General features: G+C 34.9%; 1 protein-coding gene and 2 long non-coding RNA genes across 5 annotated transcripts; all 3 read left to right on the top strand.

Moving 5' to 3' along the window:
- Nucleotides 1–3,312: 3,312 nt before the first annotated feature.
- LOC120166910 lies at nt 3,313–17,281 on the top strand. Its single transcript, XR_005519987.1, has 4 exons — nt 3,313–3,324; nt 6,605–6,607; nt 16,967–17,015; nt 17,109–17,281. It is a non-coding gene; the product is annotated as an uncharacterized LOC120166910 (long non-coding RNA).
- Nucleotides 17,282–18,987: 1,706 nt separating this feature from the next.
- LOC120166911 lies at nt 18,988–20,228 on the top strand. Its single transcript, XR_005519988.1, has 3 exons — nt 18,988–19,494; nt 19,571–19,650; nt 19,958–20,228. It is a non-coding gene; the product is annotated as an uncharacterized LOC120166911 (long non-coding RNA).
- Nucleotides 20,229–31,209: 10,981 nt separating this feature from the next.
- Nucleotides 31,210–33,835, top strand: LOC120166908 (40S ribosomal protein S10-2-like). Of its 3 annotated transcripts, XM_039176076.1 has the most exons (5): nt 31,210–31,547; nt 31,647–31,703; nt 32,021–32,666; nt 32,753–32,885; nt 33,630–33,835. In XM_039176076.1, the coding sequence occupies exons 3-5, from the start codon at nt 32,554–32,556 to the stop codon at nt 33,723–33,725; spliced, it is 342 nt and encodes a 113-aa protein (XP_039032007.1). In that variant the 5' UTR covers nt 31,210–31,547; nt 31,647–31,703; nt 32,021–32,553; the 3' UTR covers nt 33,726–33,835. The 3 variants fall into 3 exon arrangements, with proteins under 3 accessions (XP_039032007.1, XP_039032006.1, XP_039032008.1); XM_039176075.1 differs by having other exon boundaries at nt 31,210–31,703; XM_039176077.1 differs by having other exon boundaries at nt 31,210–31,703; nt 32,021–32,251.
- The last annotated feature ends 38,254 nt before the right edge of the window (nt 33,836–72,089 follow it).

A 72,089-nucleotide genomic window follows, 5' to 3' on the forward strand; every position in this document is an offset into this window, starting at 1 on the left:
GCTTTATCTGAGTACTGGAATCTCGTGTATCATTTCTTCACCTTTTGAAAAGTAGGCATGACCTCTACCCTCAAAGAGTATATTACTTTGTTGAACATACCAAACGTCAAAAGTCATTCACTTTACCCAAAGGAAATCTGACCTAAAGGATTAGTAATCAAGATGGTCACTTTAACTGAGAAGTCATTCACTATAGAGTGCATCGATGCATAGGGCCAGAATTGTTAAGTTGGGACGAAAATTGTAGAAAGATTAATAATAAATATTTTGATTAATGTTTAAATTATAATGGTTAGTAAATACACTAACAGTTGGTAATATACATGTACTCAATGAATGGGAGATAGATCGAAATAAAGCTTTCGAGTCGAGTAAGGCGAAAGGTAAGGGCCAAGTCTCAGAGTAATTATCTTGCTAATAAGGATTTATAAGCAAGGCAAACCAGGTGAGTGCATCTAATTATTCACGTACATTTGGTAATAGTTAAAATAGCATGATTTATTAATGTATGTATAGTGATTACCAAATGGCACTATATGTGCTAAAATGGTAAGGGAATCATACTGAGTGTATGAATTTCCATATGGAGCATGTAGTGTGCTAAAATGATAAGGAAATCATATTGAATATATGGATTTCCAGATAGGGCATTATATGTGCTAAAATGGTAAGGGAATCATACTGAGTGTATGGATTTCCAGAAAAAGCACTAAGGGTGCTACAAGGATAAGGAAATCATACTAATAGTATGGATTTTCATACTGAGTGTATAAATTTCCATATGGAGCATTGAGTGTGCTAAAATGATAAGGAAATCATATTGAATATATGGATTTCCAGATAGGGCATTATATGTGCTAAAATGGTAAGGGAATCATACTGAGTGTATGGATTTCCAGAAAAAGCACTAAGGGTGCTACAAGGATAAGGAAATCATACTAATAGTATAGATTTTCATATAGGGCACTTCATGTGCTAAAAATGGTAAACGAATCATACTAATGGTATGGATTCTCGTATAGGGCACTTCGTGTGCTAAAATGAGGAGGAAATCATATTAAGTATATGATATTCCAGATAGAGCACTGAGAGTGCTAATATTATAAGAAAATTATACGAATATACAAATTTCTTATGAAATTATAGTAAGTAGATCGATAAAATAAGCTTACGAGCTTATGGAATAAAGGTAAGTATATTGGTAAAATAAGCTTACGAACTTATGGAATAATGGTAAGTATATTGGTAAAATAAGCTTACGAGCTTATGGAATAATGGTAAGTATATTGGTAAAATAAGCTTACGAGCTTATGGATTAAATGGTATGTATATTGATAAGAAATCTTATAGCATTTTGATCATGGTAAAAATTGGATATATTGATAACATGATTTTATGGCATTTTGATTTTAACATTGAAAAGCATGATTTGTATTGCATTGTTTATTGTTTTAATTGCCTCACTAAGTATATACTTAGCGTGTGATGATTTTCACGCGTAGGTAAAAAGTCAGTAATGGAATAAAGAGTTTAAAGCGTCATCAAAGATTGAGAAGTATATTTCAATATCAGTAAGAGATCCTAAGTTTTAATGTTAGTTTTATTAGTGGCATGTAATTATAAATGTTTTAATTTATTTTGTTGAACAAATTTGGAAACATAATGGTAATTTTATGAGTTTTGTATAATGCTGAAATTACTGTAGCAGTTACTGTAGCGTATCGATGCATAATATTAATTCAATGTTTTGATGCATCGATGCACTGTTCACGTTACTGTAGCGCATCGATACACTGTTCACTGTTCACGGGTATTGTTCATAACTGTTCACGGGTATTGTTCATTAAAAAATCTTTTGAATTAAATTTGCTATAACAAAATATAAATTACATGATATGATATTATTATAATATCAATTACCATTTTAAGAAAATAAATTTTAAATCGCTGTTATTAATTGGATAATGGTTTTTGAAATACGGTTGACATCCGTAATCTGTATAGGTATAAATATACGGATTTAGAGTGTTACATTTATTGGTATCAGAGCTACGGTTTAGCCGATTCTAGGTCTAAACCGAGTTTGTTTTGAGTTAAAAAGTGTATACATGCCACTAGGATGTCGAAAGTTATTGATAGTTGTATATATATACTATGATGATGCTTTTTGAGAGTAAATTTGCTCTTTAATAATGTATGAGGATTCTGACTATGTTCAGATGTTGGAAATTAAAGACAAAAGTAAGAAATTTGAAAATGTTAAAAAGAAGGTCGAGATTGAAATCGACCCAAAAGGGACGCGATATGAATTATGTAAAACACCTCAGAAGGGTGGAAGTTGTAAGGGATTTTCATCCATTATGTGGAAGAAATGCCCTAGCTTTTAATGAAGTTTCTGAATGGAAAGAATCGATTAAAAAGTTTGAACGACTTACAGGAAAAGTTGAATTGGATGAGGATCCAGAGGAGAATGTTGAATCTAGTGATGATTCTGAGGTTTCTCCAGGTAAGCTTAAATAAGTGAGAAATATTTAAGCTAATAATTAAATTGTTTAAAGCATTTTGATTTGAGTAAGAGGAAATAAATAAGCGGTAATAAGTTGTCCGCTAAAAGTTTACAGAAAGTTGAGTTATTAGTGAATCAAATGATTATGAGTTGGATTGATAATAAATATCAAGTCCATAAAAATTGGATAGAGTTACCTTGTGAAGGTAAATATGAGAAAATGGATTGTCTAACCATTTCATGCTGAAATGAAAAAAGTGTTTAGATTAAGATGGATTCTCAAGAACTTGAAAAGTGTCAAGTCCGTGATGATAAGAAGAAAAAAGAGTAAATTTGTTTACTAGTGTTATTCTAGCATTTACTGTTATGAAGTTATTGCTACAAATTTATCAAGTTTTCTTATTGAATGGTGTGAACATTGAGACTTTCATTTGTGATTGAAAATATTTCAACTGTTCGAAAATATTATTTTTGGATTTAGAAAAAAAATTATATAGATTTCCTTAGATGAAATAAGGAATTCTAAAGTAGAGATATTCAATTCAATTTGATAAAAAGTATTATTATGGGAAGACCCATAGGTCACAGTCATGATACAAGTGTTAATTAGATAAATAGTAAATGTCCGATAAACATTCATGAGCTTATGGTAATGGCGAATCTTATGGGATCATCATTAATGAGTTTTAGATCATTTTGATCATGAGTTGGTTGTTTCTGCATTAAGGTTGGGTTATTAGTCGCGAGAAGCGATTAATTTAGAAAAATGCAGAGAAAAAAAATTTAGTGATTGATAAAAAAGCAAAATCATCACTAACGTGATATCAACAATGGTTGCGATTAAGAAGATGTAAAAAGGATGCATAGCTTTTGTAGCTAAAGTGATAGATACTTAAGTATCTGAAGTAAGATCATATGATATTTCCATAACTTGGAAATTTCCATATGTCTTTCTAGATTTATTATGTGGGTTACCTCCAGATTTAGAGGTGGAAATTCAATATTAATGGTTATCAAGGCATTAATCATGTATATATGTGTTTATATCGAATAATTGCGATTGAGTTAAGAGAATAATGAACCAATTGCAAGAATTGCTAGATTGAGGATGCATTAGACCGAGTATTTTACCTTGGGGTGAATCAGTGTTGTTTATGAAAAAATGATATACGCAATTATGCATAGATATTATTATAATACCAATTACCATTTTAAGAAAATATATTTTAAATCATTGTTATTAATTGGATAATGGTTTTACGGTTGACATCCGTAATCTGTATAGGTATAAATATACAGATTTTAGGTGTTACACTTATAGTATATAGTTTAGTAGTTTTACCGAGAAAGGAATATCATTTCGATATTTCCATAATATATTTTCTCAAAATCATTGATAGGTAAACAAATCCCGAACAAGTCATCCTAGAAGAAACATTCATGTCTTTAAACAAGTGTAGGCAATCAGGTGGTGACCAATTTAAAGGTTGTGTATCTCTCTTGATAGTATGGTGGTAGAGCCATTTCTAGATAGTCTAAAAGTGTTGGTATTGATCCCCCTTAGCAGATTTCCTTGACAAGTACAAGATTCCAGAACCTCGCAGAAGAAAAGACTGGATTGAGGCTCTAAGAAATATGAAAGATACCGAAGTAGTCTGGAAAGTGTATTGGTTGTCCAAGGAATACATATTGTACATATGTGGAAATGATAACTTTGTTATGTTACATGGACTATAGGGAGCAATTGGCTACACTCTTTTGATGGAACTTCGACAGTTTAGTGCCCGATATTTCATACTAACTACTCGTGGGCTGAAAGAGTTTTCATTTTCTACCCTGAATTTTAGAGACCAAATCTCGATGATATACAATGCTTGGAAAAATCCCAATTTCCTGAATTTCAAGATGATAGAATCAGCGTTCACGTTGGCCTATGAGGCTTGTAGGACGGGAAGAATCAATGATAATACCCTGAAACCAAATTTAAAAGATGGGTTGACCATGGAGGAACGATTAAGAAGGCTCTCAGCTGAAGCTGAGCTATTGAGAGAAGAAATCAGGCTGATGAATATGGATAGTGAAAAAGAGAAAATAAGTTTCTCAGATGAGAAAACGATGTGGAAACTGAGCTAGTAAAGCGAGATGGGGTGGTAAAACAATTAACCAAAGAAAATGAAAGAATCCGAGAGACTTTCGATGCCCTGGATCAAGATTTTAGAGACTTGGAAAAGAATATGAAGGCTAAGGGCCTACATCATACAATTAATGCTTTGAAAGTGAAGTTAGATGGAGTAGAAAGAAGTGTAAGAAGAAGAAATGAAGGAAAGAAGAGAGCTATACAACATGCCCAGAGATTAAGAGAACAAAGAGATGGGCCAATCAAGAGTTAGAAAAAAGGCGAGCCAAATTGAGCAACTCGAACCATAACTTATTAGTTCAGAGAAGGCTTTTCAAAATCCCTACAATAGTAATGGCATTTCTTCTAAGAGAGAATGAGGCCTTGAAGAAAAGAATAGCTAATTTGGAATGAATTGAACTGATTTACTCATAAGCCCATGAAATGACTTGGCAAGAAAATTAATCTTCGAAGAATAAGATTGATGAGTTGGAGGCTGCAATGCAAAGATGCAATGGACGAATCCAACAACTCAAAAGAAATAAACCTTTATCTAATTAATAGCTTTTGATTGCACTGTGCCAAGCTAATGACACCATTTAGATGTAGCATGAAGCGATGGAGAAAGTAATGGAGCAAGCTAGAAAGGTTGCTCAACAAGTCTTTGAGTTGTCTGAAAGAGAGCTGCCTTGAAAGTCTTTGTGGTACCAAAATCTAAAGAAGGGCGATGCATTATTAAGATGATGGTGGATCTAGAGAAGTTAGGAGATATGGCTAGATATTATATATAGTTCTCTGTTGGCGTCTTTATTTTCCCTAAGTGCTTAGGCATTAAGTGTTATTGAGAACTTTTGAATGAAATGGTTATTCTGAAATTCATTCTGAAATCAATATCTTTTGCACTAGCATTTTCATGTTTTTCCAATCTTTATGTCTTAATGCATTGTATTCTAACATTCATTCATCCATTCAATAAAACACCAAAGTAACTCGGTAAGATTTCTAATTGCAGTTACCCTAGCCCTCAATAGTGGTAAAGACACCACACACCCCTACTGTACTCATAAGTCGACCAAGAAAATAGAAGGGAGACTAGCCTGAATCGACCAAGATCAATGAGACACGCAATAAGAAATGAGAGAGAGGCTGAGTAAACTTGAAATATATATGGAAAGTTCATAGCTCAATTTACTGAAAAAGATAAATGACATATTTGAGAAGAACTCGACCGCTTGTATAGCTCCTGCTAATCAACTTTTGTCGTCCACCCAAGACTCCTTACACCCTCCAGGGTTCGGTCAAGAGCCATCTCATCCCCCAGGATTCACGCCAGACCCTCAACACCCTCCAGGCTTTACACCCATTTATATCACTGCTCGCTCATCGGCTCCATAAGAGGCTCGACAATGAGTTTACTTTTCCAACCCATAACCTCATGAAGAACCCTCAAATTACCAACTTATATAAAGAGAAAGACCAAATGAGTTCAGCATGGAGGATTTAACACCATATTTGAATAAAACGGCTAAGAGGGAGAAAACAAACACTAAAATCGTTTAACAATTCAGGAACTTGAAAGAGATAATAAAATATATTGAACTTATAGAACCAATTTATGGGATAGACGTCAGGGAACTAAGTCTAGTCCCTGATCTTCCTCTGCCCCCAAAATTTGAAATTTCAGATTTCGAGAAATATGATGGAACCACGTGCCCCTCATAACACCTTACAATGTTCTGTCGAATGATGTATGGTTATTTAGAAAATAAGAAGTTGTTAATCTTTTGCTTTCAGGATAGTTTAACTAGGTCTGTAGTAAAATGGTATAATCAGCTGACCAGATTTCATATCAAGTCATGGAAAGATCTAGCAAAGGCTTTTACGAAACAATATCACCATGTGATCGACCTGGTGCCGGATAGTTGGACTCTCCAAAATATGGAGAAGAAATATAACGAGACCTTTAGGCAGTACACCCAAAGATGGTGAGATGTAGCAACATAAGTCCAACCACCACTGCTAGAAAAGAAAGCCACTGTCATTTTTGTGAACACACCTAAGGCCCGTACCTCGAGCATTTATTGGGTATTCAAACAATTATGTTAGGCCGACATGATCAAAGGTAGCATGGAACCAAAGCTAGATGATTATGAGTTATACTATGGTTATCACTAAGAGAAAAGGTATGAGATCCAACACTGTCTCAAATTTAAAGGGTTGCTCCAGAGGATGATGGACAATCGAGAAATAGAACTCTTTGACTAATCTGATGAAAATAAAGAAATTGATGTGTGTACGTCTGAATAATTATAAATGACATATGATGCAAGAAAACCCGTAATCATCACAGTTCGACCCCGAGCTGATAGTTCGTCAATGACAAATCCAAGGGTTGTGATAATCGCTCCAACACCGTTTTCGTTCAAAGACACCCATTGAGTACCATTGAACTATGCCGCTCAGGTATCAATTCTTAAAGAATCAAGGTCCATAGAAAAGATTCAAGCATTTGAGAAGGTAGAAAAAGTAAAACAATAGAAACACATCATAGAGGAAGTGGGTGAAGTAGGTCACTTCAACAGAAGTAGGAGATGCTACTCTCCCAAAGCATCAAAGGAAGCTGAAAAAGCAAAATGAAAGCTAAAACACTTGAGGTACCTAGTATATTCAAAGAAGAACCTCTGTTGCTGATTAACAAGCCGGTGACTGAAGCTCAAGTCTAGGAATTCTTGATATTCCTAAAGGATAGTGAATCTAGTATAGTGGAGCAGTACATAAGCAGCAAGTAAACATCTTGATACTAGATCTATTGATAAGTTTAGAAATACACCGTAATGCCTTGTTGAATGTATAAACCATATTTTCATCCAGAAAATATATCTCTGAACAATCTTGATCACATCATGGGACATATAGCTGTCGAAAACTACATAATATTCACTAACGATGAGATCCCAGGGGGAGTAATGGGATTTATCAAGGCCTTGAACATCACCACTCATTGTCATGGTCATGTTTTGTCAGGATTCCTGATTGATAACGAGTATGCACTAAACGTGATGTCATTAGCTACCCTACAAAGGAAACCCATCGATATCTCTCATATGAAAGACTACCAGCATGTCGTCAAGCATTCGATGGAACAAGAAAAAATATAATGGATAAAAAAGAGATACCCCTTCTAATCGAACCCGTATAGTACAATGTTGATTTTGTGGTGATGAACATACATTCTACCTACAATTGCCTGCTCGGAAGGTTATGGATCTATTCTGCTAGGGCAGTCTCTTCTTCTCTACATCAGAAAGTAAAGTTTGTCATCAATGAATAACTGGTCAGCCTCGAAACCGAAGAATAAATTATTCCTTTTGTAGCAACCAATGCCCATAGATAGATATTAATGTGGAAGCTTTGAAGTGCTCTTTTAGGACTCTAGAATTTTCAATACAAGCTATGTTGCCAAGGGGAGTGGGATGTCACAACCCAAATTATCTAACTGCACCCAAATTATCCCAATGCCCATAGGGATCTATTATGCTAGGGCGGTCTCTTCTTCTCTACATCAGAAAGTAAAGTTTGTCATCAATGAATAACTGGTCAGCCTCGGAACCGAAGAACAAATTATTCCTTTTGTAACAACCAATGCCCATAGATAGATATTAATGTGGAAGCGTTGAAGTGCTCTTTTAGGGCTCTAAAATTTGTCAATACAAGCTATGTTGCCAAGGGGAGTGGGATGTCATAACCCAAATTATCTAACTGCACCAAAAGTCTATTAGACAAACTCTAGGAAGAGAAGCTGAGGTTGAAAAGGGTTTGGGAAGGAACTTGTAGGGAATAGTACTTATCATAATCATTAAAATAAAGAATGATCACTTTGGGCTCGGATATAAACCCACGTATCAACAACAAGGAAAATACATAAGAAAGAAGACCGAGGCAAGAAAGGCCAAACTCATAGGGAAGGATGCCCCTTGGGAACGTATGTCATTCCCTCCTTGAAATCACTTTTTAGGTTCGGAGGGGTGTATGACTTGAAGCAGCAGGAGACCAAAACCCTCAAAGAGGAGGTGAAGATAAGAGAGACAAAAATGTTTATTGAGGCCGTGAAGGGTTTATCCATTAACATGATCTCTGAAGATGAACCTGAAAAATATCTGGATGGAATTCACCCTTGCTTCCCGGGTGAAAAGTTGAGCAACTGGACTTCAGAGGATCTCTCTATGGTCTTTAAGATTGATTCAAAGTAATAATTGAAACCACCGCTAAGCTTACGCCCGAGAGTAGAGGGGATCTTTTGTAAGGGCATGATATGTCAAAACTACTTTTATATTAAAGAATATGCTTTTTGTTTCCAAAATGGCAATCACTTTTATATTTTGTACATTTTACATCATTCCTTCATTCATTAGTCCTTACATTTATACCCATCGATCGTTATCCAAATGTGTATCAAATTTTCCTTTGTAGATGGCACGCAATGTCAATAACATGAATGTTTTTTAGTCCAATCATGAGATGAATTTAGAGCGGCCCATATGTTTGGAGATAAGGCATATTGTAATGTTCCTAACGAGCTGCTAAGACTAGTATAAAAAGAAGATAAACAAATAGTACCTGATAAATAAGAAATCGAGATTGTGTATTTGGGGACAGAATAGGAAAATAGAGAAGTAAAGATTGACACTACTCTATCTGCAGAAATCAGACAAAACTAGTAAACTTTCTCTAAGAATTCAGAGACATCTTCGCATGGTCATATTAGGATATGTCGGGATTAAGTATAGACATAGTGGTGCATAAACTTCTAATAAAACCAAAATGCAAGTCCATTAAACAAAAACTCAGATGGATGAGGCCATAGATGCTTCTAAAAATTAAAGAGGAAGTAACAAAACAGATTGACATGGGTTTCCTCCAAGTAGCCAAATACCCAGAATGAGTGGTCAACTTAGTACTGATACCAATGAAAGATGGGAAATTTCATATGTGCGTGGATTATCGAGATCTCAACAAGGCTAGCCCTAAAGATAATTTTTCATTACCTCATATAAACACCCAGGTGGATAACACAGTATGTCATGCATGGTTCTCCTTTATGGATGGTTTCTCTGGCTACAATCAGATCAAGATGAGTATCGAGGACATAGAGAAGACTACATTCGTGACTATGTAAGAAACCTTCTGCTATAAGGTAATGACATTCGTATTGAAAAATATTGGGGCAACTTATCAAAGAACAATTATGACCCTCTTCCATGACATGATGCACAAAGAAATTGAAATTTATGTGGACGACATGATTTCCAAATCCAGAACAGAAGAGGAGGACATTCAGAATTTAAAGAAACTATTTAAGAGATTAAGAAAGTATCAGCTAAAGCTCACCCAGTTAAGTGCACCTTTGGAGAAACATTAGGGAAGCTCTTGGGATTCGTAGTGAGTCAAAGAGGAATTAAAATTGACCCAAATAAAGTGAAATCAATTCAAGATCTTCCTCCACCTATGAATTAGAAATAAGTTCGAGGTTTTCTTAGGAGGCTAAACTACATATCTCAGTTCATTTCCCAATTAACTGACAAATGTGATCTGGTATTCAAGTTACTCAGGAATAATAACCCTAAATTCTAGATAAAGAGTGCCAAGATATTTTGGAAGTTGTCAAGAAATATCTATCCAATGTTCCTATCCTGGTAGCATATATTCCTGGGAGATGTGTGACTACTAATGAAGCAAGAAACATCATGGGAGAGATGCATGGAGGAATGTGTGGGACCCACACAAACGGATGAGATATAGGTACTATTGGGCAACGAAGCACATTGATTATGCGAGAAGGTGCTAAAAGTGTCAAATATATGCATATAAGATTCGTGCACCGCCATCACCCCTATACGTAATGACTGCATCATGGCCTTTTTCTATATGGTGTATGGACGTTATTGGAGCAATCACGCCAAAAGCATCAAATGGTCACCGTTTTGTTCTAGTAGCAATTGATTACTTTATTAAATGGGTAGAGGTTGCTTCCTAATCTAGTATCACAAGAGCTACGGCCTGTAGATTTATAAAGAGAGAGATAATTTGTATACATGGATTACCAAAAATGATCATCACTGATAATGCAACTAATCTGAACAACAAGATGATAAACGAGCTATGTACGTGGTTCAAGATAAAGCATGCCAACTCTACAACTTATCACCCAAAAATGAACATGGCAGTAGAATCTGCAAACAAAATCCCCAAGAAAATCATTACCAAGATCATGAAGACTTATAGAGAATGGCATGAGAAGTTGTCATTTGCCTTATACGCTTACCGAACAACAATACAGACATCGATAGGGGCAACCCTTTTCTCTTTGGTATATGGAACAGAGATAATCGTGCCTATTGAGGTTGAAATTCTATCATTGAGGGTCTTGAGAGAGGTTAAACTAGATGAAGTAGAGTGGGTCTAAGCTCGGTTTGATCAACTGAACCTCATTGAAGAAAAGAGATTGAAAGTTATCTACCATGGGCAGATGTACCAGAAGCGAATAATGTAAACATGACAAAAGGGTTCACCCAAGAGAATTTTGAGAGGGTGATCTAGTGCTTAAAAGTATATTTCCCATTCACAAAGATTTTCGTGGGAAATAGATACCTAATTGGGATTAGCCATACGTTGTCAAAAAGGCCTTCTCCGGAGGAGCGTAGATTTTGAATGAAATGGATGGAGAAGTATTGAAAAACCCGATAAATTCAGATTATGTCCAGAAATATTATTCTTGATAAAAAAGGGTTCAAGGCGTAAGCCCGCAAAAGTGTCTTGAAACCAAATGAAGGATTTAAGTTGAAAACTTGAAATGATGGCTCAAGTGCATTAACGTTAGACATCCGATAATTAAACCCTCTCATAAGTCTAATATCTCGGAAGAAGCTTGACATCTGCAGACTTCTTCACAACGTTGAAATCCTTCAGAAAAAAGCTCACCTCAGTGCTCAGGATTACACAAAGTTGATTAACTCAAAAACGCTCTTGCTAGGGATCCTTGGGGTGTCAATCCTTACTCTTAGTGTTTTACTTTTTGTCTTTTGTGATTTCCATAATTTTTTAAACTCCCAAATTTTCAATGAATTTCAAATGCTCTTGCTAGGGTTCCTTGGGGCATCAATCCTTACTCTTAAGGTTTTACTTTTCGTCTTATGTGATTGAATAATTTTGTAAACTCCCAAATTTTCAATGAATTTTGGATTTATCAATTCAATTTTTAAATGCATTCATGTTTTCTACATTTCATAAGTAGATTAACATAGCCCAATTTAAACAAAAGATTTATTGGTATTACTTTGGTTAACCTTTCAAATGCAGAGAATCTAAAGTAGTTCACAATTCAACAAGAAATAAAGAGTGACCGCATGATAACATTTCAGAAACAACAATACCCCAAGAAAACCTGGAGAAGGGGTAAGGAGATGACAAAATCATTTGGTGCAAAGATGAAGCTTCAACACAAAGAACGAGGCAAACATGTCAAGACAATAGGATTTACAATACTAAAATGACATCATACATACTAATAGGCATTTGCAAAATAGGAACATACACATTCACCTATTTGATGATTGGCATGATCTCAACAGCTCAATAAATATTTTGATTCTACAAAAGATATGATTAAACAAAGATTAAACACATCCAATGCACAAGAGGATAGATCAACATTTCTATTAGAGAGTTCATAATGAGAAGAGTTCATCTGATAAGGGAAAAGAAGTTCATAATAAGAAGAACTTGTTAAGAACTCGACACATCCATCACACAAGTAGGTGGATCAACATTTCCAAGTGGAAGGATTCGTAATGAGAAGAACTCGTCCAACAATGGAGAAGAAGTTCATAATGGGAAGAGCTTGTTCAACCTAGAATCATCCATTTCACAAGGATGTGGATAAATAAAGAGCTCTTAATAAGAAGAAATCATCCAATAAAGGGTTTGTAATGAGAAGAACTCATTCAACTAGAGAGAATAAGTTTGTAATGAGAAGAACTTGTTCAACTTTGGTTCGATTCCATCATAGAAGAAGACGTATCAACATATATATTAGAGAGTTCATAATGAGAAGAACTAGTCCGATGAGGGAGAAAAGTTCATTACAAGAAGAGCTTGTTTAACCCTTGCTCGTCCATCACAGAAGGAGGTGGATCAACATTTCTAAAGAAGAAGTTCATAATGAGAAGAACGTGTTCAAACCTTGACTCATCCATCACATAAGGAGTTGAATCAATGTCACCTTTTCTCGATTCCATCATAGAAGGAGATGGATCAACGTTCCCAAAAAATAGTTCATAATGAGAAGAGCTCGTCCAAGGATAGTGAAGAGTTCATAATAAGAAGAACTTTAGCTCAATAATTTTAGTAGTTTAGTATGGATAAAAATGTTGTTTTAGATCTTTGCTCCATTTTCGTTTCACAATAATGAGCAAATAGGGAAGCTATAATCACAATTTTTTACCCGACCCAAATTATTATTATTATTATTATTATAAATAAAAATAATATTATTAAATATTATTTGCGTTTACAAATCAAACCCATTTTCATTGTGCCCAAAGGTAAAAACCTAAAAAAACCCTAAACCTATTAAACCATAACCTTATCCCTCTATGGCTAATTATAACCCTAATTTCAGGGTTAGCCACCATCTATATTTGATAGCAGCAATAACCACCGCCAAATATATTTCCCACCACCACCGATCAAGTTCATCCCACATCCAGCAGTGCTGGTCATCGTCGCCGTCAAGCCTAGCAGAACCAATTCTCATTAGAGATCTCAACAAAACCCAAAAATTACGGGCATTAAAAATACAATCCACCACATGCAGAGGGAAACAGTGGATGTCAAAAAAAGTAGGATTAGGTGTTTTTATTATAAAAATCACGAAAATATCTATGTGAAATTGGGTATTAAACCCGAGAAAAAAATGTTATAAAGGGATCTTTTTCCTTCATTTAAAAAAATAGAAAGCAAAAAGTTTGAAGGTAAAAGATCCTTTTTTCTTATTTTCATAGCATATTTCGAATACAAAAAAAGGAAAAGTAAAAACCTTTACCTGTTTTTATGGGTCTCGTCAGAGTCGGGGCTTCACCGGAGTAAGGAGTGTGAGTATAGAGGGTTTGTTTTTTAGATCTAGGTTTAAATGGGGTTTAAGGCTTGTTTAAGTGTCATTAGGCTCCTATTTTAGACTAGGAAAAGTAAATTAAGGAGTTTGGGTTTGATTTTGGGGTGTCTTGAGGTTATCGGACGCCGTAGTTGGTGGTCGACGGCGATGAAAGCATACATGGGGTGTCGGTCGATAGAATAAGAAAGAGGGTTGAGAGAGTTTGGAAACTTTTTTAGGTTCAAGGTTAGAAATAATTTCAAACAAAAAAAGGTGTGTTTTATAATAGGATGTTAGGGTTAATTTTGCTTAGGTCCCTAGAAAGTTGTCGCGTATTTACATTTTGATCACCTGCAGGGATTGTTTTGATTTTAGTTTTAATCTTGTTGGCCTGATCTTTTAATTTTTGCATTTTGTTTATTAGTTCATATTTTCCTTATTAAAAATGGAAAATCACGTTTTAGTCCTCGTTGTTTTAGCGCATTTTTGCACTTAGGTTCTTGTCATGTTATTTTTATTTTATTTCGAATTTGGATGTACTAATTGAGTGCTTTTTCCTTTTTATTTGTTATTTAATATGTTTGAATGTTAGGAATAATCATATTTTGGTCCTTATTGGTTTTTCGATTTTTATATTTAATCACTTGATTTTTTATTTGTTAATTTGCCATGTTGTTTGTATTTATTTCAATGTGACGCCTTGTATCCTTTTGCATATGTTGGAATTGGTGTTTGTACTTTTTTTATATCTTTAGTCTTTAATTGATATTTAGAATTAACTTTGTATAGTTTAGTTTTTTTTAAAATATTAGTTTTTAATGCATGTTTATTTTATGTTTTTAGGATTAATCTTTTAGTTCCTTAGTTAGTTAGTAATTAGTTCCTTAGATTTTAGATTTAAACCTTAAGTTTATATTTCTCACACTTAGACTCTAATTTAGGGAATAATTCAATTTAAATCTCGTATTTAGATGTCTGATGGTTCATTTCGATTATTCAATTCAATAAAAAAAGGTAATTAATTAGGGTTAATAATTAGAGCCTTAACCTTAGCCTTTTCATACTTTAGTCCTTGAACTTTCTAGTTAGATATTTTCATTTGACATAATTAATTAGGTTAATTAGAGCCTTCTCTTGAGGTTTAATTTCACCTTAGTCTTTTAATTTAGGGAATAATTTGATTTGGCTTTAGCATTAAGATGCTCGATGTTCAAATCAATTATTCGAATCAATAATTGATTAGAATAAATTAGGATTAATATTAGAGATTCACTTTCATGTTTAGTCCTTTAAGTTCTTTAATTTTCATAATTTGATACTTTAGAATAGAGGAAATCATAATTAATTGTGTAGTTTAATTAGGTCCAATAAATAGATTTTTTATTGCATTCCGATTTCACAACTAAGGCAATGTTGATTTACCAAGGAATTAATGGTATAATTCTCGCAATCATGCTCTGGGGGCGACTACTGTTAATTCCAGAAGTAGATGGACATCCTTTTTAAAATCCTTCATTTTTTTTTAAATTTCGAGGTAATGTCCGGTTATTAGCCACAATAATTGATCTCTCATGTTCATGCTAGGGGGTGAATATTATTAGCTTTAATAAATGAGCACCCTCTCCAACTTTGCATCCATAGCGATTTTAAATTAAATAAAACTTCGAACTCAAAATTTCCAATTTTAAATATAAGGTAATCAACTAGATACTGATTTTAAGGCGTTGTGAGGATGCTAATCCATCCCACGCATAATTGACTCCCGAACCCATTTTTTTATTTTTGTAGACCCTAAACTTGGTATTTTGATAAAAAAAATATTTTATTAATATTACCCAATTTTTATAGTGTCTCAATCGCACCTTAAAATGATTGGTGTCGACTCCCAACATTTCAAAATACCTTTTCAAAGAAAAATCCTAAATTGTACTAATTTTTCCCCACCCGAACGAAAAACGGTGCTGACATAAACCTTACTTAAACAATATCAAACTGAGTCAACATATGATTTTCATAAATAGACATGTTTCTTTCTTTGTATGCCGTTGCATACGTAATACTACAACGTACTACTGTCGATTGCATTGTCTAATTTTCACTAATGTTGTATTTCATATTTCATTGTTTATTCGATTGTCAAGAGTTGGCATTATTACACTTCTTTTTATATAAAAAAAAAGCACAATAAAAATTACTCTAAACATTTGTATAAAAGTTTCTTTGTAACCTATTTCTTTTCGTAGTATTTTACATTTTAAATGTTTTAATTTTTGGTCAAAATAAATCATGTTGGATATAAATCATTAGTTCACTAATACTCAACTAATATTATTAACGTGACATTTTCACATGTGCCTAATTGTTGACATGTCACATGCAATGTTATCATATCTCAGTCAACATGTTAATGTTCAACTTAGAAGGTCTCTAATTTTTTTATTAAAAGGAAGAGTTTGGAATATATAGATAGTCGAATGACATTTTGTTACTTTTAATAATCAGATGACTCAACAAAACAACATCCTATGATTAAATGATCATTTTATAACTTTCAATAATTGTGGACTCGACAAAACGTTACCTATAATAGGGGATCATTTGTGTTTAGGAATTGGCATAGGTCGGATAAGGTCAGATTTCCGGTTAACTCAACTTTTTGAGATAAAATTTGAACCTGACCCGAAATAATATATTTATTAAAAAAATATTACTTTTATTCAATAAAAATAAGAATTTAATTAAAAAAATAATATATAGAATGATATTATTGCAACTATCTCTATATATTAGGTAAATTTATATATTTTTTGGGTCGGGTTAAATAGGATATTTTCACCTAAGTCCGATCCGAACACAACCTCTAAGAAAACTCAACCCAACCTAACCCAAACTTAAATTTTTTTTAGAAAAAAAATATGATCGGTCGGATTGGATTGAAAGCCAGCTTATTTGAGTCTCATGCCATCCCTATTTGTGTTCTTTAGACTACAATATAATAACTCAAAAATAGGGTTTTCTTTTATCTATTATACTAGAGTTGAAGAAAGGCTCTTCCTTAGCAGATAGCCGCCTCTTCTCAGCGTCTAATCTCTTCCGCAAACATGGTAATCTTTCTCTGTTTCTATCATTATCTTTGGTCTCAAAGAAACTGGTTTCCCTAAAATGGCTTTAATATGTTTGTTTTCATGTTTTCTAGATCATACCAGAAAAGAACCGCCGTGAGATATCCAAGTACCTCTTTCAAGGTAAACGAATAAAACCCCATTTTCATTTCAATCGACCCATGGATTCGTTTATTCATCTGGATTCAAAATCTGGGTTTTATGTACGTTTTTCAGAGGGTATTTGCTACGCCAAGAAAGATTACAACTTGGCGAAACACCCAGAAACCGATGTTCCGAATCTTCAAGTGATAAAGCTGATGCAATCGTTCAAATCCAAGGAATCCCTTAAACTTTTGCTTGGATGCATTATTACTGGTAACTTACAAATGATGGCATCGAGTTTTGAGTACTTACCTTAATTTTAATTTACTGTCGAAACGATTTTTTTATTTTAAAAATTATATATTTTTAATTATCTTTTGATTAATTTTTAATTAAAATAATATAATTTTAAAAAAATATATCGCTTCGAAAAATTTAGAATTCCCTTTTAAAAAAAAAAATATGGTTCGAGTCGCCACCAATCTTTGATTAGATTGTGATTGTACACTCAAAAACATAGTTGTCAATTTAATAAAAATATTAATTTTAATTAAAACAATAAGTTTACGGTCTGCGTATCAGAAAATTGAGTTCGAGAGTCGATTACGCGTGAAAAGTTTAGCATCCTACATCGTCCTAAATTGATATCTAGTCGATTAATTAGTTGTTTTTAAAATGAAATTTACAAGTTTGAATTTAATTTAGTTTAAGATCCCTTAAAACAATACTTTATGAATTTTAGAACGAAACCTGATAATATTTAATTATTTTCTATCGAAAGAAATGATCCCTCATACATTGAGACAATCAATTCTTGCTCCAAACAAAATAGAGAAATATTATGGTTCCATTAAAATATTCAGATGAACAAAATCAAACAAATTAAATTAAAAAAATATCAATCTTTGTTGGAAAGAAAAACGATATTTGATTATTTAAAAACGTCAAGATCGGACCTTAATAAGTTTAACGATCTTTCCTAGAAGAATTTAAATATATGAATATTTTTTCCTTCGTTCCCAAATTTTAGGTGCGTTCATTTTTTAGGTTTTACTTGTGGGATACACTTTCATTTTAAAATCATCAGAAGTGACTTTTTTATAAGTTAAGACAGTCTCCTCACAGAGATTTCAAAATGAAAATATTACCCTTAATCCAATTATTTGAAACAAGTTGAGTTTTTTTTTGTGAGGGTATCATGCAAATTAACTAAAAATGTTGTCATGCAATTCTTAAATTAATCATTCTCATACTTATACATATAAAACATATCAACATGCAAAATAAATATATATAACTAATTAACGAAGGCAATTATCTAACAAGGGGTTAAATTAAAATAAATCTAGATTTAAGGACTTAAATTTAAAAGATAAAGTAATCTGAATTAGGACTAAAATATTTGAAATCTAAATCTAAGGATTCAATTTAAAAGATAAAATAATCTAAATATGCTAAATCAAAAATACAAATTTAATTAAAATTTTAACAAACTAATTAGTAAAAAGGCTAATCAATAATATAATTAATCTGACTAAAATATAACAAAAACAGTAAATCAGGGATCAAATTTGAAATAGAAACATTTAAATAAGGGACTAAATTAAAACTAATAAATAATTTAGGGACCTAATTTTAATACAATGAAACAATTCAGCATAGTGACCAAATCGAAAGTGAAAGGGAATTAAGCAAGCAATCTAAGAATTAATACAGTGACCTAATTGTAAAAATACTCACAAGTTCTAGGGTCCTATAAGCAATTTCTCTATTTGGTTTAAATAAAATAAGATAGAAATAACATAAACAGTGCTTGCACATTTGAAGTAAATCGGAAAATTAAAGCAATCGATGGACCATTTTACAAAAATACACGTAAAGTAAGGGGACCTAAAGCTAATTTCCCCTAAACTTTTAGGCCCCTTACTTTTTAGGGTAAATTAGCTTTAGGTCCCCTTATTTTTATTTGAAACCCTGGCAGCCACAAAAAGGCTCTCTCTCTCTCATTTCTTCTCTCAATCCAAGATTTCCAAAGCTCTCTACGTCGGCCACCATACGTCGTTGGCCAAATCCATCTCTGATCGTCCCCCAATCATGGCTAAAGAAGACAAAGCACTCTCCTCCTTCATCTCTTCTCTATTCTTCTCACAATCGACTAACTCTTTTCTCCCCCTTTCATTTCTCTCGACCAAAACCAACGAGGGCCCTTAACGCCTTTCATCGGCGCAGCTCACTCCTCCGACCGCAACCAAACAGCCCCGAACAGAACGACACGCTCCCTCTTAAAAGATGACACGATCGAAGCTCAACAAAACTAACCCTACACTAACATGCAAACGCCTAAACAGATAAGGCCTCTCAATCCCTCAACTCCTAGAGGCGGTGACTAAAGAGACTCCGACGGGATCCTAACCCTGACGATTCCTACTCATATGAGGGTCCCCTAGAATCTATTGATAAAACCCAAACGGCTATGGGAAAAAGTTGAAGAGATTCCCCCAACCTTAACATGACTCGGGTAACAAGCCTCACTTCCCTCTCATCTTCCTTTTTCGTTTGTTTCAGACTTATTTGGTTTACTAACACTAACCCAGGCCCCTTATCTCCAGCGATATAACCCCGAATGACTATGAGACGGAGCTGACGATACTCTATCGACGTTCGCACAACTCAGGTATTCGATCGTCTCTCTTTATTTTCTGTTTATTTCGAAACAAGAACACACACCACATATTGGAAATCAAAAATGAATAAAAAAGAATATATACCTCAAGAAATTGCTATTACCTTTTCTGTTGTTTTCTTTCGTATATGGGAATCCAACCTCCCGTTATTACAAAGCTATTGGGGTTTATATATTACCCGTCACATAATTTTTAAAAGAAAAATGAAAATAATCCCTATTCTGATTTTTATACATTTTCTTCTGTTGCCTTATTTTGTTGAGGGCCTCATTGGCTCTGCCATAACCATTTTTTCAGGGGATACTGTGAGAGCCAATTGGCATTTTTCTCATGAGGCTCGATGGGGACCAATGGTGATGCTACCGTGGCTGTTAGAGGTATATAGGGGACCAGTGCTGAGCGTCTATCGTGGCCAAGGGACCACTGTTGCTGCTGCTGTGGTGGCTGTTCGTGTGAAGGCATGGGGTTTACTGGCGTGGCTTGCTAGAATTGTTTTTGGGTTTGTTGGATAAGCGGGCCTCAACTAGGTTCAGGTTTTATGTTAAAGGTTTGGGTACATTTGAAATGGGTAAATGGGTAGATATAATGAAGCAAATTGTATTTAGACCATTAGAATGGACACTTCTTGGTTTTATGGATTTATTTATTTTTTGGTTAATTGATGTTAATAAGGAAGGCTAGAAATATTTGAGCCCTAAATTCCAACATAATCATGCACGGTTACCCGAACTAAATAAACCCAACTAAGCAAAGGGTGCCCTCACTGCCACTTCGGTTGATTCAACATCGTTACACGAGCAACTTTAAATTAGTCCTTGAATGTCTTCGATTTGACTTGGGATGCTCGAACAAAATCAGGGTATTACTGCTACTTTCTCTGCTTGTTGTTGTGAAGCAATAACAAAGAAAAGACAAAAGATAGCCTAATTTTGTCGGGTTCGGTTGTAAGGAATCGAAAGGTTAGTCTGCTCCATTACAATTTCAGGGTAGGTCTGACTTGATCTGTTCCACTCTTTCGAGAGACCAAACTCGAAAAAATTTGATTCACTTCGCTACTCTTCAAGGAAGGCTGAATCGATCTTGATTTGCTTCGTTGCTCTTCAGGAATACCAAATCTGAAAGAAGAAGACTATGCTCCACTACTCTTTAGGGGATATCAAACTCGAGAAAATTTTGACCCACTTTGATGCTCTCCAGGGAAGATTGAATCGAACGTGATTTGCTTCGCTGCTCTTCAGGAAGACCAAATCTTAAAGAAATAAGAATCTGCTCCACTATTCTTTAGGGAGATCATACTCGAGAAATTTGATTCACTCTACTGCTCTTCAGGAAATGTTGAATCAAAGTCAATTTGCTTCTCTTATCTTCAAGAATATCGAATCTGAAAATTAACTCAATCATTAGTACACGTTTGAGAATTTGAAAACATCATACCCGAAGGTTCAGAATTTGAGAGAATCTTTGAAAATCCGTTTCTCTTGTGGGAACTTGTCTCGCAGCCACCAAATATGGAATCTGCCTTGACTCGAGTGTCATTTGAACATCTCCCTTTTTGGGACTTTGAATTAGTTACTTTTATCTTGAGCTTTCAGCATCTTCAACACTTAGTTTTCTTTTGGAAGACCTCTAAGTACTTAATTACATTAATTATCATGCTTTTATGAATGTCATGATCATGCTTATGCCTAAAATGTGTGTAATATTACGATTTTAGTGTATTTTCCTTTTCAAATGAGAGCCCTATTTCGTTGGCCATCTTGTGACTCGTCCAATCTATAGGTGTTATTTCTTTCAATTGATTGATCAACTCATCTGTATTCGAAATCTTCTCTATTGACTTGCCCTAATTTTCCACGTGTTGGCGAACCTGCAAAAGACACAATTACCATTAATTAGCGCATCTGAATGTTTATTTTTTATTCTTCCTCTTTATCTTTTATTATTTTTTCTTTCTTTTTGTGTTCTTTTTTTCCTTTTTCTTTTTTTAAAATATTTTAAATGAGAAACTTTAAAAATTGCTTTCTCATTTTCTTACAAATATCATATGAAAGCATCTTGTCCAAAGGTCTTATAGTTGGCCCGAATGACTTATCATCTTACTCGAAAGACTAACATATGACCCGAATGATTTAATCATCATGCCCGAAAGGCTTACTGATGGTCTGAAGGACTTACCAATTTTGGAAATAGTTTACTAGGTAAGAAACTTTGGAAACCGCTTTCTTACTTTTCAAAAAAAAATTGAAAACATTAAATAAGAAACTTTAAAAATTGCTTTTCTCATTTGAAAATCATGTGAAAACATCCTGCCCGAAGGTCTTATAGATGCCCCGAAGTACTTATCATCTTGCTTGAAAGGCTGACAGATGACCTGAAAGATTTAATCATCTTGCTCAAAAGACTTACTGATGGCCCGAATGACTTACAAATTTTGGAAATAGTCTACTAGGTAAGAAACTTTGAAAATCACTTTCTTACTTTTCAAAGATTTCATTTTCTGAAAACATTAAATGAGAAACTTTGAAAATCGCTTTCTCATTTTTTTAAATCATGTGAAAACATCCTGCCCGAATGTCTTATAGATGGCCCGAAGGACTTATCATCTTGCTCGAAAGGTTGACAGATGACCCGAAGGATTTAATCATTAAGTTCGAAAGATTTACTACTGGCCCGAAGGACTTACCAATTTTAGAAATAGTTTACTGGGTAAGAAACTTTGGAAATCGCTTTTTACATTTCAAAATTTTCATTTTCTGAAAATATTAAATGAGAAACTTTGAAAATTGCTTTCTCGTTTTTTTTTAAAATCATGTGAAAACATCATGCTCGAAGGTCTTATAGATGGCCCGACGGACTTATCATCTTGCTCAAAAGACTGACAGATAACTCGAAGGATTTAATCATCATGCTCGAAAGACTTACTGATGGCCTGAATGACTTACCAATCTTTGAAATAGTTTATTGAGTAAGAAACTTTGGAAATCGCTTTCTTAATTTACAAAAATTTCATTTTCCAAAAAAATTAAATGAGAAACTTTGAAAACCGCTTTCTCGTTTTTGAAAATCGTGTGAAAACATCATTCCCGAAGGTCTTATAGATGGCTCGAAGGACTTATCATTTTGCTCAAAAGACTGACAGATGGCTCAAAGGATTTAATCATCATGCTCGAAAGACTTACTTATGGCCCGAATGACTTACCAATTTTGGAAATAGTTTACTGGGTAAGAAACTTTAGAAATCATTTTCTTACTTTTCAAAATTTTCATTTTCCAAAAACATTAAATGAGAAACATTGAAAATCGCTTTCTCATTTTTGAAAATCATGTGAAAATATCCTGCCCGAAGGTTTTATAGATGGCCCGAAGGACTTATCATCTTACTCTAAAAACTGACAGATGACCCGAAAGATTTAATCATCATGCTCGAAAGACTTACTGATGATCCGAAGGACTTACCAATTTTGGAAATAGTTTACTAGGTAAGAAACTTTAGAAATGTTTTCTTGCTTTTCAAAAATTTCATTTTCTGAGAATACTAAATGAGAAACTTTGAAAATCGCTTTCTCATTTTTTTTAAAATCATGTGAAAACATCCTGCCCGAATGTCTTATAGATGGCCCGAAGGACTTATCATCTTGCTCGAAAGTCTGATAGATAACCCGAAAGATTTAATCATCATGCTCGAAACACTTATTTAAGTCCAGAAGGACTTACCAATTTTGGAAATAGTTTATTGGGTAATAAACTTAGGAAATCGCTTTCTTATTTTTCAAAAAAAAAATATTTTCCGAAAACATTAAATGAGAAACTTTGAAAATCACTTTCTCATTTTTCAAAACAACTTAATGGTCGAGTAACATGCCCCGCTTCAAAGTAATGTTTCTTCTATAGATTGGGCCCTTCTGTTATTCAGGTTTCTCCTCTCTAAACATGATTCCCTATGTTTGATGTTTGAATTATACATTTCATTTGCTAGGATTTTGACATCATGAATCTTCTCTTTTCATTGGAAGATTATAAAAACCATGTGTTTATATGTGAAACGCAGAATGCAATTAAATGTATCAATGTAATGAATTTTCTTTCATGCAAATAATGTTTGCATGAATGTATAAATGTTGATTCAATCTTCATTTGACTCCAAAGTAGAGAACTTGATCTTCTTCCACTTGATCACCCTTCTCTAGGGTTTACTCAAATATCAGCATAACAACTTATAGTTTCAAGCTTGCACTTTTTAAGAGTCATCTGATCATCTTATGTATGTGTCGTTCTGCCTCTTATATGTATTAAATATCAAAAAAATGTTTCATCCTTGAATTTTTACTGTGGTCAGTAATATGACCTTGAGGCCTCTCTTTTTTCATTGACTCAATTATGCTATCAAAGTTATTTTTCTGAAATTCTACAATTAATTGATACTCGACTGGTTTGTTTTACAAGGTAAGCTCTGCTTAAATTCATGGTCTGCCTCTGACACTCCAAGTTGTGAGACTCATTCTCAATGTATTCTCGTCTAAATTTTGTTATCTCAACGTGATTTGGATTTTTGGTCATGCCCCAAAGTGGGTATTCTCATAGCTCATCCTTATTTAGCTGCCAAAATTTCATCCTTAACTGGTTCCACTCTTACATTTTTGCTACGAGTTGGGGATGTGTGCCCCTTTCAAATAAGGTGATCATCTACTTCTTGACGGGTTACTGACATCATCACAAGGAAGTTCTACAAGTTTTATCCTCCAGCCCTTCTGATCTATCGGGCTATTTGCTTTCAAGATTGTAGAATGCTTCATTATTCTAGCATAGCTTATTCTTTTTCTCTAACAGAGGCAAAATGAGCCTCACCCGCTTCAATGACCTTTTACATTTGAGATCGTTCTGTTTGAAAATGTTTTTCTATTGTCTTTTATTTTAAAAAATCAAAGAACAAAATAATTTTGTAAAGTGCTACCCCTTAATTCATGCTCGCAATTGAAGCAAATCATAAACATGAGTTCATATAATATCAAAAGAAACAATAGTTCTTTTAATATCTTCAAAGTCATAGCTCTTTGACAAGTGTTAAAATTGATGGGTTGGCTTCCTATTTTCTAAGGTTTCAATCATCAAATATTTCATTTCTTTCTCAGTCCTTTTGAACATTATAACATTCCCCTCTTCTTGGGCTTGGTATTTTAATCGGATGCAGACAAAATGATGCAACTAGCATAATGAATTACTACACTTTCTAGAATACTTCTATTTCGGTTCTCTGAAATCTTCCATTTGTTCAAGCTTCATAAACTTCCTTAGCAAAGGTAGTGTAGGGATATCAATCTAAGTATAAAATTATTGAGTGCTTGTGTGAGGTCGACTATAACAGGTGTTCCTCAACTCCCTTAGTTTATTTTATTGAAACTCGTTATTAGACACATTTGATTTAATTTGCCATTGTTTAGCTAGCTGAATTCAACTTTATTGTATATCTATATTATAATCGCCTTTATTGGGCTAAATGAAGTGTTCATCTCGTCACAAAATCTTTGACTTAACAATCGCAGTGGAGCAAACACCAAAACTGCCAAGTACCCAAGAAATGTCATGGTTTGAATGCAATATATTCATAAAGCCAGGGCTTTTGAGTTTCCTCCATGACCAATTGCTTTAGTGGAATAGCTCGGCTTTATTGTATAATCTATAATAATAGTAATTTATTAACCTTTGGAGTATTCAGATTTAACATTTCTTACACTTATTGAAAAGAACATGTTATAGTATATATGTCCTTGATGACTAGAAAATCTCATATTTAGAGTTCATTTCCCAAAAAAATGACCTATACTAAATTCATCCACTCCACCATTTTATTTGTGAAAATTAGGATCATCACTGGACGTCCTCAATAGAAGTGTGGTCTAGTTAGTTTTGTAATGTCATACATAAGAGATGCCCCATGTTATCCGCTCCTATGCATACCTGAATATCAAACCTCTTGATCATTTCTTCATGAGAGCAGAAGGCTATATTGGTCCCTACAAGAGAAGGGTATGGTGTTCGAGTGTATCTTCTGGGGTAAGGTCAAGGGTCATTGTTTTATTCGGGTTCAATCTTGTCACTTTGCTAAAGACTTATAACTTTAATCATTTAAAGAGTTTTTAATTCAGTTGATATTCAAAGAACTGCAAGATTGAAAATTTGATTCAATGTTCACCATCTTTAAAGTAACACAAGTTCATTTAAATATCCTTACAAAAAAATATAAGAAATGACAAAAAAAACAAATTCAAACAAGATGTTGCAAAATGGAATAAAGCCTCATAATCGATGAAATGATTTCTTCCTAATTAGGATGCCCCATTACTCATCAGATATGTGGGTGCTTAACTAGATCTTCAGGGTTGTTACAATCTAATACCCCAATTTCTCATAAAAAATCATGCCCCTAAATGATCAAATTCTATAACTTACTCTTCGTCGCCCTATAATTCTTAGTGGCATGCCCCAAATAGGTATGAACCGGATGGCTTCAATTTACCTTCAACATTTTTGTCACAAGATTCTCTGCGATTTACTACCAGGATCCGTGATTAATGCACGTTAAGATACAATGTATATTATGTAATGTATGACGTATAGATGTGAATGTAAAGATGCAAAAATACATATACGAATAAGAAAATACAGAAATGGGAATGCAAGATGTGAGATGCAAATGCATGTATGCAAAAGGTGTCATTCCAGAGTGACCATCTTAAAACAACTTTCATCGAACACAAATGTTTCGATACATCAAACAACTTTACATGTAAGGAATAGCTTTAACTCCTAACTTCCATATCTATCTCAAAAGCCAAGTTAACTTCCACTCATGCTCAGGTGTTAAATTGTCAATCTGCTTCAATTCTCTTACAAAGAAAACTAGATTAACCAATTTGTGGGCCACATTGCTTGCTTGGGTAATAGCTTCTTTCGTGACGTTGTCTTCTTCCTCAATCTGATGTGTCAATTCTTGGAGCTGTAGACACTGCTATTAAGTTTTCCTTGTAAGAAAATCTTTGTGGTTATGAAGCTCTCATACAATATCTCTACAATCATCTATAATCTTTGTCAATGCCTTGTTTTTGACCATAATGGCTTATAGCTCAACATCATTTTCATGCTTGTGGCGCTGATATGAAGTTTCTATATTGGCAATGGACATTTTCAACATCTGATTTTCGGCTTGATATCTTCCCAAATCATTAACAGTTGTATTGTCCCTTTTTTGCAATCTGTAAATTATAAGAGAACTTCTTGGCTCGACATTCGTACACCTTGCAATTCTTTCTCCATTGTTCAGCATCGTTTTTTAGTTTAGTGACCTCTGTTGCCTACTCCTCTGAGGTATTTCCTATACCAACAATTTTAAAAGCTTGATTGATCCTTTGAAAACCATCACGCATGGCTTCCATATCTCTACTCAGTTTATCATTTTCACTCCTCAAATAATGAACCTGAGCTTCGTACTTTAGCAAATAATCTTCCTCCTAGATACCCATATTGATACCCTTACCTTTGAACACTTTTGGATTCATCTTAATAGGATACTCAACTACCAAACTAGGTTAACCTTTCATCTCGAACTCCAATATTCCATGATCCAAAAGATGCTAGACTCGATGCTTGAAGGCGATGCAATTCTCAATGGAATGGCCTTGAGCTCTGGCATGATATTCACAATGAACATTGACGTCATACCAATTTGGATATAGAGGTTGCCAAGGTTTCACATAGTATAGGACCACCTCTCGGGCTTCTAACAGCTTATCATATAACTCCTTATATGATATAGGGACATAATCAAAATGAGAGTCACATCTCGACTTGGATTGAACTGGAGTTTTCAGGTTTACTTCCCCTGATGTTGAAAGTATACTCTCAAATATCCACGAGTTTTGACTGCATGGCTTCTTTTCATCTTTCTGGACTTTTACAGTTGTCACCATTTCATTGGGGTCTCCAGACAAATTGTTGATACGAATGGTGATTGTGTGTTATTTTTCAGATTGGCTAGGATCAGCTTATTCTAAAGTAGTCCTTTGTGTATTTGTCATCGTGGGATTGTTTTCCTCGAGCTCTTTCTTTTCTTTTGTAGAAGTCTCTTTTCCTTTGGCCAAAACAACTATTTTATCCATTATATTGGAAATTTGATCTATCATCTCCTTTTATTCTTCGTCAGACATACGATTTTTGGGTGCATAGCTCTCCATTATTCTCGGAGCTTCCTCAAGATGTCATTCCCTAGTTGTGTTATAGTCTACTTAATCATGAAACTCTTTGTCCATCATGAAAACCTTTTTACTCTGATGACCACTCACAAATCAACACCTTTTGATTATGTTATGATCATACGATGCAAGCAAAAAGAAAAGCAACGTAAAAACAAGTCAGTACAAATAAGATAACAATATGACAAGAATGATTATAAAAGCAATAATAGCAAAATAAATAAATTAATAAGCTACTGCAAAACAAGAATGCAAATGCGAATGCAAATGCACAAGGTGTTAATTCCAAAAACGACCACCATAAAACAACCTTCATTTAGACAACAAGGTTTTATTACATCAGGTAGTCAAAATAAACTTGTGATTCTTCATTTCTTCATTTTCTTGAGTCGTACTCTTCATGGAATCTAACATTGCACCCAAAGTTGTCGGTGTATTTTATCACATTTGATGACACTTGATGTCCTTAAATTATTTATGGTTGAATCTTAAGATCTTCATATCTTCGTGACGGGTCTTCTCGTCCTTGGTATGACTGTATCTATCTCTTGAGACAATATCTTGGCCTTTTCCTTTAAAGGAAGTCTTCAACAGCTTCAAACTTCTTCATTCATCAGATGTCTTTCTTCATGGATCATTAGAACATTTTTGGATCTACTGATTTTGACTACATGGCTAAGAATTTCTTGTCTCATTATGAACAGACTTCTTATTTAGTCAATCACTTGCAAATTAACACCTTTGGATGACATGAAGACGCAAATGCAATAAAATCAAAAATAAAATAGACACAGAACAAAAATGGGTTAGTACACATAAGATAAACAACAAGATAGTAAGTACCATAAGCATCAGATAAAACCAACCCTCACAGGTTGACTACCCATACATGGTATGATAAATCCTACCCAAACATGCTTTCTACCCACATACTTTGTTATTAAAAAAAATCATAACCGCATGATTTCTAGTTATCATACATTTATTTGGAAAATAAAATTAAACTAGAAAAATTAAAAGACTCAAAAGAGTTTTTCCTTGTGTACTCTCCTCAAGGGACTCTTAAGGTTTGGGTTAGGCTATACCTAGGTTCGGGTTCTAGGTTCACTATATGTTGGGTTCGGCTATAAAGTAAAAGGTTCTCGAATTATCATTGTCGAAGCCCCCTTGGGCTACAAGACCCTTAATCCTGGCCCATCACAGGCTTTCGGATTGATTTTAATTCAAGGGAACACACCTCTTTATGTCCATACGGAGGTGAAAATCATCACGAGGACCATAAGGCATGAGCTCTAGGAGCGGTCGGCTATGCCATACGGAGGTAAAAACCACACGAAGAGTAGTTTCTCACTCCTACTTAAATCGGAAAAAGTGGGCTTTTAGCTCATGTTATGATAGTGCAAGTGCACAGCATGTGAGTAAAAACAAAAAACAAACACTCACACAACATACAAAACTCATTCCTCAAATATGAAAACACACAATTAATCTTAAAACATTAGCAAACAAGTCAGTACAACTATTTACTGGTTAATCAAATGGAAAACAATAATTTATTTAAAACCAAACAAGGGATCAAAAACCAAATTAGAACGAACTTGTAAATTTCATTTACAAAGACAATTAATTAATCGACTAGCGGCTTGACTCTCTAAAAAAAGTCCCCAGCGGAGTCGTTAAGCTGTTAAAATGATTTTTTATTTAAAAACACATTTTTAAATATATTTTGATTAATTCTTAATTCAAAGTAATGTGATTTTAAAAAAAATCTCTCGCTTCAAAAAATTTTGGATTCCCTTTTAAAAATAAAATAAAATATGTTTCGAGGAATCGCCACCAATCTTTGATTAAGGTGTGATTGTGCACCAAAAAACATATTTTTCATTTTAATAAAAATATTAATTTTAATTAAAATAACAAATTTACAGTATGTGTACCAAAAAATTGAGTTCGGGAGTCGGTTACGCTTGGGGAAAGATTAACACCCCCACAACGACCTAAATCGGTACCTAGTTAATTAATTAATTATATTTAAAATGAAATTTACAAGTTTGAATTTAATATAGTTTAAGATCCCTTAAAACAATACTCTATGAATTTTAGAACGAAACCTGATAATATTTAATTATCGAGAAACAATGACCCCTCATACCTTGAGGCAATCAATTCTTACTCCAAACGAAATAGAGAAATATTATGGTTCCATTGCAATATTCAGATGCACAAAATCAAACAAATTAAATTAAAAAATTACCAATCCTTTTTAGATAGAAAAATGATATTTGATTATTTAAAGACGTCGAGATCGGACCTTAGATAAGCTCTAACGATCTTTTCTCGAAAAATTTAAATAGACGAATATTTATTTTTCTCTCGTTCCCAAATTTTAGGTGCGATCATTTTTTAGGTTTCACTTGTGGGATACGCTTTCATTTTAAAATCATCGGAAGTGACTTTCTTATAAGTCGAGTATTACCCTTAATCCAATTATTTAAAACAAGTAGAGTAATGTTTTACGAGGGCATCGTGCAAATTAACTAAAAATGATGTCATGTGATTCTTAAATTAATCATTCGCATACTCATGTAAACATATCAACATGCAAAAATATATATACAACTAATTAAAGAAGGCAATTACCTAAAAAGGGGCTAAATTAAAAGAAATCTAGATTTAAGTACTTAAATCTAAAAGATAAAGTAATTTGAATTAGTACTAAAATATTTGAAATCTAAATATAAGGATTCAATTTAAAAGATAAAATAATCTACATATGATAAAATCAAAATACAAATTTAATTAATTTTTTAACAAACTAATTAATAAAAAGGCTAATCAATAATATAATTAATATAAGGAGTAAAATATAACAAAAAGTAAATCAAGGATCAAAATTGAAATAGAAACATTTAAATAAGGGACTAAATTAAAACGACCAGAATAATTCAGGGACCTAATTTTAATACAATGAAACAATTCAGCATATTGACCAAATCGAAAGTGAAAGGGAATTAAGCATGCAATTTTAGAATTAGTACAGTGACCTAATTGTAAAAACGCGAACAAGTTCTAGGGTCCTATAGGCAACTTCTCTTATTTGGTTTAAGCTAAAATGTGATGGAAAATAACATAGTGCTTGCACATTTGAAGTAATTCAGAAAATTAAAGCAATCTAGGGACCATTTGGAAAAACTGCGCATAAAGTTAGGGGGCCTAAGATAATATCTCCCTTAATTTTTGATATTTTAGCCTCTTTTCTTTTTTTCTTTTTTTATTTATTTGAAACCCTAGCAGCCACAAAAAAGGCTCTCTCACTCTCTCCTTTCTTCTCTCAAACCGAGAGTTCCAAAGCTCTCTACGCCTGCCACCGTACGTCGGTGGCCAAATCCATCTCCGATCGTCCCCCAATCATTGCTAAAGATGCCGAAGCACTCTCCTCCTTCATCTCTTCTATATTCTTCTCACAGTCGACTCACTCATTTCTCCCCCTTTCTTTTCTCTCGACCAAAACCAACGAGGATCCTAACCTCGACGATTCCCTACTCAGATGAGGGTACCAAGGCTTCTAGAATCTACTGATAAAATCCCAAACGGCTACGGGAAGAAGCCGAAGAGATTCCCATAGCCTTAACACGACTCAGGTAACGAGCCTCACTTCCCTCTCCTCTTCCTTTTTCGTTTGTTTCGGACTTATTTGGTTTACTAAGACTAACCCCGGCCCCTTATCTCCGGCAATGGAGCCCCGAACGACTATGAGACGGAGCCGACGATACTCTATTGACGTTCGCACAACTCAGGTAACTCGACCGTCTCTCTCTATTTTCTGTTTATTTCGAAACTAGAACACACACCCTCATACTGGAAATCGAAAATGAATTAAAAAAGAATATATACCTCAAGAAATTGATATTGCCTTTTCTATTTCTTTCTTTCGTATATGGGAATCCAACCTCCCTTTGTTACAAAGCGATTGGGGTTTATATATTACCCGTCACATTATTTTTAAAAGTAAAATGAAAACTAATCCCCATTCTGATTTTTATGCATTGTCTTCTTCTGTTGCATTTTTTTTTTCTGAGTGCCTCATTGGCTCTGCCATAACCATTTTTTCCAGGGGATACTGTGAGAGCCAATTTGGCATTTTGCTCGTGAGGCTCGATGGGGACCAGTGGTGATGCAACCGTGGCTGTTAGAGGTGTATGGGAGACCAGTGCTGAGCTTCTCACGTGGCCATAGGACCACTGTTGCTGCTGGTGTGGTGGCTGTTCGTGTGAAGGCATGGGGTTTACTGGCGTGGCTTGCTGGAATTGTTTATGGGTTTGTTGGATAAACGGGCCTCAACTAGGTTCGAGTTTTGTGTTAAAGGCTTGGTACATTTGAAATGGGTAGATATAATGAAGCAAATTGTATTTGTACCATTAGAATGGACACTTGGTTTTATGGATTTATTTATTTTTTGCTTAATTGATGTTAATAAGGTAGGTTAGAAATATTTGAGCTCTAAATTCCAACACAATCATGCACGGTCACCTGAACTAAATAAACCCGACTAAGCAAAGGCGTGACCCCACTGCCACTTCGGTTGATTCAACATCGTTACACGAGCAACTTTAAATTAGTCCTTGAATGTCTTCTATTTGACTTGGGATGCTCAGACAAAATCAGGGTATTACACTTCCCTCTGAGATTGTTCCTGCTACTTTGAAGAAACAAACTAGGCCCGATGGTCTCCCCATGGACCCTTCCGTTAGCCACCCACGGTGATAGTTTGGGTTTCGTTTATTTGATTCAATGCAGATGAATTTTTGTTGTTGATTTGATGATTTTTTGTTCTGTTATGAACCAGAGGTCCACTGCGCTTTGGTGATGGTGAGAGGAGATTGGGTGACAGAGATGGGTGCCGTGGAGGTCCACGAGGAGGAGGGCGTGATTTTGGCGACAAGGGAGGTGCTCCTGCCGATTATCAGCCTTCATTCAGGGTAATTTTTCTTTGAATAATGGTGGAACTTTTACATTTTCATATGAACAAAAGTAATGTTTGCTTGAGATTGTTGGCTGTTTCTTTATCATCATTTGGTTCAAATGAATTGTTGGTGATATTCTGATTTTGTGTAAGGTTTATGTTTTTAACAATAATTATTTGAGTTTGTACCATTTGTTTGATTAGGCATCCATTATTGACGTTCATGCATAGGCATCAGTCAATGAGGGCAAAATTGCTCGTGGGGGCGTTGGAGAAAATAATTGGCTCTTATAGGGTCTCGGCAAAATTATTTTTTGAGATAATGTAATCGCTACAGAATAGGGAACCCAATGTGTCTTTCCTATTTTTTACACAGTTGGAATGTCAAAACTGCCAAGACTACCAAAGGAAAAAAGCAAGGGTTGCATTGTGTTCTTGCCGTCTTTCGACGAATATTGTAGCAATCACACTAAATCAAAAAATAATTTCGGCGATACCCTATACTAACCAATAATATTTTTCCACTACCCACACGAGCAAATTTGCATATGGATGAGGTCAGGGATGACCTGGCGGAGCGGTAGTCCTTAAAGTTTCAAATTTCCATGTAATTTAGATGTCTTCGTTGTGTTGTGTTTTCTATTGATGATTCATTTTCGTTCTAAAATTTTAGAAGTTTATCTCCCATAATATAAAATCTTTTGTCCCTAACCGAGGTTGTTTTCCTTGGAAACTGATTTAATTTATTGTGAGCACACAGGGCTCTATTCAAGGCCTGGCTTTGGTCGTGGCGGCTCTGCTGGTGCAGCTGGTCGTGGCGATAGGGTTGTCAGTTAATGTGTATTTGCACTTTTAGTTCATTTAGTTGTACTGGATGGCTGAAATTATCTCTTTTTTGGGAATTTTGTTGAATTAATTTCTTTGATTCGGTTGGATATTTATAAATAATTTTGATCATTCAAGATATTATTGCAGATAAATTACTTGAATACTGCAATTGTGCAGCCCAATTTTGGAAGAAACATGGTGATATTCTTATTATGATTTTTTTAATAGAAACCTAATATTATTTAAAACATGAAATATCTTGAATTACAATAAAGATTTACAATCATAATTATAAATTAAACACATAATTACGACAGTTTCCTATAATTATTGAAACAAAAATTTGAAATTTTAGATCACATAAGGATCATACAATGAAAGAGTAAAAATCTAATTAAGAAACTTAAACAAAGATAGATACAAATAGATCTAATGGTATCTGCAAACAAAAATCTATTGAAAGATCGCTAACAAATCACAAATCAAACTCGAGCGACATGAAAAGTTACCCATAAACGCAAATCAGGTATTCAAATTTAATTCGATGGTCTAAAGCAAGGAAGATCAATAAGATATCAGATAAGTACTATCTTGATCAGTTGTAGCGATGCCAAATAAATCCTTAGAAAAAGATAATTGAAAAACGGTCAAGCGACCGAAAAACATGTTAAAAGGCAGAAGAAGACATGTCGTAAAAGCAGATAAAAACGTACTATATATAGACTTATTAAAATCTGTCGACACTAGTTTTTGTCCGTTTCCATTATTTATTATTATTATTATTACTACTACTATTGCTATTATTATATATATACTATTATTATTATTATTATTATTATTATTATTATTATTATTATTATTACATAACACGAAGCCCAAGTTACAATAAACCTGAAGCCCATTTTCCCAAATCAAAACCCAAGTATAAACCAAACCTGGAGGCCCATTTACAGCAAATTGGGTCAACCCACCAGTAGGCCCAAACAACCTATTTAACCCGATCCAGAACCCAGTAGCTAGGGTTTCCCATACTTTGCCTCCAGCCGCCGCTCTCCACAACCGTTCGATTAAAAGAAAGATCAACAGCCCAGATGTAGCCAGCAGAAGCCCTAGGGTATCATTACCACCCTAGGGCTATTTGGGTCGCCGCCTTCAACTGCTCCAGTTAGCCGATGACACACCACCACCGCCTCAAATAAAAGACTCCAAAAGATAAATGGCAGCCGCACACCTCACCGAAGCCTCATCATTGCAGCCGAGATTTGAGCCCTATAAAAGGACTCGACCAATCACCTGCAAGCAAGGAACATACACGGCAACAACCAACAGAGAGAGCAAAGCCAAATAGAAACACACAACAACAAAACGAGGGAGAGAGATAGACAGAAACAAAAGGGAGAACGAGAGTTATATACAAGCAACGATCCATAGCAGCCAATAATGAATCGAAAGTAGAAACAAAAGTCGAAACACCGAGAGTAAAAGTACAGATCTAGGCCGAATGGAGTCTTTTAGGGCTAAAGGGGTTCGAAATCGGGTAAAGGACATCGAAAGCTTTGATTCGAGGTAACATTCCGATTTTTTGCCACCATGGATGGTGGCCGGCGGTGGTCGAAATAGCCAGCATACTGTGGCCGTCGGTAGTTGGCATCCCTCCGGTGGGAGGTTTTTAGAGAGAAGCTAGAGATAATTCTCTATTTTAGAGAGAGAGAGAGGAAAAGAGAGAAATGAGAAGAAATGGCCTAAATGGTCGATTAAGGGTATATTTATACCCTCCCTAAAACGACATCGTTTAAGGGATGGACTTCTGTGTAATTTGCATATGGGCAAATTCCTCCCGCAGTCCATGTATTCTGTAAGTCTTCCATTTTAGTCCTTAAGTGAAGTTCGCATCTCTATGTTTTGGGTCTTTAATTATTGTTTCTTTTAATTTAATCATTTTGTATTTTATGTTATTATTTTGTTAATATTTTAATTGCCTTGTATACGAAATGTCATATTCTAAATACCTGTCGACACCATTTTTCGCCCGGGCGGGGAAATGACCGATACCGACTCGACGATTTTCTCTTTGAAAATATTTAAAAATGCGAGGAGTCACAACCAATCATTTAAGGTGAGATTGGAACACCATAAAAACCGGGTGATTTTAATAAAACGTTTTATTTTAATAAAATATCGAGTTTTGGGGTCTGCAAAAAATCCAAAAATCAGGTTCGGGAGTCGGTTACGCTTGGGGAAGTATTATCACCCCCACAAACGCCCAAAAATTGGTACCTAGTTGATTACCCTATATTTAAAATCGGAAATTTTGAGTTCGATATTTATTTAATTTAAAAATCATTAAGAATGCAGAGTTTGAAAAGGGTATTCGTTTATTGAGACCGATAGCATTCAACCCCGAGCGTAAATGCGGAAGATCAACTATTGTGTCTAATAACTGAACATTGCCTCGTTTTTAGAAAACATGATGCGATTTTGAAAAGGATGTTAACCTATTTAGGGAATCACCAGTAGTCACCCCCCCTGAGCGTGATCGCTGGAGATATACTATTAATTCCTTAAATAAGTAAATAGTGCCTTAGAATTAAAATAAAATGCAATCAAACAAAATTTTATTTAATCCTAATTAAACTAAAAGTAAATTAAGGTTATTTTCTAACTTAAAGTGTCAAATTATGAAAATTAAAGAACCTAGGAGAGTGAACCTAAATGTAGGCTCTAATATTAATCCTATTTGATTTTAATCAATTATTGAATCGAATAATCGAGATGGTCCCTCGAGCGTTTATGCGAGGGCCGACTCGAATTAGCCCCTAAATTAAAAGACTAGTTTAAAATCTAAGCTAAAATAGAGGCTCTATTTTACCTATTTAATTATGTCAATATTAAAAGTCTAATCGAAGTTCGGAGACTAAACATGTCAAAGAATTAAAATATCGGACCTAAAAGATTTAAAAGTCTAAGGTTATTTTTAAACAAAATAAAATATGATACATAGAGATATTTAAAATAAATAAATAAATACATATATGGATTTTAAAAAAATTAAGGTTAATTTTAACTTTGTTTTACTTTATAAATATATATATTTTCTAAATATGATATTAAACGTATGACATAATATTTATTCTATAATGAAAATGTAAAATATAGTATTTATCATGCTCTACATACAATCTTATGTATATAATAAAGTAATATACAATAATATAAGTAAAATAAATATCTAAAACATAAAACATACTTTAATGGTACAATTAAACAATATATATATATATATATATTCATTAATATCTTAGTGACAAAAATGAGTGAAAAATAATTTTAAGATTATAAACATTAATAAAAACAAATATCATGGCATGAAACAAGAAAATTACATAACAGGAGCACTAGAATTATAATAAAACCATAAATATAGGACTAAAATAGAATAGCATAAACATCAGTACCCTATTTCGAACAAAATAATACATACAATAGAGGACTAAATTAAAATAATACAAAATAAAGTAGCCAATTCGCAAATCATGCAAAATAAAAGAAAATGGTGACCAAAACACAAAAAAGCTAAACTTGAAGGGACCTAAGATACGAATAACCCTAAAAATGACTAAAAACGCAGATCACATTAAACTTAAAGGACCACTAAGGTGATTTAACCTAAAACTAGTGATCTAAATGCAAATCACGTTAAAGGTCTAAGGACCTTAGAATGATTTTCCCCAAAATCTAAAATATAAACACCTTCCCCTTTTCATATTACATTCTGCCCGAGCCCCTTTTTTCACTCTCAACCATGGCTGTCGCTCACCCTAAATACCCAATATCCTCACTGCCCGCTTCACTCACGGTGGCCAACCCACCCTTTGGCCACAACCAACCACCCCTTGCGGTGGTCCAACGACCCTAACTCAACCATGACCAAACTCTCATCCCTTCGACGACGGCGCTACCCCGATGAACGCACAACGACAAGTAACTCTTAACCCCTATCTATTTTATTTATTTTACTTTGTTTTTAAATAACATAGAATTAAAATCAAAATAGATTAGAATCCATTCAAAAAAATTGCTGAAAATGTATTTTGTTTATGTATTTTTATTTCCCGTTTATTCCTCTCTTTTACACTACTATTTGGGTGGGTTAAATACCCATTACAAAGGAAATAAAGACAAACGTAGTGGAGCATAGGTGAGGCGCATATTTCTGCAGGAATCAAGGGGTGATGGGGTTGGTGTTGAAAAAATGGAATGGTGGGTGTAAGTGTTGAAAAATGCGGTGGTGGGTGTTGGTGTTTAAAATAGTGTTTACAGCTACCCCTCTTTGCTCATTGCTATGGAACGGGAATGGAGAAAAGACAATAAAGCACCAGTTTTTTATCTTGGTCTCTTCTTGTCGCTGTGCAAACTCTTCACTGAGAATGTCAATTCTTCTCCTCCTGCGAAATTCATCGGGTCTTTGCTACAAATGAAGTCATATTTGCTTCGTTCTCTTGGTTGAGTCTTCATCTTCAGTTATTCTGGTTATGGGTTATTATCATCCTGGTCTTTCCACTGGAAATGATGATCCTTCTAGCGAGGTATTGATGATTCAACTCTATACGTGATAGATTAACATGTTGATCCAACTCTTTCTGTGATGGAATCGAACAAAACGACGGTGCTGATATATCTCTTTATGTGATAGAATCGAGCAAAAAGTTGATGTCGATCCAACTCCTTCTGTGATGGATTAAAATGTTGATCCATCTCTTTATGTGATGGATTTGAAATGTCGATCCACCTCTTTCTGTGATGGATTTGAATGTCGATCACCTTTTTCTGTGATGGATTTGAACGTCGATTCACCTCTTTCTGTGATGGATTTAAACGTCGATCCACCTCTTTCTGTGATAGATTTGAATGTCGTTCCACCTTTTCTATGATGGATTTGAATGTCGATCCACCTCTTTCTGTGATGGATTTGAATGTCGATCCACCTCATTCTGTGATGGATTTGAAATGTCGATCCACCTCTTTCTGTGATGGATTTGAACGTCGATCCACCTATTTCTGTGATGGATTTGAATGTTGATCCACCTCTTTCTGTGATGGATTTGAATGTCGATCCACTTCCTTCTGTGATGGATTTGAAATGTCGATCCATCTTTTTGTGATGGATTTGAAATGTCGATCCACCTCTTTTTGTGATGGATTTGAATGTCGATCCACCTCTTTCTGTGATAGATTCAAATATCATCCACCTCTTTCTGTGATGGATTTGAAATGTCGATCCACCTCTTTCTGTGATGGATTTGTAATGTCGATCCACCTCTTTCTGTGATGGATTTGAAATTTCAATCCACCTCTTTCTGTGATGGATTTGAAATGTCGATCCACCTCCTTCTATAATGGATTTGAATGTCGATCCACCTCTTTCTATGATGGATTTGAACGTCGATCCACCTCTTCTGTGATGGATTTCAATGTCGATCCACCTCTTTCTGTGATAGATTTGAATGTCGATCCACCTCCTTCTGTGATGTATTTCAAATGTCGATCCACCTCTTTCTGTGATGGATTTGAAATATCGATCCACCTCTTTCTGTGATGGATTTGAATGTCGATCCACCTCTTTTGTGATGGATTTGAATGTCGATCCACCTTGTGATGGATGAATGTCGATCCTTTTTATGTGATGGATTTGAATGTCGATCCTGATCTACCTCATTTTTCGATAGAATCAAGCAAAATGTAGAACAATTTCTTTTCATTATGAACTTTCCCATGACTGGTTTATCTTCTCTCAAGGTTTTTTTTGAATTTACTGCAATCCATGAAAGATATGGACTGATTCTTTCCAGAAGTTGTGAAATGAATATTTCATTGATTCTTTGAGTTCCCTTTGATTTCTTCTTGGATTGGGCTCTTCAATTCTTACGGTTCTGCCAATCGGAATATACTTTCCTTCATTCAAGGCTTGAATTATGTCTTTTTCTTCTCTTCTTTTCTTGAAAAATCTGTAAAAATATGCTTTAATGCATGAAATGTGAATGCAACATGTATCTAAATGTAATGTATGATTTTCTTATGGGCAAATGTTTATCAGTAATCCTCTTTTGACTTTAAAATGGAGACTTCAGCCCTCCTTCAACTTGATCATTCTTGTATGGAGTCTACCCCTACATCAGCATTGTCAAACTAATCATCTGGAACAATTATGTCTCTCTCATCTTCTATCCTTTGTCTTGCTTCTTCAACATGATTCTATAAGAAATATTTCATCCCTTGAATTCTCGTTGCAATTAGGTAGATGATTGGGCACCTTACACGTCTCTGACTCGATCTTTCAATCAGAATTATTTCTCAAGACTCCTTGGCTAACTGCAGTGTGAACGGTTCAACTCAAGGTAAGTTCTTTTTGTGTTCATCTTTCGACCCTAGCACTCCAAGCGACGGGGGTCATTCACCATGTCTGTTTGGTTTGAATCTTGTAATCTTAACGGCATCTTGTTTAGGTGATGCCCAAATGCGGATACTCATGGCTCTCTTTGTGCCAAAATCTTCATTTCAAATGGACTTGCTCTTGTATCGCTAATCAGTAATGTTAACAAATAGCTTGAGGGCTTCTCTTCATGATGCCACTATCAGATGAACACTTAAGAAATAATCAATTCCTCTAACATGATTTTTTTCATCTTTGCTATGAACTAGGATATTTGTCACCTTCAACTAAGGCGATCATCTGTTTCTTACAATGTCACAATGAAGTGTTAGAAGTTCCTTCCTCTAGTCTTTATGATCTCTCAGATTATCTTCTTTCAAGACATGCTTCATTGTTCTAGCATCGTTTGCTCTTTTCTTCGCTAGAGGCAGAATGAGCCTCATCCACTTCAAGGACCTTTTTTCACTTGAGATTGTCCTGTTTGAAAATGTTTCTCTTTTCTTTTATTTTGAAATGTGAAAAAATGTTGAATAAAATTCAAAAATGTTTTTATTTTCTTCTGGCTCACAATCAAAACAAATTGTAAAACAAGAGTTCATTGAATATCAAATAAACAAAATTTTCTTTTAATCCTTCAAAAATTATATACATTTGAAAAGTGTAAAGATTATTATTGATAAAAGGCTCAGGCTGACTTGGAAAGGTAATGTGTTTCAGGTTATTTTGGGGAGGTAATATGTTTCAGGTTGGCTCCTTGCATTTTTAATTATGGCGTTCATTGATCTGATGAAGCAACTATCATGTTTCCCTTCTGGAAATGCTCACTGGTTCTCAGCCCTCGTGAGTACCTTTGGACTATGCGATACTTTATCAAGAGATTTATAAGATCGTCATTCTGTACAGTGGTTGACAATCTTCATGTTCGAGCTGCCTTTTTAGGTTTTCAACTCGAATCCTCATTTGGTTTCTAAATGTCATTTAAAATTTACGTCTTGAACCCGCATTTGTTATTTTTCCTATCATGCATTAAATATTTTAGAAAACCTTTTGCAAATAAAGATTAATCCTAATGGGTGGGATGAAATCTGAAGATAATCTCTCCACTTTAGAAATCCATGTATGATTAGAAGGGACTTTATAGGCATGTAACGTAGGCTAGGGCTCACGTTTATGAAAGAATGAGATAAATAGACTCAAACAAATGTTTAAGGGTTAACGAACCAAGGATCAATTCGTCCTGTTATCTTCAATCTTGCCTTGCTTGACTTGAATCTGCTTTGCTACTTGTCTTTCATCATTTCTTTTTCTGGATCCCTCTAGAACACCAATTTTTGGGTTTATTTCCATTTTTCAGCATCTCTTGTGATTCTTATTGAATATGAATCCTTGAACTAATTGCACTTGATCAATCTTGTAACTTGAAGCTCAATGATTGACCCAACTTGATTCACCCAACTTGATTCAATTTCTTTTTTCTTCTTTTCTTTTTTCTTTTTTCTTTTTTCTTTTTTCTTTTTTCTTTTTTATTTTTTCTTTTTTCTTTTTTCTTTTTTTCTTTTTTTTTTTTTTTCTCTTTTTTCTTTTTTTTTTTCTTTTTTCTGATGGATGAGTATAAGACTTCCATTGCTTTGAGTACCTTCTTTTCCTCTTGCATTTGTTATTCTTGACTGGATTTGATCTTCAAGCACCTTATATTTGATCTACCTTGTGGTATCTAGTTATTTCTCACCTTATTTCATCATGACTTGCTTCTGTAACAAAATCTGGATTGATGATCTTCACTCATTGCTAGCAGATGTCATTATCTTTTGCCCCCTGTTTGGAGAGTGATCCTTGGTTAAGGTTGAATCAGAAGAAAAAAATATTATAGGCTCAAAATGGGATAACAATGGATATATATATATATATATATATATATATAAAAGGATAAATGAAATAAAGCCGTTCATCATCTCATACACGCAAGACTTTGTAAAAGAGGTGTCAGGATTAATCGTATTTACATGAAAAAATGTAATTAATGTATGATAGAATTATTTCAATGATTCCCTTTATTTCTACTTCACTTTGCTCCTAGTATGCCACAATTATTCGAATTCTCAAAACTTGATCTGCAATATTCCATCTTATCTTTCTTTCAGGAAAGGTCCTCGTCATGCCCCCAAGATTTATTGAGGTTGGGAAACGAATGTTGGTTCTATGCCTAGGAAGGGAAAGGTGTGACTTTAAAGTCGTTATTCTGAATAAGGTAATGTTATTGAAAGGTTATTTTTGTCTGGACAGGGGTATGGAAGGTCTAATCTTGCCCCTTGTCAAAGATCTATAATTAATGTAGTAAAAGAACCTCTAACTCATTCGATATTCAAAGAATTACAAGATTAAAACTTGATTTATTTCTCATAACCTTAGAAAATGACGTAAGTTTATTTAAAAATCCTTTCAAAAAGCTAAGAAAAATGACAAAACAAGTTCAAACAAGATGCTGCAAATGACATAAAGTTTCATGATGGATGAAATGATTTCTGCATAGTCAGGATGTCCTTATTACTCATCTGATGCAATGGCATTCGATTCGATCAGATGTTACATATTGCACTATGATGCCCCATTTGAGTTCGTCATCCATTGTTCAACCAACTCTTGAGTTAAAGTTCTATTACTGACGATCATCTCTATTTCTTTCATCAATGGACCGCAACTCCCCGTAGAATGCCCAGATGCCCCTTGTGGAAATCACAAACATTGTCTTCATCATAACTATGACCAGAAGGGTTCAACATTACTTTCATCGATCCCAGGGTGATATGTTGACTTTTAACAAGATGCGGGAATAATTCTGATTTGTATGTTTGGAATACCTCCAACGCTTTTCTAACTCGAGGAATCTTGTTTGGTCGATCTGAGTTATTAGTTGTCCTTCCTCTCTTGCGGTTCTGGGGGCTCTGTACGTTATATTTATTTACCGCACTATCTTTTGATTTTTGAGTAGCTGATCTTTTGGAGGCAGTACATACTCTATTTGTTCCCCACTTGACACAAGATCTTCAAAATCATTCGTTGAATCTGCAAGTAACAACTCAAATAAAGGATCCAGAAGGGTGCTATGAAACATATGTGACATTTTCTTTTTTAGCATCAGAGGTTGTACTTAAGTTGTCATGCTCCTCCATCTCAGTCTGTATTCTGTAAGGCCTTCAGTAGCTTTCATCTTCAATTTCTGGAGATCTTGACAATTTGGAGCCAAGTCTTTGACATATTTATATTGATCCAAGAAAGCATTGGCCAAATCAATCTGTGACTTTATTTGCTCTCTGATCAAGCGGTTATACCACACCATTGTTGGTCCAGTAAGACCGTCGTAGAAGTAATGAATCAGTAAATCATCGTCATTCAAGTACCCCTCAATCTTTCTACAGAACATCTTCAAATGGATTAATGGGCAACTGGTACCATATACTTTTCAAACTCAGGTACCCTAAACTTGTGGGGAATGACCAAGATGGGGACTAAGCTTAGCTCTTTCGCGTCTAAATTTTCACGGGATGCCTCACCAACTCTTATTGCCTCAATCGACCCTTCTAACTGCTCAATTTTTCCTTTGACATGCTTGATGACTGCGAGACCTTTCCCCTTATCCAAATAGGATGCCCAACCTTGATGTGTCCAATTGTTGACATCCTTTAGCAAACACCTTTTCTCGGTTAATATCTAATGTAGCCAATACTCCAGTCATCTGACCCCATACTTCTTCTTGAGAGACTAATGTTTGACTTTTTATCCTCTGTTACAGCGTGGCTATCTGATCTTGCATTTGATCCCGTAACTCTCCTTGGGAATGTTTTATTGCTTTTAACCTCTTATCCATCGAGAGTGTAGGAGAAATATAAATGGGTGACCTTGGTATTACTGTCATATAAACTTTCAAAAATTAATTTGATGATTTTTTTATATTAGAAATGTATTAAATTAAAATAAATGCAATACATGCAAAAGAAAGGTGTCAATCCAGAGTAACCATCTTAAAATGATTTTCATTGATCACAAAAGGTTTCAGTACATCAAATAACCAAGCTACATATAATAAATAGCTTTAGCTCCTAATTTTTCTATCTCATTCAGGAGCCAGGTTATCTTCCAGGCATGATCTAGTACTGAGCCACCAATCTGCTTCAAATCCCTTGCAAAGACATCTAAGTCGACGAACTTGTGAGCTACATTGCTTGCTTGAGTAATCGCCTCATTCATCGCGCCATATTGTTTCCCCAACTTACATTTCAACTCTTGAAGTTATAGGCGATATTGATCATTTTCTTTCTCAAAAGACTCAGCACGGTTATAAAGTTCTCGTGCAAAGTTCCTACAGTCAACTATCAGCTCTGTCAATGTTTTATTTTCAGCTTTACTAGCTTCTAGCTTGGTTTCTAAGTCGATAAAAGTTGTTGTCCATAATTCATTCTTCTTTTTCCAAAGCCCCAAATCTTGTAAAGCTACCCTACGTTCGCCTTCTGCAATCTGTAGATCTTGAGAGTACTTCTTAGCCCGTTCTTCATGCATTTTGCAATTCTTTTCCATCGTTCAACATTATTTTTCAATTTGGAGGCCTCTTTTACCCACTCTTCCGGGGTAATGCCTAAACCAATACTTTGGAAGGTTTAACTGATTCTTTGAAAACTATCTTTCATGGCTTTCAAATCTTTGTTCCGAATGTCATTTTCTCTCTGCAACTGTCGTACTTGAACTTCGTATTTTAGCAACTGCTCTTCATTTTGGCTTTTCTCACTTATGCTTTTGTCCTTGGACTTCATTGGCTTCACTTTGATCAGATGTTCGATTATTGAACCAAGATGACCTTCCTTCTCGAATTCCAGTATTCCATGCTCTATTAGGCAATAAACTCGAAGTTTAAAGGCAACACATGTATCAATATAATGTCCTTGAGCTCCTGCATGATATTCACAGTTGGCATTGGCATTGTACCACTCTGGATATGGAGGTTATAGAGGCTTCACATACTGCGGGGTCACTTCTCGTGCTTCTAGAAACTTATTGTACAAATCTCTATATACGATAGGAATAAGATCAAAGGCATGTTCACTCCCTCCTACCTCTCGGTCATTCATGAGGCACGTCTCCCGTTTGAAGTGATTATGTGTTTTTTCTTCCTCCATATTTCCTTGAAATTTTACAGTTGTCACTGTTTCTTTTATACCTCCTGATAACTTGTTGATGCGGGAAATGATTGCAAAAGGCTCCTTAAGTCTGCTTGCGTCACTTTGTTCACAAGTAGTCTCTTGTGTTACAAATTTATTTTTTTCGAGTTCTTTCTCTTTTTGCGTAGAAACCTCTTTTACTTTGGCCAGCACAATTATTCTATCCATTATTTTGGACATTTGTTCCCTCATTTGTTGCATTTCTCTTTGTTCTTCATTAGATATTCGATCTTCGGACATATAACTCCCTTATAGGAACTTCTTTTGAATGCCATTTCTTGGTTGTATCATGGTTTACCTGATTATGAAACCCCTTGTCCATGGTGAAAACCTTTTAATTGGCGACTACTCGGAATTGACACCCTTTTGTGTATGTCATGACCATATAATGTAAGAAAGAGAAAGGCAAAAAGAAAACAAGTTAAGACGTATAAAAACAAGTAAGATATAAAGGTAAATACAAAAGCAAGAAATGCAAAATGCGGATGCAAATGCAAATGCAACCCGATATTGATTCGAAAAAAACTTAGTTTATACAAAAAGTACTCAACAACCTACAACGTCTAAGCACTTAGGCAAATAGAACACATCAACATGGAAACTAAACGTAGAATATTGCCCTATTCGCTAATCTCTCGAGCTCTATCATCAATCCCATGATACACCGTTCTTCCTCTGATTCTTGGATCACGAAAACTCTTAAGTCTGCCACTTTTTCAGATAATTCGTAGACTTGACGAGCAATACCACGGGCCTGATTCACTCCTCTCTCCATTGCTTCGTGCTGCCTCTGAATGGTGTCCTAATCCTACCGTAGCGCGGTTCCAAGTTCACTGCTTAATTTGCTGATAGCATCTTTATACTGTAACTTCTAGCTCAGTAATCTTAGCTTTTAAGGCCTCATTTTCCTTCCTGGCTATCTATTGTGAGGATGAGTGGATCAACCCTGCTCCTTCTAGCTCCGTTATTCTCTTCTTTAACATCTCATTTTCTTTTTGAAGACGAAACTCATTGTTGTTGTAAGGGTTCTGAAAAGTCTCATCCAAATTAAGCAGTTGTGCTTCAAGCTCCTCAATCTATGCTCGCCTCTGCGCCAATTCCTTGTTAGCCTCATCTCTTTATTTTCTCAGTCTCTGAGTGTGCTACAAGGCTCGGATAATTACCTTCTCTGACAAAACTGATTCTTTGGTAGTGACAAGGTTGTCTCCGAACCGCGCCTGCCCGTACTCGGACCAGGTCTAAACACTGATTGCATTCTCAGTCCCATCGGAAGACATTGTTGCCTTAAGCTCTTTTTATAATAACTTGGTAATCTGGGAATCAATATCGTTTATGAAATGATGTGATATGACAATGATACATGGAAAAATGCAATAAGAATAAACAAAAGAGAATCAATGTTAGTAAAACAAGACGATGAGAATCAAGTTAGTTGAAATGATTAGTCAAAAAAAAATATCTTAAGTATAACTTAAAGTTGATACTAAAAAAAATAAAGCATAAAAAGGAAATTAATGGTCCTAACTGTATGCGTTCTAGTTCTCCTAGGTTATCTATATGGCTCAAGCGGGGTAGGCTTACTAAATTCTCTATATGAGGATGGGTTCTAGCAAAAGTTCCCAAGCTATTTTTACAACCTACTAAGGTTGACTTCGATTATGGCCCATTACAGACTTACGAATCGGGTTCAGCTCAGGGGATCACACCACTAAAAGCGTACCTCGGAACTGATATACGGATAGGCAACTTAGGGTGCTTTCCAGAGATACTTTGTCAGACCCACACAAGGAAACCCAATGCTCCTCGTGAGGTGTGACGTTTCTCTCTACTTAGGTAAAACGGGATTGAGATCGGGTTTAGAGTTATGATATGCAACAATTCTAAATATTTCACAGAAGTGTAAGCATTAATCAGAGAGAAAATCTTTTTTTTTTCTTTTTGAAATAACATAATGAACCGTAAATTAAACAAGATCGAACTCGTAATTTCCAAATAATAAATATAGGGTAAGCAACTCGTGGCTCAACTCTTAATTTATTTTAAAAACAAAATTCCCCAGCAGAGTCGCCAAGTTGTCGACATCGTTTTTCGCCCGGGCGGGGAAAATATCGATATCGACTTGGGGTTTTCTCTTTGAAAATACTTAAAAATACGATGAGTCACCACCAATCATTTAAGGTGAGATTGGAACACCATAAAAATCGGGTGATTTTAATAAAATGTTTTATTCTAATAAAATATCGAGTTTTGGGGTCTGTAAAAAATTAGGTTTGGGAGTCAGTTACGCGTGGGGAAGAATTAGCACCCAAAAATTGATACCTAGTTGATTACCCTATATTTAAAATCAAAAATTTTGAGTTCGATCTTTATTTAATTTAAAAATCATTAAGAATGCAGAGTTTGAAAAGGGTATTCGTTTATTGAGACCGATAGCATTCACCTCCGAGCGTAAATGCGAAAGATCAACTATTGTGTCTAATAACCCAACATTGCCTCGTTTTTAGAAAACATGATGCGATTTTGAAAAGGATGTCGACCTATTTAGGGAATCACCAGTAGTCACCCCCTGAGCGTGATCACTGGACATATACTATTAATTTCTTAAATAAGTAAATTGTGCCTTAGAATTAAAATAAAATGCAATCAAACAAAATTTTATTTAATCCTAATTAAACTAAAAGTAAATTAAGGTTATTTTCTAACTTAAAGTGTCAAATTATGAAAATTAAAGAACCTAGGAGAGTGAACCTAAATGTAGGCTCTAATATTAATCCTATTTGATTTTAATCAATTATTGAATCGAATAATCAAGATGGTCCCTCGAGCGTTTACGCGAGGGCCGACTCGAATTAGCCCCTAAATTAAAAGACTAGTTTGAAATCTAAGCTAAAATTGAGGCTCTATTTAACCTATTTAATTATGTCAATATTAAATGTCTAATAGAAGTTTGGGGACTAAACATGTCAAATAATTAAAATATCGGACCTAAAAGATTTAAAAGCCTAAGGTTATTTTTAAACAAAATAAAATATGATACATAAAGATATTTTAAAAAATAAATAAATACACATATGGAATTTAAAAAAAATTAAGGTTAATTTTAACTTTGTTTTACTTTATATATATATATATATATATATATATATATATATATATTTTCTAAATATGATATTAAACGTATGACATAATATTTATTCTATAATGAAAATGTAAAATATAGTATTTATCATGCTCTACATACAATCTTATGTATATAATAAAGTAATATACAATAATATAAGTAAAACAAATATCTAAAACATAAAACATACTTTAATGGTACAAATAAACAATATATATATATATTCATTAATATCTTAGTGACAAAAATGAGTGAAAAATAATTTTAAGATTATAAACATTAATAAAAACAAATATCATGGCATGAAACAAGAAAATTACATAACAGGAGCACTAGAATTGTAATAAAACCATAAATATAGGACAAAAATAGAATAACATAAACATCAGTACCCTATTTCAAACAAAATAATACATACAATAGAGGACTAAATTAAAATAATACAAAATAAAGTAGCCAAATCGTAAATCATGTAAACTAAAAGAAAATGGTGACCAAAACACAAAAAAGCTAAACTTGAAGGGACCTAAGATATGATTAACCCTAAAATGACTAAAAACGCATATCACATTAAACTTAAAGGACCAGTAAGGTGATTTAACCTAAAACTAGTGATCTAAATGCTTATCACGTTAAAGGTCTAAGGACCTTAGCATGATTTTCCCCAAAATCTAAAATATAAACACCTTCCCCTTTTTAGATTACATTCTGCCCGAGCCCCTTCTACTCTCAACCATGGCTGCCGCTCACCCTAAATACCCAATATCCTCACTGTTCGCTTCACTCACGGTGGCCAACCCACCCTTTGGCCTCAACCAACCACCCCTTGCGGTGGTCTAGCGACCCTAACTCAACCATGACCAAACTCTCATCCCTTCGACGACGGCGCTACCCCGATGAACGCTCAACGACAAGTAACTCTTAACCCCGATCTATTTTATTTATTTTACTTTGTTTTGAAATAACATATAATTAAAATCAAACATAGATTAGAATACCTTCAAAAAAATTGCTGAAAATGTATTTTGTTTATATATTTTTATTTCTCGTTTCTTCCTCTCTTTTACACTGCTTTTTGGGTGGGTTAAATACCCATTACAAAGGAAATAAAGACAAACGTAGTGGAGTATGGGTGAGGCGCATATTTCTGCAGGAATCAAGGGGTGATGTGGTTGGTGTTGAAAAAATGAGATGGTGGGTGTAAGTATTGAAAAATGGGGTGGTGGGTGTTGGTGTTGAAAAATGGTGTTTACAATACCATTTTGGTCATGCATAATATTTGGGTTTATTTTAGATTTTAATGCATATGTTTTGGGTTTTTTTTTTTATTTTTGAACTAATTTCACCTTGATTATCGTTGATTAAGTTTTTAAAGATAAGGTTTTTCCTTTTATATATATAAGTTCACTTAATATTATATTGTATTATCTAAATTATTTATGGCCTATTTTATATTTTATATATTAGTAGCTTTCGTACCATATATATATTATCTACAATGTAAAATGGTAATATTATAAGCATATGCATAAAATGTATATACTCTATATTTTATTTACTATGTTTTAAGAATGTCGTAATATATATATCTTTATTAAACCTTTCCTTTAATTATAATGTCATATTTTATTTATTAATATCATATGTATTATCTTCCATATATGTTTTTTACAATAAATATGTTTGTTTGGGGCCATTAATTTAGGCATTTTGCAATTTAATCCCTATAATTTTAATATATGTAATCGGGTTATAATAAATTCAAATTTATAAATTTTTATTGCAAAGACATTAATTACTAAACAAAGGTATCAATTTTGGGCGTTGTAGGGGTGCTAATCCTTCCTCATACGTAACCGACTCCCGAACTCATTTTTCTGGTAAGCAAACCCGAGTTGTATTATTTTAATATTATTTTTAGGAATTTTATTAGAATAATATGACATTTTGGTGACCAATCTCACCAAATTAAAAGATTGGTGGTGACTCTACAATTTGGTGTTTCGTTTGATTCAAGGAATATAAACACTTACTTTTTTGAGACTAGTTACACTCTTTAAGGTGTACTATTTGCACTCTCCGTCGTCGGGCAGTGAAACGTCTCGACAGCTTGGCGACTCTACTGGGGAACTTTTTTTAAAAAAATAAGAGAGCCCAGCCATCAGTTTATTAATCAATGTCTTTGTAATAAAAAATTATAAGTTTGTTTTAATTTAGTTTTTGATCCCTTGATTATTTTAATAACCATTTTTGTATAAATAGTTATACTAACTTGTTTGTTAGTGTTTTCAGATTAATTAAGTCTTTATAGAAATCGAGGAATAAATTATGTGAGTTATGTGATTATGTTTCTTTTCTGATTTTCCTCACACACTGTGCACTGCATTCATGACATGAGCTAAAACCCCGCTCTTATCCTATTTAGTTGGAATGAGAAACTACTCCCTCGTGTGGTTTTCACCTCCGTATGGGATAGGGGACCATTCCTTGAGCTCACACCTTATGTTCCTCGTGTGGTTTTCACCTCCGTATGGACATAAGGAAGTGTGTTCCTTCAAATTGAACTCAATCTGAAAGTCTGTAATGGACCAGGTTTGAGGGTTTGGCAGCCCAATAGGGCACCAACAAGGACAATTTGATGTCCCTTTTTACGATAGAGCCAAACCCAACATATAGTCAACCTAGAACTCAAACCTAGGAAATCCCGTGAAGAGAATACACTAGGAAAAGTTCTTTATGAGAATCTGCGGTTAGGCTTACTTCTCCAAACAAGAAAGACCCAATCGACTGGTAATGCAGAGCATGGAAAATGTTAGACAGTGTGTCTAGAGTTGAAGAGACATAGTTGTACAAGTACATCCGCCCATTGAAGAAGATGAGTCAATTTTGTTTTTTTAAGATTGGAATTTGATAATGGTAAATCCAGCAACAAACCACCAAAGAAAAGAAAGAGATATATGAAGTTTTGACATTTTACCAGAAGTGAAAGATGTTATTCTAAAGAACCTAAGACGCAAGGTCCTATTTATAAAGGGAAACAGGTTGAATTACAACTGAAAGTGGATGAAACTGTCATCAATGAACTTGTAACTGAAAATGAAGCTGTAGGATTTTTGAAGTTTCTCAAACACAGTGAATACAATATTGTTGAACAGTTGCACAAATTTCCAGCTCGTATATCAGTCTTAGCACTTTTACTAAGCTCAGAATCACATCAAAATTCTTTGTTAAAAGTTTTAAATCAAACTTTTGCGCCAAAGGAATTGCCTGTTAACAAATTGGATAAGCTGATTGCAAACATACAGGCTGACAATTTCCTTTCTTTTTCCGAAGATGAAATTTCTTCTGAGATGAATGATAGCCCTAAAGCTCTGCATATCACGGTTAAGGGAAAATGACATATTCTATCTCGAGTGCTAGTAGATAATGGCTCAGCTTTGAACGTAATGCCATTAGTGACTTTGAAAAAATTACCAGTTGCTAGCACACTCATGAGAAATAGTCATAGTATTGTCTGAGCTTTTGATGGAACCAAGAAATAAGTATTGGGAAAGATCGACATTTCTTTAACTATTGGTCCACCTACATATGAGGTAGAATTCCTTGTAATGGATATTATACCCACTTACAATTGTTTGTTGGGAAGACCATGGATTCATCAAGCAGGGGCAGTTCCATCCACATTACACCAAAAAGTAAAATTTGTAATAGATGGTAGGCTGATATGTCTTAATGCTAAAGAAAACATCATTGCTTCAGTCTCTACCACTTCTCCATATGTTGAATTAGATGAAGAAGCTATTGAATGCTCTTTCAGATCATTAGAATTTGTCAACGCAATATTTCTGGCTGAGGAAAAAAGGATGCCTAAACCTAAAATTTCCAATTGCACAAAAATGGGACTCAGATTGACCTTAGAAAAAGGGGCAAAAACTGGAAAAAGATTAGGAAGCTATTTGCAAGGACCAGTTAATCCAGTTTTTCCTATCTTCAAGAAAGATCGATTTGGTTTGGGATATTAGCGGACAATAAAAGAGAGACAGAGGGGCATTAAAAAGAGTCAAGAATTGAGAAAAACAAAGTTAGCTGGAGAATATCTTACATAGGAACCAATGACCTTTCCACCATTAAATAATACTTTTGTGTCTGGAGGATATACTTTTCAAGAGAATCAGCAGAGCAAAGGGCTTGCTGTTGAAGATGCTTTGGAAGAAATGAGTATCAATGTCATATCAGATGATGAATCTGTATAAAAGAAAGCTATGGGCATTTACCCCGCATTATCGGACTTTGAGTTAAATAATTGGACTGCGAAAGAATTACCTATAGTTTTCAAAGCTTTTTCAAAGAACTCAAACATCAATGATATAGATGCCGATAATACTGACCCAAAAATTAATTTTAAGCAGTATATGTGTCTTGAGGAAATTGAGGGTTATGGTGAAGGATGTGATTTACCTTCTGAGCTGTTAAAAATGGTGGAAAAAGAGGATAAACGAATTATACCACATAAGGATCCTATTGAGATATTAAATCTAGGGTCTAATATGAATAAGAATGAGGTGAAAATTGGCATCACTTTATCTGATAAAGGGCGACATGATTTAATTAAATTTTTGCAAGAATACAAGGATGTATTTTCTTGGTCATACGAAGACATGCCAGGATTAGATACAAAATTGGTAGTACATAAGTTACCAATAAGATCAGAATGTAAGCTAGTGCAACAAAAGCTGAGAAGAATGAAACCTGAAATTCTACTCAAGATCAAGGAAAAAGTAAAAAAGCAATTTGATGCTGGATTTATTAAAGTAACCAAATACCCTGAATGGGTAGCAAATATTGTCCTTGTAACAAATAAGAATGGTAAAGTTCGTATGTGTGTTAATTATCAAGATCTTAATAGAGCCAGTCCAAAGGATAATTTTCCTTTGCCACACATAGATACATTAGTGGACAATACTGTTAAGAATTATGTATTCTCATTTATGGATGGTTTCTCTGGCTATAATCAAATCAGAATGTACCCTGGTGATATGGAGAAAACAACGTTTGTCACCTTATGGGGAATATTTTGTTATAAATTGATGCCATTTGGACTAAAGAATGCAGGGGCAACTTATTAAAGGGCTATGGTAACATTATTTCACGACATGATGCATAAAGAAATAGAAGTTTGTGTCGATGATATGATTGTCAAAGCCAAGTCAAAGGAAGAACATGTTGAGAATTTGAAAAAGTTTTTCCAAAGATTAAGGGAGTGTCAGTTAAAGCTTAATCCAAATAAATGTACATTTGGGGTGACATCTGGTAAACTTTTGGGATTTGTTATAAGCCAAAAAAGAATTGAAATAGACCCAGATAAAGTCAAATCTATTCAAGATTTGCCACGCCACGAATAAAAAAGGACGTTCGAGGATTTTTAGGAAGGCTTAATTATATAGCTCGATTTATTTCGCAGCTAACTGAGAAATGTGATCAAATTTTCCTTAGAAAGAATGATTATGGGACATGGAATGAAGAATGTCAAGAAGCCTTTGAAACAGTTAAGAAATATATGTCAACTACTCCAATCTTTATACCACCTATCCCAGATAAACCTTTAATTCTTTATTTATCGGTCTGGGAAAATTCAATGGGGTACGTCCTAGGACAGCATGATCAAACTGAGAATAAAGAAAGAGCTATTTATTATCTCAGTAAAAAGTTCATTGAATATGAAAATAAATATTCTTTAATTGAGAAATTGTATTGTGCTCTGGTATGGACCACTTGAAGGCTTAGGCAGTATATGTTATATCATACTACATGGCTTATATCCAGATTTAATCCTTTGAAATATCTAATGGATGTACTCACATTATCTGGAAGATTGGCTCGTTGGAAAATTTTTTTGTCAGAATTCGACATCCAATATGTCAATCAAAAAGCAGTAAAAGAGAGTGGAATAGATGAATTTATTGCGAATAGAACTTCTCAAGAATATGAGCCAATAGATTTTGCTTTTCCTGATGAGGATTTGATGGCAATTTTAGTAAGAGAATTAATTACATCCACTAATGAATATTGGAATTTGACTTTTGATGGTGCTTCAAATGCATTAGGGCATAGAATTGGGGCAATTTTAGTCTCACCAGATGGGGAGCATTATCCGTTTACTAGCCAACTTAATTTTGATTGTAAAAACAATACGGCTGAGTATGAGGCATGTATTTTGGGTCTTAGAGCTGCCATTGAACGTAAAGTAAAATGCTTAGGGTTTATGGGGATTCAGCTCTAGTAATTTACCAAATCAGAGGAGAATGAGAGACAAAAGATTTACAGCTTGTAAAATATCATAAACTAGTTCTAGAACTCATCAAATAATTTGAAGAAGTGACTTTCGATTACATCCCCATAGAAGAAAATCAAATGACAGATGCTTTGGCAACTTTGGCAGCCGCGTTCAAGGTAAATGAACATTCAAGTATGATGCCTATTGAAATGCAGGCTTATGAATATCCAGTTCATTGTTTTAACATTAAAAAAGAAAAAGAATAAGAAGAAGAAGAAGAAGAAGAAGAATATGAACTCTGGTACTATGATATCTTACAATATATCAAATATCAGAATTATCCTGAACAAGCAAATGAAAATGATAAGAGAATTATCCGAAGAATGGCTCAATATATGTACTAGATGGTGAAATTTTGTATAAAAAGAGCCTGGATCAAGTTCTGTTAAGATGTGTGGATACTAAGGAAGCTAAATCAATTCTTGAAGAATAACATGATGGAGTATGTGGTACCCATGTTAATGGGCATACAATGGTTAGACAAATTATGGGATTTGGATACTATTGGTCAACTATGGAAAATGACTATATTAATTATACCCGAAAGTGTCACAAGTGTCAAATATAGAGATATAAAACATAATCTTCCTCATCCATTTCATGTAATGATAGCTCCTTGGTCATTCTCTATGTGGGGCATAGATGTTATTGGACAAATTTTTCCAAAAGCTTCAAATGGTCATCGCTTCATTTTGGTAGCAATAGACTATTTTACCAAATGGGTAGAAGCAGCTTCTTATGCAAACATTACTCAGTCCACAATCTGTAAATTCTTGAAAAAGAAATCATTTGTCGATATGGTCTGCTAGAGAGAATTATTACCGACAATGCTTTGAATCTGAACAATAAAATGATGAAATCAATCTGTGAGCAGTTCTAAATAAAGCATCATAATTACATCACTTATTGCCCAAAAATGAATGGAGCGGTTGAGGTATCTAATAAAAATATCAAGAGGCTTATAGAGAAGATGACTGAAACTTATAAGGATTGGCACGAGAAACTACCATTTGCTCTGTTAGCCTATCGAACATCAGTACGAACATCGACTGTGGCAACTCCGTTTTCATTAACCTATGGGATGGAAGCAGTCTTACCAATTGAGGTAAAAATTCCTTCATTATGGGTTCTATCAGAAGTAAAGCTAGATGAGGTAGACTGGGTACAAACCAAATATGACAAGTTAAATTTGATTGAAGAAAAAAGGTTGAAAGTTATTTGTCATGGTCAAATGTACCAAAAGCGGATGATATGAACTCATGATAAGAAATGTCCTTGAAGTAGGTGATGCCTATTTTGTCTCTATTGGAGAAAAATGATAAGTGATGTCCGAACATGAAACATTTCACATTCTTAGCCTGAGAGATCAGAAGGGCTGGATGATAGAACTTGTAACACTCCCTTATGATGTTATAACAGTCAGTCAAAAAGAAAATTATCACCTCATTCGGAAGAGAAACATATCTCAGACATTTCTGTCAGAAGGATTGATCACTTCTTAAGTTTTTGACAACATGAATAGAATCCCTCAAGTTACTTAACAACATCGTTGTTCAAAATGAAAGCATTCCAGATAAAGAGATTTGGGCACGAATAGAGCCATGAGTACCCACGATGGGGCAATATCAAAGTTTGACCTTGTAAGGGTCATGAGATTCAAATCAAATGGATATTGAGAGTAAACCTTGCAACTTAGAATGTTGGGACATCTTGAAGACTTATATCAACATGAAATAATGTTGGGGCATATTGAAAGCTCATATCAGACATAAATAATCCATATGAAACATTTGTGAAGGCTCATTCCAATCAGAAATAGAACACTGGGGCATTTTAAAGAGAAATAATCTATGAGAAACACTTTGAAGATCACATCAACAAGAAGCAAGTAATGGGGCATGTTGGACCCGTATCATCCTATAAAAAGGTTAGTAATTTGAATAAATGTTTCCACTGAAACAGAAAGGTATGAAGAATAAAAATGGTGAAACAAATGACAGTAGAGTTGACCATACATCAATATTTTGTCCATCATATGATTACATTATCCCCACATGAGTCACAAGAAAGGATGAATGTTGTCAAATGTTCTTTGTTATGATATTTTGAACATCATAGAAAGAGTCTACTGATTGAGAAATCTAGGCAGAAACCACAGGAAATGATGAATGTGTTGTCAAATGTTTTACGAACCAGTAGTTATGGTATTGAACCAATGTTACGATCATGTGGTATTCTCAGTTGAAGTTTGTTTTTTTTCAATTCCAAGGACAAAAATAAGAAATGATGAAGATTTCTTTCCACGAAGGAGCATTGAAATTTTAACAACAAAAAACTAATGAAGCCAACTAAGGTTGAATGATAGACTGTTGTTAAACATCTCGACATGATATGGTGTGAATAACCTCGTTAGATATCTCATTAGAGGTGGAGACATGAAAGGAATTAGGATAAACCCTCATCGTAATGTGTTTTAAGAGTTAAATCAGAATAGATGATGTTTTCCTTAAAAAGGTAGATCTTGCTTTAAAAAATAAGAGCTTTATTGGATTTCTACACAAGTTCAGCATGGGCAAGAACTTGTTGGGGATAAGAAGAAATTGATACAACTCTAGACTTGCAAAAGTGTACGTTGATGCAAATGAAAAAATGAAGATTGCTTTTGGTAGCTATTCCCTTCACAGTCAATCCTTGACTTCCTCGTGAAAAGAAGTCAACTTTTGTTATTTCCTAATTCCCTAGAGGAGCTAATCCTTGATTTCCTCATGAAAAGATATCAACTTGTGTCTGACTCCTCAATAGAGTCAATTTTTAACTTTCTCGTGAAAAAAGTCAATATGGCAGATTTGGTTTTCTTGACAAAACAACAAATCAAATCAACTTTGAATCTAATCTTCACGGACAAGTAGTGAAACATATTTTTTTCAAATAAATCCGATCTCCACGGAAAAGTAGTGGAAGCAAGTCATTCGAATCCAGCCTTCACAAAAGAGTAGTGAAGCAATGCAAATCCAGCCTTCACGGAAGAGTAGTGAAGCAATGCAATCCAGCCTTCATAGAAGAGTAGTGAAGCAATGCAATTTAGCCTTCACGGAAGAGTAGTTAAGCGATACAAATCCAATCTTCACGGAAGAGTAGTGAAGCAGGAACATATCAAAAGTTCGATCTCTACAGAAGAGTAGTGGAACAAATTTTTAGAAGTCAACTGGAAAAAAACTTATTGTCTTTTCGTCTTTGCCCTATTCTTGTTGACACAAGAATGAGTAAGGAGGGGCAGCTGTCGACACTAGTTTTTGTCCGTTTCCATTATTTATTATTATCATTTCTATTATTATATATATACTATTAATATTATTATTATTACATAACCCGAAGGCCAAGTTACAATAAACCTATAGCCCATTTTCCCAAATCAGAACCCAAGTATAAACCAAACCCGGAGGCCCATTTACAGCAAATTGGGTCAACCCACCAGTAGGCCCAAACAACCCATTTAACCCGATCTAGAACCCAATAGCTAGGGTTTCCCATACTTTGCCTCCAGTTGTCGCTCTCCACAACTGTTCGATCAAAAGGAATATCAATGGCCCAAATATAGTCAACAGAATCCCTAGGGTATCATTACCACCCTAGGGCTATTCCGGTCGCCGCCTTCAACTGCTCCAGTCATCCAAAGACACGCCACCACCGCCTCAAATAGAAGACTCCAGAAGATAAATGGTAGTCGCACATCTCACTGAAGCCTCATCATTGCAGCCGAGATTTTAGCCCTATAAAAGGACTCGACCGATCACCTGCAAGCAAGGAACATACACGGCAACAACCAACAGAGAGAGCAAAGCCAAATAGAGACACACAATAATGAAACAAGGGAGAGAGATAGATAGAAACAGAAAGAAGAACTAGAGCTATATACAAGCAACGATCCATAGCAGCCAATAACGAATCAAAAGTAGAAACAAAAGATCGTGAGACTTACCCTGACCTTCAGAGTCTCCACGCTTCACTGGAGAGTCGAAACACCGAGTGTAAAAGTCCAGATCTAGGCCGAGTGGGAGTCTTTTTGTAACCCCCTAGACCCGGTCTGTGAGTTAGACTCAAACCTAAGTGGTCACATATCCCATTCAGAGGTTTTTTTTTTTATATCTTACAATACATTATATTAATAATACATATATGTCCAAAATTATAGCAAATACATGTCACCAAACATAACTGAAAAACATATAGAAATATATGTTCGTACAAAATAAGTAGTTGATTTCCACTGATGCCAAATCTGCTAGCTTACTGTCTGCTACTATCTGAAAAAGGGTAAAAACTACAGAATGAGCTAAAAAGCTCAGTGTGCTCCATACAGTATATCAGAAAAATATACAGATAAAATCTTTCAATTAAATCGGTTTATGCAATATGTTTTTTTTATTTTTATTTTTAAAACATGAACACTACCCCCATCCGTTCACATCATAGTTGTGTAGGTTCCCCAGAACCATACACCCAACCGCACATGCCATTTAGACCCTGAGCACAAAGCCGAGAAGTCTGCAGATAATCTTCCTTCAACAATACCCACCCAAATGACAATGAATGTATTCAAATGAAAACAATGATTAATCACTTAAAACATAACAAATATTTCATGCTTAAAAACCATATGCAGAAATACAAAAATCAGAATTCAAATCAATAATTCAGATATCAGATAAGCAGATCTCAGAAGTCGGTATGAAATACCTTAATTCAGAAATTATATCAGAATATACAGTAAATCGGATATCAAGTATTCGGTATTCAGATAAATCATTTAAATCAGTAATATAATACTGTTAGGAAACACACCTGTAACAGTCTGAGAAATCGGATAGGGAAGCCTACTACTGGATTTGTCGATCACGCTCTGCTGCAGCGCTAGATCCTACGAATTGGAAAAATCCTTATTGGAATTCTAATAAAAAAAATAATCTTAATCTTTACTTAAATAATATACGGAAACCTACGGGTAGTTCTTGTAATATGCGGTTCGGACTGATCTGACGAACGGACAACACCGGACCTGACTAATCCTTGCTCAGGTGAAACACGAGTACCTTCATAAAATATTTTACTTAATCAATTTCTTAACCAAAACTCTTAAAAATAATCAAAACATTAAGATACTAAGCCTTTTTGAGTTCACATGCTCGATTTGGGAATTTTGGGTCAGAATTTGGCAAAAATAGACTTCGGAATCAAACTCAGGACGTTGAAAAATATAAAGTATGACCTTTCGAAATTTCGAATTCTTGGTCAAAATTAAAGTCAACGAGGTTGACTGACGATTTGGAGACTTTCGGGTTTGAATTTAGCAAAACGGACCCCAAAAACGGATTTGGAACGTCGAAAACTATCAGGATAGGTATTCTTGGTCAAAAACAAAGGTCGTCTAATAGCTGGTCAAAGCCGGTCAAAGTTCTGGTCAAAGGAGGTCAACAAACTGTCAAACATTTACACAAATAGCACCCTTTTTCGAATTATTTACCAGAATAGCACCAAAACCTAATTATTTACCAAAATAGCACCGGTCAACGGTCAACGGTCAACGGTCAACGGTCAACGGTCAACGGTCGGGTCGGGTCAACGGGTCGGGTTAACGGGTCGGGTCAACGGTCGGGTCGGGTCAACTATCGGGTCGGGTCGTGACCGGTCAAACCGGTCAAACCCTTAAGAAAACCGGTCAAACCGGTTTTTTTCAAACATTCACTCGCCCACCGGCGGCGCGTGTAGGCGCGTGGGACGTCTTCCGGGACTCTAAAATTCCGGAAAAATTTCTAAAAATTATTTTCAGTGATTTCGAGATACTTACAAAGATCGGTTCAAATTTTTGAACGGCGGAGAGCTCGATTTCATCAAATCGGAAACTTTGACCGCTTCACCTCCCCACGCGCCGCCGTCGACGGAGATCGAGGATGACACCGGCGAACTCGGAACGGCACAAGGAACACGATGGTGCGGAAGGTGTCGTAAACGGAGCAACGATCGGCGATGAATTTAGGATTTTCAAGGCGATTGAGCTAAAAAAACGTCGATGCTTTGACTTGAAATTCACGACGTTTGGCAGCGTTTCGTTTCAATTAAATTGAGGGGATTGTTCCTGACTCGATAACGAACACGATGGTGCTTTCAAAACAACGATCGGAATTCAGACGGCGTCGGAATCGGGGTCGGAAGTTGAGGCAAGGAAATGGAAATTTGGAGGAATTGGGTTCTGATTTTCAGAACCCAATTCACGCATAAATCATATATATAAACCAAATACCTAACTTTTTGGGTAAATTCAGGGCTTGGTCCCTGAATTTCCTTTAACTCTAAAATAAGCTTCAAGTTTTAAAATCTTTCAATTTAGTCCCCAAATTTTCACCAATTACACAATTAAATCTTCAAATCCCAAATTAATATTATTTGAAATTTTCGGGTTGTTACAATTCTCCCCCTCTACAAGAAATTTCGTCCTCGAAATTTACCTTATGAAAACAGATGAGGAAATTGAACCTCCATTGACTCCAATGTCTCCCAAGTAGCTTCTGAGGGGCTACGGTTACTCCACAGAACTTTGACCATTGGAATACGCCTATTCCGAAGAACTCGCTCATCCCTCTCTAAAACATGAACAGGCTCCTCCTCATATGACAAATCAGGTCTCAGCTCTACCTCATCAACCTGAATGATGTGATCTGGATCTGGACGGTATCGCCTTAACATAGACACATGAAAAACATCATGAATACGACTGAGCTGGGGAGGCAACTCAAGCTGATAAGCAACAGGTCCAACTTTCTTCAGAATACAATACGGCCCAATAAATCTCGGACTCAATTTACCCTTACGTCCAAATCTCAATACCTTCTTCCATGGAGATACCTTGAGAAAAAACCTGATCTCCAACCTCAAACTCGATATCCTTACGTCGCTTATCTGCGTATGACTTCTGCCTATCAAATGCCTCTCTTAAGCGATCACGGATCAGTCTGACAGTATCTTCAGTCTCTCGAACCAAGTCTGGACCCAAAGTCTTCCTATCATGCAATTCAGTCCAACATATAGGAGTACGACATCTACGTCCATACAGAGCCTCATACGGTGCCATGCGAATACTCGCCTGATAACTATTATTGTAAGCGAACTCAGCTAATGGCAAGAAATCTTCCCAGCTACCACGAAAATCAATCACACAACCACGTAACATATCCTCCAACACCTGAATCAATCGCTCAGACTGTCCATCGGTTTGAGGATGAAAAGCTGTACTGAAATTCAAACGAGTACCCAGAGCCTCGTGCAAAGCTTTCCAGAACCTGGAAGTGAATCTCGGATCTCGATCAGATATGATAGACAACGGAACACCATGAAGTCTAACGATCTCAGAAATATACAACTTAGCCAGTTTATCCAGAGAATAATTAACCCGAATAGGGATAAAGTGCGCTGACTTGGTGAGTCGATCAACAATCACCCAGATAGAATCCTTTTTGGAAGGAGTTAGAGGAAGACCAGTAACGAAGTCCATCGTAATACGCTCCCATTTCCACTCAGGAATCTTAATTGACTGTAATAATCCAGATGGATGTTGGTGCTCTGCCTTAACCTGCTGACAAGTCAAACACCTCGCCACAAAATCTGAAATATTTTTCTTCATACCAGTCCAAAAGTAGCGTTCTTTGAGATTATTGTACATTTTGTCCCCGCCAGGATGCATGGCATAAGGACTACTATGAGCTTCCTGAAGAATAACCCGTCTCAACTCATCATCTTTAGGGACGCAGTAACGACCGTGAAAACACAAAATACCATCCTGATCCACAGTATACTCCGAACTCGATCCTTGCTTAACTTGTTCAATAATGGAAAGCAACGAGTTATCAAGGAGTTGTTTAGCCTTAATCTCCTCGGCCAAAGTAGGTTTAACCTGTAACTCTGCTAACAAACTATTATCATCAAATAAGCTCAAGTTGGCAAATAAGGCTCTGAGATCTGATATCGCCTTACGGCTCAAGGCGTCTGCCACTACATTAGCCTTCCCTGGATGATATTCTATCTCAAAATCATAGTCCTTTAAAAGCTCCAACCAGCGACGCTGTCTCAAATTTAATTCTTTCTGAGTAAGTAGATACTTCAGACTCTTATGATCAGTATAGATATAACACTTTCTCCGTAGAGGTAGTGTCTCCAGATCTTTAAAGCAAAAACCACAGCAGCTAATTCCAGATCGTGAGTAGGATAGTTACGCTCATGCGGCCTTAACTGACGTGACGCATAAGCGACAACTTTCCTATCTTGCATCAAAACACATCCTAATCCAGAATGAGAAGCATCACTGTAGACAGAAAAATCCTTCCCAGATTCAGGCTGAATCAACACTGGGGCTTGAGTTAGAACAGTCTTCAATTTCTCAAAGCTAGCTTGTTGGTCCTCAGACCAGACAAATGGAACATCTTTCCTTAATAGTTTCGTCAGAGGAGCTGCAATAAGGGAGAACCCCTCAACGAAACGACGATAGTAACCAGCTAAGCCCAAGAAACTACGGATCTCAGAGACGTTTCTAGGTTGCTTCCAGTTCAGAATAGCCTCCACTTTGCTTGGATCCACCTGAATGCCATCAGCGGAGACGATATGTCCAAGAAAAGTCACTTCGCTGAGCCAGAACTCACACTTGCTCAACTTAGCGTATAGCTTATTCTCCCTTAGAGTCTGAAGAACAATTCTTAAATGCTCCTCATGTTCTACTTCACTTCTAGAATACACCAGTATATCATCAATGAATACAACTACAAACCGGTCCAAATAAGGTCGAAACACTCTATGCATCAGATCCATAAAAGCAGCAGGGGCATTAGTTAACCCGAATGACATCACTAAAAACTCATAGTGCCCATATCGAGTACGGAAAGCAGTTTTCGGAATATCCGAATCTTTCACTTTGAGTTGATAATAACCAGATCGTAAGTCTATCTTTGAAAAGATAGAAGCCCTCGAAATTGGTCAAATAGATCGTCGATTCTGGGCAGAGGATATTTGTTTTTCACCGTGAGCTTGTTCAGTTTCCTATAATCGATACAGAGTCTCAACGTCCCATCTTTCTTCTTGACAAAGAGAACTGGGGCTCCCCACGGTGATACACTAGGTCGAATAAATCCCCTGTCCAACAACTCCTGAAGTTGAACTTTCAGTTCCTTAAGCTCCTTTGGGGCCATACGATAAGGAGCCATTGAAATCGGGGTGGAACCAGAATAGACTTCAATCACAAACTCGACTTCTCTATCAGGAGGTAATCCAGGCAACTCCTCGGGAAAAACATCAGAAAATTCCTTGACAATTCGGATGCTTTCAATATCGGATTGCGATCTCCTAGTGTCCAAAATATAAGCAAGAAACGCCTCGGAACCCTTCCTGATCATCTTCTCCGCTACCAAGGCAGACACAACATTCGTCAGAAATCCCGTCGTTCCCCAATCATTACAATCTTTCGATTATCTGGGGTCTTCAGAACAGCTCTCTTAGTCTCAAAATCAATATTTACTCGATGTTTGTCCAACCAATCTACGCCAAGAATCAAATCGAACTCTTCAAAGGGTAACTCCATCAGGTCAGCCAGAAAAATCTCCCCATTGATCTCTATAGGGCACTCTCTAAAAATACGATCCAACACAATAGATTGACCTAAGGGACTTTGAACTATCACTGAACGCTCAGTATTCTCAACAGGAATATTTAGACCCTCAGAAACGGAATGTGATACATAGGAATTTGTAGAGCCACTATCAAACAATGCAAAGTATGGAACTGAATGAATAGTAACAGTACCTGCAGTCACATTAGGCCCATCTCGATCTTGTCGAAGTCTAGCAGTGTAAACCAATGCAGGTTGTCTAGCCTCAGATCTGACTGGACCCCTACTCTGAGATGCTCGGCCTCTATTAGCCGATCCAGGTGCTCTCTCCTGAGTACGACCACCTACAGGAGTCTGAACAGTACTCTGAGTACGAGCGGGAGTACGAGCTGGTGTCTGAACTGTAGAAACTGACACTGTGCAATCCCTTATAATATGGTCACTAGAACCACATCTAAAACATGTGCCAAATTTTCTTCTGCATTCCCCAAGATGATGTTTTCCACAGTAATCACATGTCTGCAAAGGTTGCAACCCAGAAGATTCACCATGTCTAGTAGACTGAAAAGTTGAAGCACCAGATGCAACAGGTCTGACACTCGCACCGCCTCTCTGAAAAGAATCACCCCTGCCTCTCTTGCTAGGATGTGCAGAAGAATTAACAGAACCAGAAGGCCTCCTGAATCGGGTTTGAGCTCGATCACTATCTCTCCGATGCTCCATACCCAGTCGCTCTATTTCCTCAGCAGTCTTGGCTATCTCAACCAAAGCATCAAAATTCCTCTCTCGGTGAGTAGCGACTCGACTCCTGATTTCATACCTGAGTCCATTCTCGAACCTCAAGCATCGATCTGTCTCAGTATCCACAAGTCCAGGAGCATATCGGCTCAATCGGATGAATTCAACCTCATAATCCATAACAGACATATTACCCTGCTCCAGATTCTGAAACTCCTGGCGTCGCTCCTGCAGATATCTCTCCGATGTAGCGACTTCGGAAGCGCGTCTTGAAAAGATCCCATGTTAATTGGTTCCTCGGAATACTACCAGAAATGGATTGCCACCATCTGAAGCTTTCTTTCTTCAACATAGTTAGGGCCCCCTTTAACTTTTGCTCAGGTCTGAGGTCCATCTCATCCATAATCCTTTCTGTGTCCTCCAGCCAATACTCAGCGTCTGTCGGAGGTCCACCAGTAATACCCTCGAATGGTACTACACCAGCAGCAACCAGAGAATTTGAAATCTCCACTGCAGTCATGTTACTAGGGGCTCTAGCAGCTCTCTGAAACATGCGGAAGATAGCTCTATTAATGGCGTCTTCATTCATCTCAGAATCCTCATCTTCAGTGACGGGAGGGTCTCTCACAGGAGTAAACTGATCATCATGAGAAAGAGTCGTATCTACTTGCTGAACAGGAGGATCACGTGGTGACATCGGATCATCTATCGTAACAGAAGGTCGAGTGACTCGCCCTCTACCACGTCCACGTCCTGTCCTACGACCTCTAGCAGTATTCATCGTTGGATCTATAAGGCTCTACAGAAGAATTTGAAACATATGTCAGATTAGCATCAGGGATCTCGATAAAACTTTAAATCATAACATAAGGTGACATTTTTTTTTATTTCTTAAAAATTCAAAGTTTAGGACCCATATATAGTCCGAGTGTTTAAAACCGAAAGCTCTGATACCACCAAATGTAACCCCCTAGACCCGGTCTGTGAGTTAGACTCAAACCTAAGTGGTCACATATCCCATTCAGAGGTTTTTTTTTTATATCTTACAATACATTATATTAATAATACATATATGTCCAAAATTATAGCAAATACATGTCACCAAACATAACTGAAAAATATAGAAATATATGTTCGTACAAAAAAGTAGTTGATTTCCACTGATGCCAAATCTGCTAGCTTACTGTCTGCTACTATCTGAAAAAGGGTAAAACTACAGAATGAGCTAAAAAGCTCAGTGTGCTCCATACAGTATATCAGAAAAATATACAGATAAAATCTTTCAATTAAATCGGTTTATGCAATGTTTTTTTTATTTTTTTTAAAACATGAACACTACCCCCATCCGTTCACATCATAGTTGTGTAGGTTCCCCAGAACCATACACCCAACCGCACATGCCATTTAGACCCTGAGCACAAAGCCGAGAAGTCTGCAGATAATCTTCCTTCAACAATACCCACCCAAATGACAATGAATGTATTCAAATGAAAACAATGATTAATCACTTAAAACATAACAAATATTTCATGCTTAAAAACCATATGCAGAAATACAAAAATCAGAATTCAAATCAATAATTCAGATATCAGATAAGCAGATCTCAGAAGTCGGTATGAAATACCTTAATTCAGAAATTATATCAGAATATACAGTAAATCGGATATCAAGTATTCGGTATTCAGATAAATCATTTAAATCAGTAATATAATACTGTTAGGAAACACACCTGTAACAGTCTGAGAAATCGGATAGGGAAGCCTACTACTGGATTTGTCGATCACGCTCTGCTGCAGCGCTAGATCCTACGAATTGGAAAAATCCTTATTGGAATTCTAATAAAAAAATAATCTTAATCTTACTTAAATAATATACGGAAACCTACGGGTAGTTCTTGTAATATGCGGTTCGGACTGATCTGACGAACGGACAACACCGGACCTGACTAATCCTTGCTCAGGTGAAACACGAGTACCTTCATAAATATTTTACTTAATCAATTTCTTAACCAAAACTCTTAAAAATAATCAAAACATTAAGATACTAAGCCTTTTTGAGTTCACATGCTCGATTTGGGAATTTTGGGTCAGAATTTGGCAAAAATAGACTTCGGAATCAAACTCAGGACGTTGAAAAATATAAAGTATGACCTTTCGAAATTTCGAATTCTTGGTCAAAATTAAAGTCAACGAGGTTGACTGACGATTTGGAGACTTTCGGGTTTGAATTTAGCAAAACGGACCCCAAAAACGGATTTGGAACGTCGAAAACTATCAGGATAGGTATTCTTGGTCAAAAACAAAGGTCGTCTAATAGCTGGTCAAAGCCGGTCAAAGTTCTGGTCAAAGGAGGTCAACAAACTGTCAAACATTTTACACAAATAGCACCCTTTTTCGAATTATTTACCAGAATAGCACCAAAACCTAATTATTTACCAAAATAGCACCGGTCAACGGTCAACGGTCAACGGTCAACGGTCAACGGTCAACGGTCGGGTCGGGTCAACGGGTCGGGTTAACGGGTCGGGTCAACGGTCGGGTCGGGTCAACTATCGGGTCGGGTCGTGACCGGTCAAACCGGTCAAACCCTTAAGAAAACCGGTCAAACCGGTTTTTTTCAAACATTCACTCGCCCACCGGCGGCGCGTGTAGGCGCGTGGGACGTCTTCCGGGACTCTAAAAATTCCGGAAAAATTTCTAAAAATTATTTTCAGTGATTTCGAGATACTTACAAAGATCGGTTCAAATTTTTGAACGGCGGAGAGCTCGATTTCATCAAATCGGAAACTTTGACCGCTTCACCTCCCCACGCGCCGCCGTCGACGGAGATCGAGGATGACACCGGCGAACTCGGAACGGCACAAGGAACACGATGGTGCGGAAGGTGTCGTAAACGGAGCAACGATCGGCGATGAATTTAGGATTTTCAAGGCGATTGAGCTAAAAAAAACGTCGATGCTTTGACTTGAAATTCACGACGTTTGGCAGCGTTTCGTTTCAATTAAATTGAGGGGATTGTTCCTGACTCGATAACGAACACGATGGTGCTTTCAAAACAACGATCGGAATTCAGACGGCGTCGGAATCGGGGTCGGAAGTTGAGGCAAGGAAATGGAAATTTGGGAGGAATTGGGTTCTGATTTTCAGAACCCAATTCACGCATAAATCATATATATAAACCAAATACCTAACTTTTTGGGTAAATTCAGGGCTTGGTCCCTGAATTTCCTTTAACTCTAAAACAAGCTTCAAGTTTTAAAATCTTTCAATTTAGTCCCCAAATTTTCACCAATTACACAATTAAATCTTCAAATCCCAAATTAATATTATTTGAAATTTTCGGGTTGTTACACTTTTAGGGCCAAAGGGGTTCGAAATCGGGTAAAGGACTTCGAAAGCTTTGATTCGGGGTAACTTTCTGATTTTCGGCCACCGTGGATAGTGGCCGACGGTGGTCGGAATAGCCAACATACGGTGGCCGCCGGTAGTTGGCATACCTCCGGTGGGAGGTTTTTAGTGAGAAGCTAGAGAGAATTCTCTCTTCTCTATTTTAGAGAGAGAGGGGAAAAGAGAGAAATGAGAAGAAATGGCCTAAATGGACGGTTAAGGGTATATTTATACCCTCCCTAAAACGACACCGTTTAAGGGAGGGGCTTCTATGTAATTTGCGCATGGGCAAATTCCTCCCGCAGTCCATGTATTCTGTAAGTCTTCCATTTTAGTCATTAAGTGAAGTTCGTATCTCTATGTTTTGGGTCTTTAATTATTGTTCTTTTAATTTAATCATTCTATATTTATTTTATTATTTTGTTAATATTTTAATTGCCTTGTATACGAAATGCCATATTCTAAATACCATTTTGGCCATGCATAATATTTGGGTTTATTTTAGATTTTAATGCATATGTTTTGGGTTTTTTTTTTTTTGAACTAATTTCACCTTGATTATCGTTGATTAAGTTTTTAAAGCTAAGGTTTTTCCTTTTATATATATAAGTTGACTTCATATTATATTGTATTACCTAAATTATTTATGGCCTATTTTATATTTTATATATTAAGTAGTTTTCGTACCATATATATATTATCTACAATGTAAAATTGTAATATTTATAAGCATATGCATAAAATGTATATACTCTATATTTTATTTACTATGTTTCAAGAATGTCGTAATATATGTGCCTTTTATTAAACCTTTCCTTTAATTATAATGTCATATTTTATTTATTAATATCATATGTATTATCTTCCATATATATGTTTTTTTTTACAATAAAAATGTTTGTTTGGGGCCATTAATTTAGGCATTTTGCAATTTAATCCCTATAATTTTAATATATGTAATCGGGTTATATTATTTTATACAATGAATCATAAAAGTATTTTTCTTAACTAATTAGGAATATATTTTAAATGATTTGTTGGTATAAAATAATATTCTTAATGTTTTGTTTTGGGGATTATAAATTAAATTAAATTTAAATTTATAATTTTTTATTGCAAAGACATTAATTAATAAACAGATGTATTAATTTTGGGCGTTGTGGGGTGCTAATCCTTCCCCATACGTAACCGACTCTCGAACTCATTTTTCTGGTAAGCAGACCCGAGTTGTATTATTTTAATATTATTCTTAGAAATTTTATTAGAATAATATGACATTTTAGTGACCAATCTCACCAAATTAAAATATTGATGGTTACTCTACAATTTGATGTTTCATCTGATTCAAGGAATATAAACACTTACTTTTTCGAGACTAGTTACACACTTTAAAGTGTACTATTTACACTCTCTGTCGCGGACAGAGAAACGTTTAGACAAAATTTAAAAAAAATAGACAAAATACGATATAAAAAAATAAAAAGAACAATATTAATTGTTGACAGCTTATTAACAAAGATGAAAAAGAAAAATGAAAGAGTGGCACGTATTCTTATTATGAAATTGCTTAAACTGATTTGTAACACTAATATAGTATAAGTAATCCGATATAAATTTTTTTATGAAATAATGGATTTGAATATTTAATTAATTATTCATAAATATAAAGTGGAGATTAAATGATAAATGTCCAAAACAATCAAATAAAATTTTTAAAAAGAAAGGGTTTGAATATTTAATGGAATGATCGTACATGATATTTTTTATAGGTAAATTATATTATTTATCACTCATTATTTTTTTCATTTTTATTTTGATAATCAAAGTTTAAAAAAAATATTCAACCTTTGAATTGTTCTTGTTTATTTTTATGAAAATACATTTTTATTATTAATATAATTAAAAAAAATTAGATACTAAAATAAAATAAAAATAATATTAGGTACTAAACTTGTAATTGACTCTAATTTATATGATTCTTGACACATTATACATGAATAGACAGATAAACTAGTAAAAAAATTATACATTAAAGATAGGCATAAAGCTTAATATGATTACTAACACGTCGAGAAAAGTTATTTGTAACACCAACTAATATAGGTATAAGCGGTTAAGATTCAAAAACTTAATTTTGTAAGGTTAAATTTGAATCCTACCACCGTTATTCTTGGTGGGCAATCTATAAATTCATATATAAATCTCAATTGAGTTTTAAATATGTCCTTACCATATAATGAGGAGTAACCCCTAACCTAAACCTTTTATGTAAAAAAAAAAAGTTATTTGTAACCCTTAATTTTTTTACCATAAACCTTTTTTATTGATCAACTAATTTGGATTGGGTACTGCAGAGGTGAGAACGTCCCTCTCAACCCAATTTGCTCCATTCACAAACGTCAAGATTCAAACTCTTGACCTTACTTAAGGGATCTAGTGCATCATCCCACTAGACCAACTGATTGTTGGTATATATTTTATATTTTTCGTCGATAAATAATAATTGTTTGTGTATATTATTTTTCAAATTGTTTGGTGAATTTCTTTTATTTATATTCTTATATAATCTTATTTTTTATGTATTAATATTTTTTAATAAATATTGGCCGCTCTCTCTCTTCCACTTTTTTTTAGAGTTTGTACTTTTTTATAAATTAGATTAACTTTTTATTTTTATTTTTGTTTGATCAATTGTGATTCTTATTTTGATGATATTTGTCGGCTGTTAATAAGAATAATTCTACATTTGTAGCATGTTTTTCTCTGTTTTTATGGATGATACTTATTTGTAATCTTATTGATCTTCTCTGTTATATATCATTAGATTGAATTTGGATATACAATTTTATGTTCGTAAATATTTTCTCACGACACAATTCTGAGTTGCGATTATTGATGATCTTTCAATAATTTAATCCCTTTTAGTGATTCATTTGGCAATGCAATAAAATTTGTTTGTATATTATTTTTTGTTCGAGTCCTTTAGTAAATTTTTAACTTTTCTTATTTGATCCTTATATGATCTAAAATGATTAGTTTTAAAATTATAAGAAAATATACAAATTATATATTTAGTTTACATTGATAATTGTAAAATTGTAATTTTGGATATGTTTACATTTTAATAAGATTACTTCTATTAAAAATAAATAAATAATTTTAAAAAAAATAATTAATATTTTTAATCATATTTATCAATTTTTTGGACCGTTCTTATGTTTCTTTCTTTGTATATTTTTATTATCTTTCAATGATGACAAACATAAAATTTTATGTTATAAGTGAACTTTTAAAATTTTAAAAGAAAAAAAATTTTCAATAAAAAGTATAAAAATTTATATATATAATAATTTAAATTTTCAAAACGAATAATAATTTTATAATATATATACCATTAGATTGAATTTGGATATCCCATAAGTTCAGATGCTTCAAGATAATAATCTCATCGCATCTCTCCCTATGGAGGGGAACAAGGCAGTTGAACTAACATATATACAAACAAATGTTTTTATTCGTAAAGAAAA

This window comes from Hibiscus syriacus, unplaced genomic scaffold (assembly GCF_006381635.1).
Source record: "Hibiscus syriacus cultivar Baekdansim isolate YM2019G1 unplaced genomic scaffold, ASM638163v2 tig00111650_pilon, whole genome shotgun sequence".
Lineage (NCBI taxonomy): Eukaryota > Viridiplantae > Streptophyta > Magnoliopsida > Malvales > Malvaceae > Hibiscus > Hibiscus syriacus.

Bases quoted from the DNA above. Each gene is read 5' to 3' on its own strand.
- LOC120166908 (XM_039176075.1), top strand. From the start codon at position 32,554: ATGCTCAGACAAAATCAGGGTATTACACTTCCCTCTGAGATTGTTCCT. The intron at 32,667-32,752 runs GTGATAGTTTGG...GTTATGAACCAG, and splicing joins CCTTCCGTTAGCCACCCACG to AGGTCCACTGCGCTTTGGTG. The intron at 32,886-33,629 runs GTAATTTTTCTT...GTGAGCACACAG, and splicing joins ATTATCAGCCTTCATTCAGG to GGCTCTATTCAAGGCCTGGC.